At 34.5% G+C, this 60,948-nt stretch overlaps 4 protein-coding genes across 4 annotated transcripts in view; 2 read left to right on the top strand and 2 right to left on the bottom strand.

The window, feature by feature from the left end:
• Positions 1-10,687: 10,687 nt before the first annotated feature.
• Positions 10,688-13,561, bottom strand: LOC111020075 (protein C2-DOMAIN ABA-RELATED 7). The gene is made up of 3 exons (XM_022296637.2): positions 13,151-13,561; positions 11,349-11,444; positions 10,688-11,194 (listed from the first exon to the last, which is right to left on the bottom strand). Exons 1-3 carry the CDS (start codon positions 13,259-13,261, stop codon positions 10,880-10,882), a joined length of 522 nt encoding a protein of 173 aa, XP_022152329.1. The 5' UTR covers positions 13,262-13,561; the 3' UTR covers positions 10,688-10,879.
• A 15,805-nt stretch (positions 13,562-29,366) lies between these two features.
• On the top strand, positions 29,367-31,096 carry LOC111020076 (uncharacterized protein At4g22758). Its single transcript, XM_022296638.2, has 2 exons — positions 29,367-30,270; positions 30,519-31,096. Exons 1-2 carry the CDS (start codon positions 30,039-30,041, stop codon positions 30,707-30,709), a joined length of 423 nt encoding a protein of 140 aa, XP_022152330.1. The 5' UTR covers positions 29,367-30,038; the 3' UTR covers positions 30,710-31,096.
• Positions 31,097-33,543: 2,447 nt separating this feature from the next.
• Positions 33,544-35,399, bottom strand: LOC111020077 (MLP-like protein 31). Its single transcript, XM_022296639.2, has 2 exons — positions 35,184-35,399; positions 33,544-33,980 (listed from the first exon to the last, which is right to left on the bottom strand). Exons 1-2 carry the CDS (start codon positions 35,368-35,370, stop codon positions 33,691-33,693), a joined length of 477 nt encoding a protein of 158 aa, XP_022152331.1. The 5' UTR covers positions 35,371-35,399; the 3' UTR covers positions 33,544-33,690.
• Positions 35,400-60,222: 24,823 nt separating this feature from the next.
• LOC111020074 (uncharacterized) overlaps positions 60,223-60,948 on the top strand; it is a 4,187-nt gene continuing 3,461 nt past the window's right edge. The window contains exon 1 of the mRNA XM_022296636.2: positions 60,223-60,505. The gene's annotated coding sequence lies outside the window, so the exon portion shown is untranslated. The remainder of the gene's footprint in view (positions 60,506-60,948) is intronic.

The raw sequence follows: 60,948 nt of genomic DNA, 5'->3' as shown, positions 1-60,948 counted from the left end.
TTGGACGAGGTACGATCTGACCTTGCCCAAATACTTCTCCATTCGGGAGTCCCTGGCTTGGTACTCTTCCGTGATCTGGCTCACAACCAGCTGAGAGTCGCTGAAGATCTTAACACAAGAGGCCCCCAATGCTCTGGCGATTCGTAGACCGGCAATAAATGCTTCATACTCAGCCTCGTTATTGGAAGTCCGGAAGCCGAACCTCAAGGCATACTCATGAGTCATCTTGGAGCACCAATAAGGATCATCCACGTGTCCAGGGTATTTTCTTTCCCAAACAAGTTCTAAAAGCGATCGGGTATAATACGATTTGCAGAATAAGCAAACTCTAATAGTGTAATGTACAATCATAATCAATTGTACAAAGTTGGTATTGTTTTAAACTTCAATAACATTATGTTTTTGTAACTCTGAAAGAAGTTGAATTTATGCCAAAGTTTTTCTTTTTTTTTTTTTCAATCTTATGTTCACTTTCTTGAAAAAGCTCCAACTTTTTCTTGTTGGGGCTGTCTTTTGGAATCATTTTGTGAACCTTTTCAAGCAGAACAGGGATTTTCCTTAGCTTTTTTTTACCCCTCTTATATTTGATACATTGAAATATCATATGAGCACTTTAGTGGATCAAAGCCCACAACAAAAGTGAAAGAAAAAAAAAGGGCAAATAGATTTCTCAAAATGTTGAATTATTTGATGAGTCACTTTCTGACTTGGATCTAGAGCCATAACATTCAATGGATGATCAAAAGTTTGAAAAGGAGAGGAACCAACTTAACCCTTTCTTTAATCATTTCATTAGTATAATCCCTCTTTTTTACTTTCATGTACTTTAAACTATATTAACCGATCTCGATTTTCTATGTCTCTAACTTTTAAACGTGTATATAAATGAATACTCAACATTTTAGTCGTTCTTTTATTACGTTAGTAAATATTTATATATTCTTTAAAGAATAAATTATATAAAACCAAAGCACATGCAATTAGTGTCAACTAAAAGTTTGAATTCTACCTTTAATCTTTTAAATAATTTGTTTTTTTTTTCTCCTTAAAAACCATATGTTAGCAATATACCTTTAACCTGTTAGAAAATTGATATATTAGAATATAATTAAAAAATTTTAAATGCCATGAAAAAAAAAGAGATTAAAAAGAGAGATAAAATATAGCTATATATATATATATATATTTGAAATAAAAAATTTTTATTAAGGAATCAATATTGCTGAATATTTTAAAAAGCACAAATATTGAAAGAAAAAATCAAGATAGGTTTGTTTTTAGGGATTTGTCGAGACACAAGGAGGCACCAAATCAGATCAATGTGCATCAATCAAGATGAATTTTAAATGAAATAAAGGTATTCTGCACATGCATTCCATATATTTTAATCATAAAACTGTTACTAAATATATAAATATTTGCATTATTCTCGAGATAGAGCATGCATCAGGTTGAGAATATTAAAATCGTTTTTTCTTTCCATAAAGATAATTGGGATGAGAAAGATTTGAACCTTGATAGATATGTGACCATTTGTTGACGAAGTTTTCTACCGAGCTACCGAGGTCGACCACGTGGCAACTGGTCGAGCTAAAGGAGGTGTGACCTCATGCAAGGTAGGAAAAATGAAGCAAATACTTCGACGCTTAAGTCAGTATAGGTGCACGTTCAAGTAGGCTGCTCTCGAAGCAAAATTGCATATCTGAGTCAGAGTAATGAAGGTCCTTTTATAGATAGAGCAAATGGTCAAGTCCATTTTTTATGACTGTTATCAAGGTGGTTGGATGGTTAAGAACTATCAGTCTATAGGTCGGTAATGACTGAGGTCAGCTATTCATTCATATGGATGAACTTAGTAGCTCGATTATGAATAAGCTTAGGAGCTCGACGATAGATGAGCTTAAGAGTTTGACCATAGATGAGCTTAGTAGACCGGTGGTAGGTGAACTAAGTAGCTCAGTCATATCTCATCATGTGGTAGATCATATATTTTTGTCCTAACAGACTTAATTTTTACTAGTTGGTTGTCTTTATGAGATGAGAATTAATCTCTCATCTTGATCTAGTTAGTGTTTTATCTTGTTGGATATTAAATTTTACTTAGTATCGGCAATGGTAAGTTGACATAAAATGAATTGGACTTGAAGTAGAAACCATGGTAGATTTAAAGTTATGATTTGTAAGATCGTAGAATATTATTCATCTCGAATAAGGTGATTTGAATTTGTGATCCAATTCATTCTACTTTCTTTATGAATTGGAAAGCAAAATACATCATTTTAATGCATAAGTTATGAGTATTAGAGAGCATCTTATGATGATATAAAACTATTTATAGATACAATAATACAATTTGGAATATAATAATACAACATCCAATACTCTTAACGATTTGATTTAATTATTAATAAAACTAAACTCAGAGAATACTTAAATAAACCTAATTATTTAAACATTACAGGGAACCATTTGCTTTTTTTTAATGAATATTTTACGCTTCCCCAAAAAAGTTTTAATTAAAAAAAAAACTCCTTTTTTCATTCACCAATCAAGCAAATCCTAATATAAAATAATACTCATAATTCAAGATGAACCTAAGTAAGATAAAAGTGTGAAGAATACTTATTAGATGATAGTTTAGAGGAGCACTGGCATATATGACAAAACAAATTCAATTAAACGTAAATACAATAATTAGAAAAATTCGAACCTATAAATAAAAAAGATCAAAATAGCTTCGAAATATTTATCGGTATTTCTCTAGTTTATAATTGCTATTTTTAATTTAATTTTTTTATTCTAACCAGTGAGGAGATGAGGATTTGAATGTCGGACCAAAAAAAAGGATAAATATTTTAAGTTATTGGAAAATAAATTTGCTGCAATTGACTTACCATTCAAATTTAAAGATCTTAATTAAATTTCATTTAAAAGCAAACAAATTCGGACAGTTAGCAAATATTAAATAGTCAATATTTTCAAAGAAAAAATGTATATTTTTGATGTATCAGAAGAGGAGAATTATTTTGATAGAAGAAATATATATATATATATATTTTATATATATGCACAATAATTATGATGATGAAATAAATAGTGGATGTGAATGAATCAGAGACAAATGCTTTACAAGAAGTCAAACATAAATTGAGTTTTAAAGTTACCAACTTTGAAATTTGGGTGTCTTTGTCTTCTACATGAAGTGTTCCAAAATTTTGCAAAAATTGAATATCTATAATGATTTTGTTTTATATTTTAATTTTTTTTTAAAATTGTAGTCCAAATTTAACAACTAAAAAAAAAAGAAGATAGTTTAGAGGGTTGTGAGAATATATTTCTATTTAAAAATTGTAGCTAATAAATCAAAATCTCTTCAGGTACAATATGTGGGTGGAAGATTGAACTCACAATCTCGTAGTGGAGATATATTGTCAATTACGGTTGAGCTATTCTCACTTTGACAAATTGTTATTTATTATTTATTATTAATAAAATAACTTATAATTTTTCTTTAATTAAAAAAAATCCTTCTGAATTTCAGTGCAATATTCAAACATGATTTCTTCCTTGAAAATGAGTAAAATATTAAATTTTTAATGTAATAATATTGGTCAACAAATCATCACTCATACCAAATTGATTAAACATTAAAAACAATAAGTCATATTTCATATTTCAGCTTGTTTTGTCAACTAATTTCGATTATTATTCAAAATTAGAATGAATAGACTAAATATATATAGTCCCTAATGCTAGAGTATTTTCTTCGATTAAGTCCCTAACTTTTTAAATTTTAAATTTAGTTTTCAACTTATATGATTAACTTACCTAGTATAATACTTTGTGAATTGTCAGGAATTTAGAGAGAAAAAATATCATCAAGAAAACTCGAAATTTCTACCAATTTCTTAAACATTGGAAGAAAAATTCGTAACTTTTCTATTAGATGACATTTTTACTCCTCTAAATTTCCGTCAATTCACTAAATATAATACTATATAAATTTATGATCAATCAATTTTAACATTAACTAAGGACGTCATTAGCAATTAAATTGAAAAATGATTAAATATACTAGAACAATTTGAATTTTTTTTTAACAATAAAGACTAGAATTAAAATTATATATATATTTAACCTAACTATAAATTGAAAATATTTTGGGCTCTAAATTTTGCTCATTTGTTCAACTGAAAAGGCTTATTTTGGTGGGTTTTGCGTTACCCTTACACTAAAATGGTCTATTTCTACCTTAACCATTGTGCTGCCAATAAATCATACTATAAGAATTTCAGTTTCAAGAAATATTTTTGGAGTTACATTTTTTTTTTCAAGTTATTTTATTCTCTTTGTAATAATTAGTTTCAAATCTTTTACTCTAAAATTTGTTACTTTCTATGTCTTTTTAATTTCTTTTTATATATGAAAAAATAGTTCAACGGAATAAAAAAATAGCAAGTTTGGCAATTGCGAAGTGATTTTTTTGTAATAGGATGATCATAAATTTATTCTTAAACCAAATATTAATAATTCAAAATGATTTAAAATCAACATCATTTCGCACTTATAATTAAATTGTACTAAAAAAATCACTTTCGCTCAACCCACCTCTAGATGATGGGTGTGAAAGGTAGAATTAATTATTTTGAAAAGAAATATTTAACTATAATTGATTTTTTAAATCTACGATTTAAGTGATACCTTAAAAACTAAAAAAAAGTGATTTTAAACATATTTTAAATCAATAGTTAATTTGCCAAACATGATAAATTGAAAGGGAAGTGATTTTGATAATGGCAAAAATGATTTGGCCATGTCAAAATCACTCCCAAATACACCCAAAATTCAATAATATAATGTGGTGGTTGAATTTCAATCAAAAGGAAAAAATTATATATTGATATGAGGTATCTTAATTCGAACGAAGTATTTCGTATCTATTGTGCTTGGTAGAGGAAATTGTCGCACCACGTGGAGGACGCTGATTTGCCCATAGAAGAATCATTTAAACTCGCAAATCCACCTCGAACCTGTCGAGGTGAGGTGCTCGACCATTCTCCTGATGTGCAAGTTTATTAGACAATTCAATCTGCTAGGGTTCGATCTGAATAACCTGATAGGTTCGACCTACAACTCGACAAGAATAACTGTCAGTCATGAGGTCTGTCGGACCCTGCACCTATAAATATAGGGTCTCATTCTTATCCCAGATATCAAATTTCTCCCCGAACTTATGACTAAATCTGAACTGCTTACTGCTTGAGCGTTAGAGATTTTGCACTCTTGTGCAGGTTAGTTCAAAGTAGTACGAGTTAACCGGCTTCCGATTTCGACCTTGACTAGGTCAAACCTTGTGCAAATTCTTGCATAAACATATTGCAATTAAAAAAAAAGTTGTTTATCGCGGATGCAACATGATCATGGAGAATATAGAACCTGATTGACAACGTTCATGTTTCTTGTTTTTTTGTTACTTGTTTCCACTTTCGTATAAACATAAAACATTTGATATCTATTTTTGTTTCTGGTTTCATTTTTCATTTTCAAGAAACATTTTGAAAATTGTGTAGAAAGTTTGGTTCAACGAAATCAAATTCCTTAGCTTGGTTCTCATTTCTAGTTTTCCAAAAACATAAATAAAAACATTATTTTATCATTATTAACTTATAAAAATGCATGCTAAATATTAAAAAAAATCAATTTACATATAAAATTGTATTTTAAAATTTTGGAGAACAAAAAAATAAGAAGGGATTATCAACCATATTTTTTTTTTATTTCTTCTTTCACGAAAAAAGAATAAAAAACAGTAATCAAACATGATTCTGATTGTATTTATTAAAAAAGAGGGATCCAAAAATAGAAATGTTACCGAATAATATGAGAAATTGTGTGGATAAGCCTCAGAAGAAACTCATGTTCATGTGTGTTCGTAATTGTTTTTGTAAGTGAAAAGGAGGTAAACCAAAATTTATTTTATTTTTTATTTTGTATTTATTATTTTTGTAGCAAAGCAAAATCATGTTGACCACTTACAAAGTTGGAATGTTGTACACGGGAAATGAAATGTAGTCCATTTACAAATAATACAAACATTAATTTCTTAAATACTCTTCAATTCTATTATTTTATTCATTTCCATGAAATAATTAAAATTATGTATTTCATTATCAATCCTTACATTATTCTAGTAGGTCTACAACCAAAAATTGACATTCCCCAGCTTGGCTTCCATTTGGATATATATTTTAATATCCAATAATATATGAATTTGAAAATAGTAATTTTACGAAATTATTTTAATTTGTCAATTTTCTACAATAACACTCCACATTAAGTCATATAAGATAAGAAAGCTTTTTATTGTATCATGAATGGTATTTCTAATATGATTTTGATATTATGTCAATATTTTGACAGTTTTTTTTTCCTTTTTTTTTTCTCTGACAACGTGAATTTGAGAGATTATTTCAATTCATGAAGGATAATATTGAAATTTTTAAAAGATTAAGAAGGAGATGGATAAAAGATCCAGATAGATTGGTTATTGGAGCAATTAGAGGAATGACTATATTAAATAGTGCGACACGTGCCCGCTAATCAACATTTTTCTTAATTAGTTTACATCACTGGACTTTTTGAGGTTGAAGGCCCAAGCCCAGGCCCAAGAGAAAATGGTTGGCTGGGTTTGAATCCTTTCTAATAGGGGGAATAATTTGGGCCTCGGGGGATATTGGAAGACGTATTTCTGGTGGCAGTGATAATGATGACCCGAAGATTTTCGAAACTTGAGAGACCTCAATGGTTCGAGTACGTTTGGAATTGGTAGGAAATGATTTTAAAATTTAGAATTTTAAATGATAAAAATGATTTCGAATTTCTAATTGTGTTAGAACCAAATTAATTCTAAATTATTGAAATTGAAAATGTTTTTTTGGATGTTCCCGAAAAATAAAAATGAAGTGTAACGTTTTATTATTATGGGCTTAATATTTTGTATGATATTATATCATTAATAATATCATATTTTAATATAAACGAGTAATTTCAACCGTTGACAATAGAAATAATTTAATCAAATCAACCTAACAAAATTAAACTTGTTGTTATAGAGAACAAAAACGACCCGAAACGGGACAAGGAGTTGAAGCCTGAGATCATCGATTGAGGGAGACCAGCCCGCGACATAACGAGCCGGCCCAAAGAACGACCTAGCGTCGAGGCAGAGAACGAGGAAAGTGACCGGCGAAGAACCAACCGGGCAGAGAGGGCTCTGTCCCGACCCCTTCTCGATCCTGACCCCTGGTCGGCCCACGACCCAGCCCGTGAATCTCCCGCTTGTGATCAACGATCCCTCGGGCCCTGCAACGCTGAATTAGGGTTTGGCTACGGAGGTTCTGGAATCATCTTCATGGCTATAAGTAGCAGTGAGATCCAACCCTAAGGAGGCAAGTGACTTATCCTTAGCTAACTATTTTTTCAACTCTCCTTCGCTAACTTAAGCATCGGAGTCCGTGTGACTAGGTCACACCGGTTTAGATCGATTTGATTTTGCAGGTATCGGTTCCCTTATCATCGAGTTAGGTGTGTGCGAGAAGAAGAGCCGAGCCAGAGGGTCAAAATCCACGCATCAACACTTGTCAATATCACATTTATTTTAAAAACTAGACTGAAAAAACTTGCAAAGGTCTGGATTCAAATATTAAAAAAAAAACTTAAAATCAAAATATTTTAATTTATTGGCACCAAGTTGTTTTTTATCATAGTTTTTTCTTTTTATGATTTGCAGTACTAAAAAAGACGAGCAAAAGGAGAAAAAAAAGAAAAATCTACAAATAATAATAATAATAATAATAATAAATAAACATAAACCTATAAAGATCAAAGCAATATTGAAAGGTAAGAAAACTTAAAAACACCGAGAACAAAATAGAAAATCAAACCTTAATTTGTTTGAATGGTTATGAAAATAATGTGTAGGGAGAGTTTATTAGAATTACGAAAAAATGAAAATAAAAGGAAAGGACTGCAAACCACAAATTTATCAAAATTTGAAAAGAAGGTTAGAATGATAAGTATTTCTTCAAATTACATATTTATTTATTTATTTATCCAAATGATTTTTCTCCCCCGATCCAAGTTTCTAAACAGGGGTATAGAAAGAAGACAGAGGAATGGGCAGAAATATTTCAAGTTCACGTCTTGTCAAAAAAAAAAAAAAAAAGGTTAAAGAAAAACTTGATTTTAAAAGACGATCTAGATTTCTAAAACAAAAAACTTACTAGTAAAGAAATGTCAATTTCCCAAATAATTGCCCCAAGTTAGTGGGTTATTCTCTTAAAATTGTTATTTTGTACTCAATAATTTTTGCTTCAGAAGTTTGAGTTAGTTATCCAAAAAATTCTCTAACTTCAGGTTGACAAGTAAAAAAAAAAATTCTATCTTTTTAAAGAAAATTTGCAGTGGATAGCGCACATCTTTTATGTATTTCAAAATATGTCACACGTTTATATCACTTATATCAGTAGTATATCAGACACTCATATCAATAGTATTTTAGATGTATATCATATCCATATTGTACATATTGCACAACACTCATATAAGTAGTATGTCAAATGTATATCACATACATATTGCAAGTATATCAAACACTCATATCAGTAGTATATTACATATATATATCAGTAGTAAGATATATTACAGATGTATATCATTTGAGTAAAGTTGTCATTTTAAAATTACACTTTTTTTTTGTTTTAAAAAATGCTATATTTGAAAAAATGGATTAGTACATAGATGATCTATTCAGGAAATCATAATTATGTAAAATGATGGAAAAGTATAGAATTTACACTTTTGCCATCAAATAATCCCTAATTAAATGGTACCCATGACACAAATCACTAGTATATCCTTAGGATCCATCTCAATATTAAATAATTATTAAAATTTAGAATTGGTAAATTGGGTGGTCAAATCCCTTAAAATGTGTTAATGATACTTCCCAAAATTAAAAAATCCTAAAATCCCCAAAACTCATCCATTTTCGAAACCCACCCGTTTCTTCTTCCTTGTTTTTCTTTTCTTCCTCTGACCATCGGTTTTCCTTCCTCCGACCCTCTGTTCCTCTTCTCCGACCGTCTGCCTTCCTCTCCGTCCGGCTCTGTTTTTCTTTGTCACAAGAGCATTTCATCTCCGACCACCTTCGAAAAGAGATTTTTGTCGGTTCTTATTCTCCGGGCGTTTCTACCTGCCTTTGTCTCTAGTCGACGTTTATCTGCCTTCATCTCCATCGCCTCTATTTTTCTCAGTCGCTAGAACAGTTCATCTCTAGATTGAAAGATTTGCATTCCAACAGATGTTTTCAATTTCTGATTTGGTGTGAAATATTGTATATGTGAGAATATATAGTATAGTGATTTGATTAGGATATATCTTGTAACTCAACATGTATGGATATGCGGATATATACTATAGGGATTTTGAATGTATATATGCTGATATATAAGTGGATATATCTTATAACTAAACTTGTATATATGCGGATATGCGAATATATACTATAGTAATTTTGAATGTATATATGCCAGTATATAAGTGGATATATACTATGATTTTGAATATATTTTTTGAATATGCGGATATATGTTTATCGAGACTTCAAAAGATGTTTATGTGATTTTGAATTGTTGAAGATTGAGCATCAATGTGGGAGTGAATTAAAGGAAAATCTATATTTTTTAAAGAGTAAATTAAGGTTTTGAAGGAGTGAATTAACATATTTGTGTTGAAAATAAATATGAGACCTACAATAATTAAAGGATTATAATAATAATTTATGGAACTAAATCTTTTATATTTCAAAAAAAAAAACAAATAACTATAATGAATGTAAATACCATAAATAAGGGTAAAATCGAAACTCCGAACACATTATCTGTCGAAAAAACTAGATGTGGTTGCTATTTTTAAATATTTTTGTCTGGTCCTTTTTTAAGATCTCCCTCAAAAAAACCTTGTTTTAACAAAAAATTTACAACCTCAGTTTTTTTTCTTCCTTAAACTAAATTTAACATATAAATAAATATATAAGGACCTGCATAAGTCAAATCTGAAATTTTCGACAAAGATTCCTTGCAAATTAGGATCTATCAATCTAGGTTTTATCTAGGCAACTCAAAATAAATTGATATATCCTACATCTTTATAAATAAAAAAGGAACCAAATTCCATTAGAGAGAGAAGTTATAAAAATTTGTCAATAAAATTTAGAAAAAATCCCAACTTAAATTCTGTAAATTAGCGTTTAATGGGTAAATTAATTGTACATTTGAAAAAACAAAAAGGTAAGATTTAAGAAAAAATGCCCCTTAAAGTATGATTTTTGCTACAATTGCATCCTCAAACTTTCAATAGTAAAATTTAAACTCTCAAACTTTATAAATTGCAAATTTAAACTTCCCAATTATAAAAAATTAAATACTAAATTGAAAAAATTAAATCAATTTTGGTTTCTAAAATTTCCAAAACTCAAAATCTTAACCATGGTGAGCATCCCCAATGGCCCATCAGCCCTCGGCATGAAGTAAGCAGCCTGGGGCCTTCCTCGCTATGCTGCACTCTCCCAGGTTTCAACAAGTCCATTCCTTTTAATTTGACTTGAATATTTCTTTTACCTAAGAAATAAACAGCAAACATACATCCATAGCATTGAAGTTGCCTCCCAAATTTTGGACGATATAATCTACAGACCCAGAATTCTATATCCAATTTCAGTTCAACAAAGACACAGAAATCCTTATTTCCTTTCATGTTATCTAATCTACAAGCCATGAAACTGTGTCATTATTATTACCTAATGCATCAGTTTACAAAGTCAGAAGTGGCTCATACCATCCTTCGGCAAACCCTTAGCACCAGGAACATCAATCCATTCGATCTGTATCGTCACCTCACCGCACTCTACATTCTTCAACCTAAGGTGCATGTCCTGTACAATTTTCCCCTTGTTCCAAACACACTGGCTCTCATCCGATAAACAGTTTGTTCTGTTTGGATATACTCTCTTAACCACACACCCATCTGGGAGGCTCTCCAGTCCTAACTTCAAACACTCTATGTATGGTTTGATGTCGATCTCGGCATCTCCCATCTTGTCATGGTCTGTTAGTGTGTCTTTGTCAAACACTGACTAAAAAAGGGAAACAAGAGCATACAGCAATAAGTTACATGTGCTCCACATCAAACTCATTTTATTCATTGTCATTAGAATATATTTCCTTTACTCTATCTGGTGGTTGGCATGAAGCTCTTATTTGTAATTATCAAAGAGAAATATTACTTACTAAAGTGATTGGAATGTTAAGATCCGCAATCGAAAGAGTCAACTGATCATTCCATTCAGGATTGCAATTATTTTTCACCACATGAGTCTTCAAAGTCTGCACCAATTTGAGTTATATCAGAAGAATACTTAAAAAATGTAAACCAAGTATCCAAGAGATGGCTTAAGAATATCGATGAGGTGGGTTTTGGTTCATTATTTTGAAAGCTTGAGTTTTCATGGTTAAGATTCAGGGGACGAATTTTGGATTTAGAATGGGCTTTACAAACCTGTAGGTTTGTGTAACTTGTGTTTGTTTTATAAGTTTTGAAACTTGTACAAGTTAGTACAGAGCCTAAGAAGTGGTTTACAAAAATTAGTAAAATCACTAGAAAGCCAAACTTCTCAAACCAAGAATCAAATGACCCCTCAAAATAGACCAAGATTCATATGGATCAGCTGATTTTATCATTCATCTTCCTATTGGCCTTGGCCAAAAAATTTTCTGGCAGAAGAAATAGTCTAGTAATACCAAAACCATTTGATTAAAAAAGAACAAAAATTTAAAAATAAGTTATATCTCAATTCCACTTGTTTTTTTTTATGCTTCTTCCAATGTTACCTGTTATATAAATTGCCAACACTCACAATTTATATCCAAACAAGACACAAACCTTTCAGAGTTGAAATGTTACATTACTGTTGGAATTGGAGGAGCCAAATCGATGTTGGAACAAGCTAGGGATGAGTCGGGATCAAGTCGGGATGCGTCAAGACGAAGAAGGAATGAAAACAGGTGAAGTGGGACGCTCAGACCAGGAGTGTCGAGGAGGCAGCGCCGAGCGCTATCCTGTTGTGCGCACACGGACGGAAGTTCTGTCTGTAACGCCATGGCACTGTATCAATGTATATTCAGTTTCGGGTTTTAGGATTACCCAGTCGAAATTAGAGCCATTTGGATCCGATTTCAGAGCAGTTTTGTGGTGGTTTCGAGGCAAAGGCTTGGGGGATTGACAGGGACATTGAGGCATATCAAGATCGTCTTTATTGGGGTATTGTATGTTGATCATATTGTGAGTTTTCTCATTTTTGTAACTAAGTAATTGTGTTAGATTGTTTAGAAGTTAGGGGGCTTTTGTTGGAAACTCTAGGAGATATTTTTGGGAGAGTTGATTGTAATTCAATTCTTGACAATATTAGTGAATTAACTATATCTCAGTGCTGAGTAGAAGATTGCACGTAACGCTTAATTGGTGAACCAACACTGAAAGATACAAACTCCCTTACGATAGTAGGGAGAAATCCCACCAATGGAAAATAACAAAGAGAAATACAAAAGAGCCCGTACTTTAGATAAATATCAAATCAGCTACATACCAACTAAATCCCAAGAATTTTTGCTAACAATATTACAAGAAAGCCCCCAACTACCACAATTGATTTTAATCACAAGTGATTTACTTCTTTTTAAGCTCAGAATAGCTTGGCAAAAAAAAGTCATCGTCCAACTCAAATAAAATTCGAATGTCTTTTCCTTGTCTTCTCCCTTTCTAAACTGATATCGACCAAATCGGATAGATTATAATTGATTCTAATCCTTTTTTTTTCAACTCTTCAAACAAATTACCAAATAAACGAACAATTTCACTCTAAACACGTTACACGGGCAAAGAAAGGATCAGAGAACCGCTGCAAACTGAATAACCTAAAACGAGCTAAATCAGCAAGCAATGATTCAATCAATTACTTCAGAATACACACTAGGATCACCAATCTCATCAATAACAAGAAACTTGAAGCACAGGGGAAAAAACATCCACATACCTGCTCGCCCATCGTGACGACGACAAAAGGATCGCTGCTGCGAGTATCACGAACAGCCAAATTAACACCGCGCAGCACTCGGATTCGGAGAAGACCCAAGATATGTTCCATGGCGGAGCCAAATAGAGCTCAGTCGCGAAGACGATGAAATAAATATATAATTACAGGACGAAATTGAGAGAAAACTTGGTATCTGTTGGGAAATTTTCACAATCAACGAGTGAAAATCAGGCGTTGGAAACCCTAAGGATGCGTCAATGGAGAGAAAATTAGAGAAATGGAGACGAAGATTGAATTAATGGACGCTCCGGACTCCGGAGTTTGTTTGTGGTCGACCGTCGTTGTCGTTGCGCTAAACTGCAGTTTCGCCGCTCAGGTTCTCTCTCTTCTCAGTCCTCTCCATTTTTATTTTTTCTTTTTTCTAATAAAAGTAAATTTTTTTAAAATAATAAAAGTAATTTCTAATATATACTAAAGATTAAAATATGTACTTGTAATCTCAACTTTTCTTCATTTTCGTCCCCGTAGTTTCGAGACATTCATTAGTTTCAGGTATTAAAAAATAATAATTTTGGTACCTTAATTTTTTTTAATTGACTTGATACTATATTCAATATATTTGATATTTTTTGAAATGTAATCATGACTTTAGTATAATTTATGTTAACATTTTGAAAATAGGGACAAAAATAGTCATTTTCTAAAAATATAACGATTAAAATAAACATTTTGAAAGTACAAGAAACTAAAATTTACCAAAATTGAAAGTATAATACCAAAATGAACATTTAAAATACATGGACCCAAATTAACCAAAAGACTAAACTAGTATTTTAACCTATATTCAATAAAACTTTTTTTTCCTACTACTTTTACCCAAAAAAAAAAATAATAATAAAAGTAATTCTGTTCTTACCTCAAATTCGGCCTAATGGGTCCATTTTAAACCTATGTTTGTTGCATGGTATTTATAAAGTTTCAAAAATAATTGAGGGATAAAAGTTGAAATATTACTTTATTAGTTAGGAATGCTATAGTTGTGTTATTTTCTGAATAACTTGTGAGGAAAACATAGGGCATTAAAAAAAGTGCAAGTTGTGATTAGTTTAGTAAGGATTTTGAGAATTTTAGTTGAGAAACAAAACAGAGAAGAAAAAGTCCTTAGAAAACTTCTTTTTTAAGTGACTATAAGAAAAATATTGGGTTTGTTTGAGATTGATTTCCATAAATGAGTTGTTACATTATGAAATATGTTATGTCTGCTTTCATTTAGTAGTTGACATTCAAATTTGTGTGCCTTATTGGTAAATCTCTTTGTTCAATTTGTACTTTGATCTTGTGTGCCTTATTGGCATTCAAAACTATCTTGCAGTATGCTTAACTTTTGCAACAAACGGACACATAATTTATTTGTGAGAAAATCACCTCCTCTACTAACTCCATTATACCAACCACCACTTTAAAATACAAACACTATTTAAACCCCACATTACTCAGGTAAAAGGAAAAGTAAAAACTATCTTACATTGTACGAGGTTCTTTTAGGTAAAAACTGAAAAGCAAAACCTTAAAATTTTATGTAAAAAATAGATAAATATCATATCATTTTAGAAATGATGACAGAAGATTTTGTAGCATTCATTGTTGAATGAGAAGAAATTTATGTAGCCTAATCTTTTCATGCACTTGGTACTCTTTCTCCCATCAACCCATCAAACATATTAGGTGGCTTTAATAAAAGTATCAACATTTTTAATTAATTATTATTTTGAAGAATAATAACATAATGTATAATATAAATTTAGAATAGCTATAAAAAATCAGAAGTTTTTTTTTTTTTCTTTTTAAGCCACTTTTTAATATAATATAGACTGAATTTTAGTTCCAATGACCAATCTGATTTGCTAGAATTTGATCTTGCATTCATTAGTTTACTTTTTTTTTTTTTAATTGAGTAAATGTAACAAAAACCTAACAAAAGTAAGAATTGCAATTTCCCCTGCTTATTTGACGTATTTCCCAAACAACCACAGTTTGGTCCTTAGAAGTCCTCCATTTTCCAATTTGGCCCTCAAATTTTAAAAATTCAATTTGCATTAAATTCTAATTTTAGTCGTTCTCATTAAAGTCATAACTTAAATATGAAAGATAGATAATAAATAACGTCATATCACATCATCGTCAGCTTATAGATAACCTTTCGAGACCGAAGCCAAATTCTATATTTAATAAAAGTTGAAGTAATGATAGCTTAAAATTTTAGGAAATAAAATAAAGAGAAATAGGAAAAAAGAGATTGCATAACAAAATCCCCGTCTAACAAGTTCAACGACCATGGTGAAAAATAGATTGTATTCAAGAATCAAATTTATATATACACCTAAACTATTTTACATGACTTAAAATTATATATATATATATATATATATATATTTTTACATGGCGATAAACAATAACATAAAAGCATTAATATATTTATAACACAAAAATAATGGTTAAATTATACATTTTTATTCTTTTACTTTGAGTTAATTTGGTCCTGTACCCTACTACAGTTAGATCTCATAAATAGTTAATGTCATTAAAAATAAATAAAGTCCATATCATTAATGAACATAATTAATTTTAACGAGAAATTGACCTGACTTGATGCTATTTATACCAATTTGCAAAGTGACATTGACTTTCTAATTTTTTATTAATTAATGTTAAAATTTCCATGGAGGTGAAATCCATTAACTAGTCACCGACCCTATTGATAAAATACATGTTTAAATACCATTTAACCTTTCTCTCTTTTAGTTTCGTGTATGTAATTTCAAAACGTTTATTATTTTGTTCTATGTGCTTTCAACTTTTTTCAATTTTAGTTTCTATACTTTGGAAACGTCTATATTTTGTCCTTGTACACTTCAAAAGTTGACCATTTTGTAGTCTCTTCATTTTCATTTTTATCTCATTTTCGATCATAATTTTAGCATGATACTTCATTCACTGAATTTCTTGAAAGGTAGTCATAAACTTGTATTAAAAGATCTTCATTATGTATAAATTTTTTGTTAAAATTGTTCAAATAGGGACTCAAATTGATCAAAGTACGGAGACCAAAACATACATTTTAAGAGTACAATGACTAAAATGAACAAAAGTTAAAAGTACAAGGACCAAAATGACATTTTTACCGTGACTAAAAAGAATCAAAGTTATTAAGTCATTTATTTTAACAATAAGTTTCAAAGAAGAAAAAAAGAATTTCTAAATTACACACAATAATTTCTCAAAAGAAAGATATCATTTTTGTGGTATGAGACAACAATAAATTATAGTAATTTCTCAAAAGAAAGATATTATTTTTGTGGTAGGAGATAACAGTAAATTACCTACATTGACTGTACAACTTCAGTTTAAATAAATAAAACAAAGTCTATAAAATTTCAAAAGACTCATGAACTGTGATTACTCTTTAAGAAGAAAAAATAGAAAATCAAACTGTGAATGATTTCACTTGTCTATTAAAAAATACACATTTCTCTTTAGGGTTAGAGTATCAAAAGCTTCTAGAAGGAACATAAAAATGTGCTAGAAGAATATTCTCAAACCAATTAGTCAAAATTACCATAAGGGACAATATGAAGAAATTAATAACAAGTTCTCGACCATATGAATAATTTATTAATATTTATCCGTGCAATGATGACGTTGAAAATATAATATCAATCAAATTGCATTTTTTTTTCCATATATATTGCAAAAATATAATTTCTTTTGCTGCACTCAATACAAATTCTTCAATAAAGATTAATGATTAATCAAAAAAGGAGAAAGAAATGACTCAAAATGTCCTAACCTAATTTACGATGTGATTTCTTTGAAGTTTTTAAAATATAAGTTATCCTTTATTAACTTTTTTTTTTTTCCTTTTTGCATATGATACATTTATTTTAAGGTTTTGAAAACTGATAAACTAAATTCGCTAAGATTTACTTTTTCACGCACATATATATAACAAACAGAATTAGAATATAACACTATTTAAAGGAAAAAACTTAACTCACGAACATTCAGCAACTTTTAATATCTCATCATATCTCTTATATTTTTCTTCTTCTTTTTCTCTCTCTCCTTATTACATCTCATCTCTCCCATTTTTTCTCTTCTACAATGTTTTACCTTCATTTTTATATCTCTATTTTTTTAATTGAAATTTACTATCTTTTTATCAATTTTTTTAGTGTACTTTTCAATACCACATATTTATATTTAAAAAATAATATATTTTTCATTGTTACAAAAAAATCTTATGTTTTTCTCCTTGCAACATAAAGTAGAAAGTTGAACTTTAAAAAAAAAAATATTTGTCTTTTGGTTTATCTTCTTTTCTCATGTTTTTTCCTTTTTTAAAAGGTGTTAAAACTAAAATTATAGCTACATATACACCAGTCCCTCATTCAATATTTTTTCTATAACATAATATTACAATGATTCAAACTTTTAACCTATAAAAAAAAAGGACGAATATCTTAACCAATTCATTCATGTTCATAAAATTGACACCCACTCAAAATACAGTATTGTTACAGAAATTATGGCTATTAAAATATTAATATGTTAACCACTAACAATCAAAAGGGATGAAAAGACTTCTGTTAAACGACTGACGACAAGAAGCCAAGGAGAACTTTTTACAAAAATCAAGGACTAAAGAGAAGTTAATAATCCAAAAGAATGAACATGAAAGCTCAAAAACTAAATAGGATTCTTTTGGGAAAAAAATAAATAAGATTTGAGCCATATTTCTTTGCGTGTGTGTGTGGGGATATGTATGTGGGGGCAAGAGATCACAACAAACCATGCTATATTTGATGCGAGAAGACGAAAAGAGAGGAGGGTGAGGCATGGGGCCTCAGCCTCGGGATATTGACAAATTTCATGTGCCGTAAAGTGAAGAGAGAATCAAGGAAATGCCAAGCAGAAGTGGTCATAAATTTAGGCTTTTGGGTGCTTCATTTTTCTACCTGTTGTTGGCCACTACTGCCTCCCCTAAATAAAACCATCCAAAACAGAATTATACCCTCAAAATAATGGCTTCACCAAATGCTGGGGTTTGGTGGTGGACATAGCAGCTAGCACTACCACCAGCATTGTCCAAAATACTCATATGAAATGATCCCCCACTCTTTCTTCACCTTGATTTGATGCATTTTTGCCTCAGATATTTTGGTGTGATGAGTTTATCTTATACCAAAAGCTTGGTAAATTACCCCTATTCTATTCTCTAAGTTCCAAGACTTCAAAAGTTACAATTTAATCCTTGAATTTTGACAAATAATTCCATTTAGTGTATCTAAGTTTGTGTTGGACCTTTTTTTTTTTTCTCATTATTGTGGCCAACAAAAAATGGTAATGTCAGGTCAGACACCAAATGCAACTATTTATTCAAATTCCAGAGCTAAATGGACCAAAAGTTTAAAAAGGAAAAAACCTGAAGTTCTTAAAAAGGGTAATTTATCTAAAGCACTCTCCGAGGGTTGCTGAAATCTTTGGTATTTTTTAGTATGTTTTACATTAAACAGTTTTTTAGGACGGTTTTATAACCACATTCAAATGGGAAAATTTCTTTGTTATACAATACTACTCATGACTCATGTTTGTTGTTGCTTTTAGAAAATATACAATCTAAATGAACTTTCGATAAGAAAGCATTTTAAACATCATTCTCAAACAATGCATTTCTTTCTTCTTCTAGATAAAAAAATCTGCAATTGATTCAGAAAACCAGAAAGTTCAAAAAAAGAACGGTCTTAAATATCAAAATCTCGGGTGTTCACACATGTGTGCGAACAGAACCAGCTACCCAAAAGGAAGAAACTTCTATTGACAAATGTAATTAAAAAAGGTTGCTTAAAAACTGAAAAAATTCTCTTAGAGCTTGGAACCTACTTTCTAAAGCTGGGGCTCAAAGTGAAGCATTAACTAGGCAGGGGAATGGCTAAGGCAAAACTGGAAATGGAATGAGATGCTGATTGCAACAGCCTCACACTCCGAGGGAGAGGCTCTAATTGCATCTTGGTGGATGTCCATATCACAGCACATCAATCATATATTCTCCCCCCACTTTCCAATTCATTAATGTGCACAAAAGGGTTAAATTAACTCCTTTTTTCCTTATAAAATATCCCGAAGATGAGCTAACATTCAGTAGAAGATTGAGATATCGACCAAAATTAAATTGGTGGACTATATTCACACTCTAATACAGCTAATCTAGCACAACAAGCCCATGCCTCGTCCTCTCTTTACTTCTTTACCACAACTAAAATGAACGTGTCATATGAAAAAAAAAAAACGCTTGACATTCAATGGGCATTTGACTTTTGAAGTTAAATCGAAATTAAGCACAAACGACAGAAATGTGGTAACTTTAACCGCAGAAAATCAACAACTTCACAATGCTTATCCAATTAAACAAGACCCACCTCCCACCGGCAACACCAGCTGGACAAGGCTTGAAAAGTGAGGCCGATTTCTCAGAGGCATTTACACAAACAGGTGGTGCGCATGCAATTGCAGCAATAAAAGAAAAGGGAAAATAAATATATCCCAAACCCAAACGAGTGGAAAGTGAAATGTGTAGTGTGAATCGAACACAAGCAGACGATCGAAATCGGTCCCGGCCTCAGGGGCAGGGGGCCACCAGGTTGAAAACAGATTAATAAACAAAAAAAGAGAAGCATACAAGATTTGAATTTCGATTCCGTTTGACTCACCAAATTAGGCAGAGAGAGCAAGAGGAATTGAAGAACAGTAAAAGTAAAGAAAACTCACAGTGTGAGGAGGCGCTGACAGCGGCATGGCTGGGGGTTCGAATCTCCATTATCGAGAGGGATCTGTGTTGACCGTCGAATGCTCCACGTGCCCTCTCTGCCATTGAAGAACAGCTTCTACGCTTACGTACATGGAATGATAGAATTGAAATTTGCTTTTCGTACAGCCACTTTATCACATCACATGTCTTCGTCCCTTTCTTTATCTTGATTTGATTTGATTTCTATATCTTCGGCCTTTTTCTTTTTGGGAAAAATATCATTTTCATTATTAATAAGTTGAATACATACAATTAAATATCATTCCTTCGCATCATACTTTCATCCGCATCTAAATATATTTATAGATTCGATATTGATATGAAAAATAAATTAAAATTTTTATTATAGACAGAATATGAAAAATATCATTAATATATACATAATATTTATATTAATCATTTTAACTTATTTAGAAATAAAAAAATATTTATTTGTTAATTTAAATTTTTTTACAATTTTTGAATTTCTCTAACTTTTATTAAAATATCGATTGATATCGACGTTTTATCGATATTTCCATAAAATTGAGAATTTGATATTTTTATCAATATCGACATTTAAAACCTTTGTTGAATCCATTCCATAATAATTTTGTTTTTCTTTGTTTTTCTTTCTCTTTTAAAATATTGTTTTAATATTAAAAATGATGCTAAATATATCAAATGATACTTAATCTGGTAAGAATTCTAAATTTTAGCATAGCCCATATTATCCTCGAATAAAGATCGAGCTTCAAAACACCTCATGTGTTGTTTAACTAAAAAAATAGAACTTCTCAATTTTAGTGTTGATGTATTAAAAAATTTCAATCGGATCATTTTGTAAAAAGAAATGATAAATTTTGTTAATAACAATGTGATATATCGTTAAATTATTGTTATATTAATATATTTAAATATTACTTGATGCATCTAATTTGACCCTTCATTAACCAAATTTATTGATGTATCTAAATATGTCAATCAATTTTAATATATTATTTTACCGGAGTACTTAATTGATAAATTTTAATATATTAAAAATAACTTTTAAAATTTTAAAAGATTATGGACTAATTAATTAAAGACTATCTAGCTAGACCACGACACTATAATTGAATATATTTAGCCTTAAAAATTTAATTTATAGTCTCTAATTTAATTTATTTTTTATTATTAAGATGATAAGTGTTTTTGTAAACAAAAAGTTTCAACTAAACATAGATGATTTTTTTCCAAACGAAATGATTAAAACAATTTTGTTTTAATTAAAAAAAAGTGTAAATGACTCATTTTCGCAACTATTTAATCGAAAAATAACAAGCTCTGTTATTAGCCCACGTAAACCTAGTACAAATGGATTAATGCATATGATGGATCAAAATGTTAAAGATTCAAATTCTATATTGTCCAATTAAAAAATAAAAAAAAATATAGGAATTTTGATGAGTAAATTTGATCAAATAAAAAATTATAAGAATAGTATATATTATGACTCATTTTTATTTAAAAATAAATAAATTATTTTATAGTTGTAATATATTATATTAATGGATTTAAAACGTTTTAAAATATATTTTAATAAATTTTAGTAACCACCCATCATTAGAGTCCAAGAGCTGAAAGTGGGATGTTGATTTAGGACTTTTATTACAGTTGAGAATTGAGATATCATTTGATTAGTCATATGTCAATTTCATTTGATAAATAATTTTTTTTTGAAAAGGAATAAATAAAAAAAATTAATATAGAAACATTTGATAACTAAACATAAAACCATCTTTTAAAGATGTAACATTACTGTTTTAGCATTTTAAATCATTTAAAAAACCTCCAAACTTAAATTATTAAAACAATATAAGGACTACAAAACTGTATTGGAATCTTTTCCTCTACCTAATCAATTTTAACTTTAAATTTTTTATTTCATCTGAATTATAAACTCGAATGGATGGAAAAGCTATTTTCTTTTATAAAATGATTTTTGGTAATTAGGAGTATTATTACAATCGGTAGTCGAGTGAAACTATTTTTGAGAATATTTTTTTTAGTTTGACAAATTGAGGTATGAAGCTTTGAACCTCTGACCGTAAGAGAAGGAGTAGATATCAATACCGCAAAACTATGCCTATACTAGCTTTGTGAATACTAATTATTCTCGTCTTATTGAATGTTTTTTTAATTGAGTTGGAGCATTTTTCTTACGTATTTGATTTTGTGATTAAAACATTTTCACCTTTTAGTTTGAACATTTATGTGGTTTTTTGAAGGTTGAATTTTGCATTACTTTGTATTAAATATTAATTTGACTATTTATTCAAGTTTAGAGTTTAATGCGATGAAATTCAAAGTTTAAATTATAGTTTTTTTAATTTCTTTTGATTTTATCAAACTTATAATGGGGTTTGACAGAACTTTTGAAAAAAAAAAAACATTGGGTTTGATATAACTTTTGAAAAGGAAAGACATACTTTGAAATAAAATTTTCGGATAAGCACTAATTAAGCGTCTTAAGAATTTTTAAAATTACTTCGGATTATCGAGAAACTTAGAAAAATTTGATAATTGTACCGATCATCCAAACCTCACACTATTATTATTTCTAAAATGTTTTAATTGAAAAAAATATAATAAACCAAAATAAAATAATTAAAAAAAGTATAAATATTGAACTTTTTTTTATATAATTTGAAAACGATCCATGTATTTTAAACTTTTATTAATTTAACTTTTGTTGATGCGTGGATTTCGATCCTCCGGTTCTCCTCCTCGCACCCACCAAACTTGTTGATCTAGGACCAGTACCTGCAAAACCAAGCCGAGCTAAACCGGTGTGACTCTAGTCACACGGGCTTCGATGCTTAAGTTAGCAAGAGAATAACGTAAATGTAGTCAACTTTTTAGATGCCCTTACCTCTAAGGCTGGATCGCTACTTATAGCCATGAAGTTGTTCCAGAACTTTCCGTAGCTAACCCTAATTCCGTTGGAGGGCCTGGGCGAGATCGTGGATCGAAGACGGAGGGTCGCTGGAGGGCCATGGGCCGAGCACCAGGTCGGGACCGAGCCCCGGGTCGGGACCGAGCCCCTCGCGGCCCAGTGGGCTTCCTCTCGATCATCACCTGTACTTCGACTTCCGATTCCCATTGCATAACAGTTGCCCCTACTCCCAATGTGATGCTTTCGATCTCATTGGGAGTATAGCTTTTGTAGTGACCTATCTTGTCATATAGACCCGAGTCGATTGAGTTGTCGTATCATTGTGGGGCTCATGGCACCCTAGTTGCAGTGAGCTGTTTTATCTTCACGGGACACAAGGAAGTGTATGTCAATTTTCCCTTTCCTTGCAAGACCCGATGCAACCTGCCATGCAATTGTCACATCTACAGTAGACCCGTGCTTTGAGATCTCGAGGTGTTGGGTACCGAGCCGAGAAGTCACAAGAGTGTTGGGTACCGTGCCGAGCACACTTCAGTCCGTTGGGTAAAGACCTCTGGACCGAGAACCGTGCTATGAGTTAAGGGCTATTTAAACCCTTTCATCCTCCCCATTTCTTGTCAACCTCCCAACAAGATATTCATCTCTCTGCCCTGCTCTTTGTCGTATTTTCTTTTTTATATGGCTGGCCTTAATTTCGAGTGGATCTCTTCGGATGATGGGTCATCATCACGTCCTTCATCAGAATCTCAGTCATATCGTCCGTTTTGGATGGATAACTCCACTCTTATGGCGAATGACCTGCGTCGCTTGCGTTCGAAATACCGTATCCCGGATTCGGTTAGCCTTCGTCTTCTGAATCCGGGAGAGAGTATTGACGGCTTTTATCTCGGTGAAGTAGTATTTTATGCTGCGATGTTCCAATTTGAAGTTCGCCTACCATTGCCTCTTTTCCTTCAAAACTTTTTAGCTTTTAATCAAATAGCTCCTTTCCAAATCGTCCCGAACGGGTGGTCTACTTTGATCAGTTGCTTTATTTTGTGTTCGTACCTCGGGGGCGAGCAGCCTCTAACCACCGCGGATTTTATGTCGCTTTATTATCTCAAACATAGCCCCGAGGATAACTTTCATTTTTATGTTAGCTCCCGGAACCAAGTTCTTGTTATGGGTCCCTCCTCAGTGAAGTATTGGAAGAACGAATGGTTCTTTGTTGGCGGTGACTGGCTAGCCCGTGATGAGAGAAGGTTGTATTTTCCCGTCCTGACCGAGTGTAGGGATTTGGGTAAGTAGCTTCCGAGCTCCACCGGGACTTTCGCAAATGTCAATTCTGATATTCCTTTTCTTGTTGGCAGTTTCCAGTAATTGTGAGCTTACCGCCGAGGCAACCACTTTCTATCATACCGTTATCCAGCTACCAGATATCGATCGTTGGGGCCCAGATTTGGTTACTGAGCAAAACTTAGTGGATTTTGGCTTGGCCCCTTCCGTGCAACCCTTCAGGTCCTTGTCAAAATCCTCTCTTCACTTTGCATGAACGTCGCTTTTTACCTTTACCTTTATTTGTAGACATGTCGAGACGGAGTGCTTCCTTGTATGAAAAAGAGCGTCGCCGGAATGCCCGGGGTTTGGGGGCCGGCTCTAGTCGGGCTTCGGATATCGAGGTAACTGATTTGACCGAGGAGGGGCTCCCTTCACAACATGCTCGATCTTCCATGCCTCCGACAGCTCCGAGGCGTTTCGCCCGACTTCATGGGACATTTATCCCGTCCTCCCCTCGAGGTCATCCAGGGAGCTTCTCTCAAGTCCCAATCTTCACTTTCTCTGGCCCATATAATGCTGACGCTGACAGGACAGCCTACCTGGAAAGAGCATTTAGTCTCTGGCAAGGCCTCGGCGATTCATCAAGCGGGTCAGACTTTGGTCTGTCAAATCCTCAGCACAGTATCAGCACATGCCTTAGCGGTCTCCACCAGGTGAGTGCTTGGTAACCTCAAGTATTTGTCATAGCATTCTCCCCTAACGTCGAATTTTATCGCTGGCAGACTTTCAACCGTCTGGTGGTATTCTCGGGTCGGGTTGCTGATGAAATTAACTATCTCCGCTGCCATTATGCCCCTCGGGAGGAGCTGGAACAGACCATTTCTTCCTTCAACCAGGCCAACAACCTTCTAGAGGGTACCCAACGTGAGTTGGAAACAAAAAAGAGAAAATCTCGAGACGATCCAGCTAACCTGCAGAGGAGACTTGACGAGGCCAACGCTCGACTCTCTAATTCTGAGTTCTTCGCCGGAGAATTCAAGAAAACTCAGGAGTACGTTGACTTGCAAAACTCTGTCATGGAGTGCGGTGTTTTCTAGTCTCTCCGTCAGGTTTCTACTCAACACCCTGGCATTGACTTTTCCTTCCTCCTGGAGCGTTTTAGGGTCGAGCGTGACGCTCCTGACGACATGGATGACGACCAGGACGAGTAATAGGGTAGCTTGAGCGAGTCATTTTACAGTTGACTTTTATGTGCTTTGTCACCACGTTGCTTGTATTTCTTTTCTTTGGAATCATCAATTAATCCTCTTACCAGTCACTTACTGGCTTACGGCTCTAACTCCGATGGAGTTTTGTTGCTTTCATTTCCGTAGGTTTTTAACCCGTTGGTCATAGCCAATGGTTTTACACCCGCTGTTGTTTTTGCCTTTTACTCCAGGTCAATCGACCCGCTTCTGGTTTGGCCGTGTTGAGATTGTTTAATTGTTCTTTCCAAACGTGTCGATTAAAGTAGATTCATGCTTCGTCGCACGTGATCGACGTCGAGTGGTGGTCGGACCCGAGCCGTGTTCAGTTGAAAATAAGACCTATTGACAAAAATAGGCTATCTCATAAAACCACCGATTAATGTAGATTTGTGCCCGTTCGCAGTTGGTCGATGCCAACAGCGGTCGAACCCGAGCAGTGGTCGGTCCCGAGCCCTGCTCGGCCTGCTCGGCTATAGCTGATTTTACCGTCGCCGTGTAGAGTTGGATTTACCAAGCTTACGTTACGTCGTTGAGTAGTCGTAGTCAGTACCCATTGCCCCCTACTCTCAAGTGTATTGTCGATATCTTTTGAGAGTACGCTTGTAGACGAGGCAAAGTGTTTTATCAAAGTCGCTCAGTATCTCGTTTTGGATTTAAGAGATATAGTTGACAGAGAACCAAACAAATGAATACTTTATTGATCAAGAGAAGTAATAATTAAAAATCTTGCTAAAAGTAGAGAAACAAAAAACAACCACATTTGAAGGAAGAAAGGAAAAGTCAACAGCCCCCCTTAGTAGAAGTCCTGTCGTTGTCTCTCATTGAGGTATAGTAGCATTCCCGCGACACTCATTGTTCTCCTTTAATCTCTCCTACCCTACCTGGTGTTGGGAACTTCATGGACTGGTGATATGTGGATGGTATTGCTTTGAGCATATGCATTGTCGGTCTTCCCAATATTGCGTTGTAGGAGGATGTGTAGTTAACGACCAAAAAGTCCACCATCTTGGTGACGCTCTTCGGCCCACTTCCGAACGTTACATGCAACTCTATCCTCCCTTCGGGAATGACCCGTTCCCCTCCAAATCCTACCAGTGGTGCTGGACTGCTCTTAAGCACCTTTTCTTCTAGATCCATAGCTTTATAGTCTGTCTAGGAGATGATATCCGCCGAGCTGCCCCCATCCACCAAGATTCGATGTACCTTCACATTTGCTATCTTCAAAGTGATAACCAGTGCATCGTTATGAGGGTGAAGGAGGTGAGTCGCTTCGTCCTCTGAAAACTCAATCGTCACCGACCGGTTTGTAGTATACGCATGGTAGACCTCATTTTGCTCGCGACTCGGCCTAGCTTCTCGCACGTCTGCTTTTCTTTTTCTCGCAGATTCTCTTTCTATGGGGCCTCCCATTATAGTTCGAATCTCTCGGGCGGGAGATTTCTCGCTTTCGCCGTTTTGTGTCGCTTTAGGTTCCTCTACATACTCTTGGAGGTAGCCTCTTCGGATTAGTCCTTCTACCTCTTCCTTGAGATCAAAATAATCTTGAGTTGCATGGTTGTGATCCCGGTGGAAAAGGCAATATCGGCCTTTACTTCGCTTAGTTGACGGGACCTTCATCCTCTCCGGCCACTTAAGCAACCTTTGGTCTTTGATCTCCATCAGCACTTGCTCGAGTGGAACGGTGGTCGGGGTATACTTTTCAAATTTTCGGGGTGGATCTTTCTGGCTACTCCGATCCCTCTTCTCCCATCTCGACCCCTGCGGTTTATCTCCCGACCTCTCCCTCTTTTGGTCGGTTCGCTTTCCGTCTGGCTCCCTTTTTGAGTAAAAGAACTCACCAGCGCTCATGTACCTCTGAGCTCGGCTCAGCGTCTCCGAGAAGGTACTTGGTGTTTTCTTTCCGAACGAAAACGACAAATGTTCATCCCTGACGCCGGACATGAAGGCCAGCAGAGATACAACGTCTGTAAGGCTTTCTATCTGCAGCTTCTCCTTGTTGAACCGAGCTACATAGTCGTGCAGACTCTCTGTCGTCCTCTGTTTAATGGTTAAAAGATAGGCCACGGGTCGGCTCCGACACCGTCCCCCTACAAACTGGGTCACGAATGCTCTGGCCAAGCTCTTGAAACTCGAGATTGACCCTCGTTTAATTGTCGAAACCATATTCTGGCCGACCAGTTTAATGTAGTCGAGAATACCCGGCACCTGACCGCTTCCGACACTCCGTAGATATCCATCCATTCCTGATAAGCATCTAGATGATCCACTGGGTCGGTCGTCCCGTCGAATTGTTTCACTGTGGGTAGCTTGAATTTTGGAGGGACCTTCTCTCTCATGATCTCCTCCGTGAATGGTGAGTCGGCTTGATCCAGTAGTTCTTCGAGGTCGAATCCCTTCTCCTTCTGGTTATGTCGCTTCTCTGAGGACTCTGGCCGATCTACCGGCTTGCCTTTGTCGAGACTTACCAGCTCAGAGTTTCTGTCATCATGGTCCCTCTTGCCCTCATTTGGTGCCGGGGATTTATGTTGCTTTTTCATCTTCTGGGAGTTGAAAATTCGGGTTCGTCGCCTGGTACTTCCACCTATCCGCAACTTGCTCCCTGCACTGTTCGTTGACTCCTCGGTCTCGCTTTGCGCTGGGCCCTTCCCCTTTCTCGGGTCTCTGACAAGGGGCACCTCGTCGGACTCTTGTCGCTCGAATTGTCGAAGGACTTGGGTCATGCGTTGAAGCATGCCCTGTACCTTGTCTTCCAAGACCGCGAACTGCTTTTGGAGTGGCTCAGGGGTCGTTAGTACATGCGCCTCGGGCAACCCCTCCTGACGTTCTAGGTTTGGCTGGCTGGTCCCATCCTCGGGTCCTCCAACCTGGGGGTCGTCCAAGTTCAGCCTCCTCTTGGCAGAGCAGTTATCATCAGAGCGTCGTGGACTCCTTTCTGGTGTCATGTTGCTCAGCTGGATGCTTTAAATCTTCTCTTCCCCACAGACGGCGCCAATTGTTGATGCGTGGATTTCGGTCCTCCGGTTCTCCTCCTCGCACCCACCAAACTTGTTGATCTGGGACCAGTACCTGCAAAGCCAAGCCGAGCTAAACCGGTGTGACTCTAGTCACACGGGCTCCGATGCTTAAGTTAGCAAGAGAATAACGTAAATGTAGTCAACTTTTTAGATGCCCTTACCTCTAAGGCTGGATCGCTACTTATAGCCATGAAGTTGTTCCAGAACTTTCCGTAACTAACCCTAATTCCGTTGGAGGGCCTGGGCGAGATCGTGGATCGAAGACGGAGGGTCGCTGGAGGGATGTGGGCCGAGCATCGGGTCGGGACTGAGCACTGGGTCGGTACCGAGCCCCGGGTCGGGACCGAGCCCCTCGCGGCCCAGTGGGCTTCCCCCCGATCATCACCTGTACCCCGACTGCCGATTCCCATTGCATAACAACTTTTAATTTTTAAGAATAGATATTTCTACTTTTGAAAAATAACTATATTAATTTCTTAATTTTTCTATCTCATTTATTTTGATCATAATTTTAACATAATAATCTACTCACTAATTTTAAAGTATTTTGTTGCGTATAAAATTTGTGTTATAATTTTACAAATAAAGATATATTTGATAATTTTTTAGAAGAATAGATATCAAAATAGACATGTTTTAGAAATATAAAATTTAAATTAACTAAAATTAAAAATAAAATAACCAAAATAAACACAGAGGAATAACATATAAACTAAAAAGACATTTAAACCGAGAAAAGAAAAGTGAGGATGAAAATAGAATTAAAACGAATTTATAACGCGTGGGGTTTTCCAGAATGACAAGTCGGTGAGAAGAAGCTGATTTCGAATTCTTCAACGACACGGAAATCAAGAGCGAAGAGGAAAAGGAAAAAAAAATAAAATAAAATAAAATATTAAACATATTTTTGTTGTTCGTTTCACAGCCCCAAACGAAACCCTAACCCTAAGCTTCGTTCTGTTTTCCTGTGCCACCCGCCATTGATTTAAATACCACCAGCTTCCTCATTCTCCAACCATTCTCAATTTTCCTCCATTATTTTCTTCTTCTCTGGGCTCCCCTTGAATTTTATTCGACCCCCTCTTCCCCAATCTCTTTGATTTTCGGGCCTCTGCAAATCGATCCGGTGGTTCCAGTTTTTGACTCTGGATCTTCTTTTTCTTTCATCCGCCGAAATAGATCAGAGAATTTTTGAAAGGGTTGTGAATGGTGGAAGAAAATTCTAGTAGTAGTAATTACATGCGCTCCCTTTTGGATTCAAGGGCGAGCGCTCGTCTTCCTCTGTCCGCTGCTTCTTCTTTCGCTTTTGGTTCTTGCAAGGAAGGCTGGTACTACCGCTGCCTCGGTGTTGACCCTTGAGATCGCGATCTCGTTTCTCGCTCTCTCTTTATCGATACCCCATTTGAAGGATTTTTTATTTTTCTGATAGTTCGTTTTTTTTTGTTCGATTTTTTGGTCGCCACGCTAGCTTCGGTAAGTTTCTCGGGGCTATCGTCGGTAGCCGATTCTCTGTTTCGAATATAATTTGAGGGAAAAAGAAGGGATTGGAATATTTGGGATTTTGATTTTCTTTCTTTACAACGCAACGATGTTGCTGTACAAGCATAAGAAGAACCAGAATGTTAAGGGCAACAGGCTCTTGATCAGCATCAATGTGCTGGGAAGCGCTGGTCCGATTCGATTTATTGTGAGCGAGGAGCAACTTGTTGCTGCTGTTATTGATACCGCGCTGAAATCCTACGCGCGAGAGGGCCGCCTGCCGATTCTTGGCTCCGATCTTAACGATTTCCAGCTATACTGCCCAAATGCTGGACCAGATGGTAATTCGAGCATATCTTTTTCCTCAATTCGATCGTATTGCAATTTTCACTACACTTATCTACTGCATGTTTCGAATCTGAAAGCCTGGAGATAATTAAGATGCTATTCTTAAATTTATCATTTCGTTTCTTAAATTTCTGTGTTGGGATCTCTGTTCTGGCATTTTGTGATGTGGATCTCTGTGTTTAATGTTGATGTGTTATGATCAGGATAGAAAATTAAAATCTGGGATATTGTTTTTCTGCAGCCTTGAGTCCATGGGACGCAATCGGCTCACACGGAGCTCGAAACTTCATGTTGTGCAAGAAGCCACAACCAGAGAAGATGGGAGAAGATGCAAAATCACCACCAGGGCCACCCATCTCCTCCCGAAAAGGGCCAGGGAGCTGGAGATCATGGATCAACAGGTCTCTGAATTTGAAAATCTATTCCCATTGAATCCGTATGTCGACAATGATGGGTTATTGCTGCCAATTAGGTTTGTTTTTCGTCGTTTATTGTGCCCCAATCCCTTTTGGGGGCCAAATACCTCCGAGAGGAGTTCTGGACCCTTGGCAATTTGGTTTTTTTTCTTTCCCCTTTTCTTTATGTAGTCTTGTCGGACCCAAGCTTCAACTCTCCAAAAGTTGGGTGGCTCCCTTTAGAAATAAGCTCTGTACTTCTTCAGAGTTGTATCCCTTTGAAATAAATTACATTCTAGTTTTTCACTAGCCATGTATTGTCGAACCTGCTTAAGTCTCAGGAAAGAAGATGAAGTAGTTGTTCGGTTATGCTTTTTTGAGCTCTTGAACTCAAATATGCTAGAATTCTTCAAGTTGAGTTTCATGTCTTATGATCAATCTGATTGGTGAGATTACTGAACATATTCGGGTGAATATTATTATATTAGAAGTGTTGTTTGGATCGAAAAATGAAGGGGTGGTGTTGAGCAGTTTGAGGAATTGTATAATTGATGATAATGTTTAGTAAAAGCTGCTGGTGGTGTGATGTGATTGTGAGATTTGTATGAAAATTTGATGATCCGTACCACGTTCTTGTGGAATCTGATTATGTCATTGGACTGAAAGTCTTTTTCCACGAATGGTGTATGGGTCACATCTATCCCTTTTCTTACAAATTATAATTATAATTATTGTTACTTTAGGAACAGAGATTGTTTTTTAATATTTTTGTTGGGGGGAGTGATTTGAAATCTTGATTGGTTTGTATATCTTTCTCCATCCCTAACTTTCTTGTTGGGATAGCAAAGAATCATCCCTAATTAATGTAATAGAATTCTCTTTTTTTTTTTCCAACAATAAATCAAGTCCTATTTATAAAACTTAATTCCCACCCTACCTACTATTACTCTCGTGCTCTTCACCAACTGATGTGACTTCAATACATGTTTACTTAATACAAAAACTACAATGATTATTTTAAAAAAGACCAAGAACTAAAAAATATATATTTTGAAAATTAAAAAAGCAGAATGAAATAAATCTAAATGAGACTTAAAAGAAAAAATCTCCCATATATAATAACTTGATGAATATTATAGGAGAATTGTTGGAACCCAAAACCTTGTGTTGATGAAAAAGGTATTATAATATAAATAATTCAAAGTAGCATGAGTAAAATGTGGTGGTGGTGTGTGATGTGATTGTGGGTTTTTGTAAATATTTTGAAGCTCCCTACACAAAGTTTCTTCTTTCTTTCTTTCTTTCTTTTTTTCAATTTTTATTTTATGTACATAAAGTTCTCTTATGGAAATCTGACCATGTCATTTAGATTTGGATTACAAGTCATTTTCCAATACCATCCCTTTCAATTATATATCAAATAGTGGGTCACTATGTCTATTGACTATAATAACCCCACTCTTATCTATCCTTTTTTTTCCTCTTCCTTTTCCACCAAGTAATGAAATAAAATTATATGTTTCTTTTCTCTCTCCAAACTTCCATGTTTAATCGGACTGTTAAGATTGTATCAATTTAATCCTTCATTAACTACAATGATGCATCTAGAACGCTTTCAAATTCGTGTCTAATAAATTTAAATAATAATAAATAATTAATTACTTTTTAAATAGAAATATTTTTTTTAGTACAATATGTGAAAATGGGAGTTGAAAATATATGTCAATTATCATTAGTTATATTCATTTTGCATAAAAAAAACGTTTAATGCAAAACCATTATCAATTAAAATAATAATAGCCCACTATCTAGAGTACATGTTACTTTTAGTTTACCACGCCTGTTATATAGAGTACAAAAATTCAGTACAATATTACACATCAGACCAATATTTCACACCAAACCAAACACATCACAAAAAAAAAAAGGGAAAAAAAACAATTTCAGTCTTATTTTTTAACATTATGATTTGAATTTAATCCATCATCCCCATTATGTTGTGTTTAAAGATTATGAAGGATGTCCCAAAAAGAAAAATTCAATGCAAGAAATTATTTATAAATATAACAAGCTTTGTCCTGACTAAATAATTCATTATTGAATATATAATAATGTAGCATATATTTAAAATTTTAAATTGAGTTTATGTTTTAAAATATTATCTTATTCAAACAAGTCAAAAGAAAATTGGGGCAAATCATTTTTTTAGAGTACAACTAATGGTACTCATTAGATTCCTTGCCTTCTTTAAAAATACAGCTACTAATTGGTTGTAAAGATTGGAATTTTGTTAATTTCGGAGAATGAAAATTTTCGAAAAATTAAGATTAAAGTGTAGGGAAAAAAATGTACGTTAACTAAAATTGAAATTGATTCATTAATAGGATGAGTTTATCTGACCGAAGATAATTTTAACTATATACATATAAAATAATTGCAACGCAATACTCTTGTAACTTTGATTGCATGCAAACATGATATCAATTCTACTTCTCATACACAACGGTCCATTTGACAATGCAACCTCCTTCTCTTACGTCCCCCTCCTTCTTTATGTATGTCTTTAATCAAGTTCTTACTTTTATAACTAAATACTAATCAGTATATATAAATTTACTATCAAATTATGTTATTAGTATATAATAATATTGCTTAATAGTTGCCAACATGTAGCTCGGTGGTAATTGACATTTATTTCTTAAAGTCGGAGGTTCAAACTCCATACCCACAATTTGTTGTACTAAAAAAAAACATTGCTTGTGATCTAATATTTTCCATACTAACAAATCGTTTCAAGTATCAATCCGGACATAGTTCAGTAGATAAAAGAGACTTGTTACCATCTCAACCATCACACGCGGAATTCACTCATTTAAAACATCACACAATATTATTTAGTTAATTATATTACAAAAACAATAAACAGATGAAAAAGTATATCCAAAACGTTTCACACCAAACCAAACACAGCATAAAAAAAGTGGCAATATCAGCCATTAAATTGAAATCAAAAGCTTATTATTCATTAAGAAGATGAGCCTCTGTGGCTGCGATCACTTTCACTGCAAGGTCCATGTAGGCCTCTGGACGTGCAACCTCGTCGTTCCACTTCTCGTAGTCGATCGTCAATTTCACGACGCAACCCTCCTTTTCTTTTTCCCCTTCTTTGTTCGGGTCAACTTGAATGGTAACCTTAAGATGCTTATAATGGTGTCTCAGAAGGTCTCCTTCCACCACTTTAAAGATTATCGTTCTCTTCTCATCATCCACTTCTTCTACCTTTTCTTTTAGGTTCAGAGCCTCCCCGTCTAATCAATTTGAGTGTTATTAGATCAAATAGCATGAAGATAATATTTACTATAAAGTTTAAAATTTTAAAAATGTAACAATTAATACGTAGGTTAATCAAGATAAAAATATATGGATTGATTTTCATCATCCAAGTCAATCGATGATTAGTAAACTTAAAATGTTAAATTTGTGATTTCTTTTTAAGTTGATACATTTATAATTACTTCTGCACAAAAAATATACACATTTATAAATATTTTGGAGAATGAATGTGCCACTTCATGATAAATTTTGAGCAAACGCCTTTTGGGCCCATTAATTAACGGGCCTTGATTCAAGCAGCAGGTCACAGTACAGTACAGGTTGGTTCTGCTGCGGCCCATACGTTTTCTAAATGATAATATTTTTATAAAAAGAAAATCTTAAAATTAAAATTTTTGTTAGATTATAAATTTGGTACATATAGTTTGAACCTAACTTCAATCGGGCCCCTAAAGTTTGAGTTTATTAATTTTAATTTAGTCTATATTGTCTAATAGTTTCAATATTATCTTCATAGTTTATTCAAACCTCAGCAATAATCCTTAACCTACTTTTTTATCCACACCCAAAAAATCGACTCACTTTTCCCTATTTTTTACTGTACCTAAAACATAATATAATTAGCTAACACAGTCAGCCACGGACTCGTTTTTTGTTTCTCGTTTATAATTTTATTAAAAAATCTAATCATTTGGCAATTATTTATGTTCTTGTTTCTAATTTGTTTCAAAACATAATAGAAATATTATCATGAGCGTTGAGGCCAAACAATTCTATTTTTCTTTATTAAAAAAAAATGTGAACGTTGTCAAACAACCCAAACTTATATATATCACATATTTAATATGATAACCACCCGAAAAATTAATGAAAATTTAGTTATAACTGAAATTAAACCCAAACTAGAACTAGAAACTAGATTGGGCAGTGAACCCAAAATCATAACAACCAAGTAAATAAAGCGCACACAATTATCATATTATCCAAAATACTATAAGTACAAAAACTAAATTATTACGTTTTTATAGTTTGAAGTTAAAAATAAATTATAAAGAGGTGAAAGCGAACATAGCTAAGTGGTAATTAACGGACTAAAAAAGTTGAAGTTGTACTTAAAAAAAATTAATAATAATAAAAAAGTTATAAAGGGATATATATGTGAGTTATGTTAAACTCACCCAAGTGGTAGTTCCAATGCTTGACAGATCCCACAGTGTCCCAATCACCATGATGCAGCTCAACAGATTTCAAATGTTGGGAACAAACAGTGGGTAACAAATGCATTTCCTTTCTAAACACTTGGTAAAACCTATTTGCCTCTGCCTTTATCTCTATTTCTCTCTCCAATTTCCCTTCCAAACCCATTTTTTAAAACTTTAAAACTTTTCCTTCTTTTGCCCTTCTTATATAGAGAAATTTGCAGCATATCTCCAACCCCAACCATTGATTATTGTTTCATCCAAAAAGTCACAACACCATTTAATTTCTTGTTATACAATATGAAAGTGAAGTATATGGAATTATTTTATTATTGGTCTAACACTCCCAATATATCTATATGAAATATCTTGTTTTTGTATTGAGATCGTGTAAAATATGATACGATTAAAGTATTAGAATAAGTTCAATGAGATATCTCGTGAATATAATATATCTATGTTGGATATTGGTTGAAGATTTTAATCAAAAGTTTAGATAATGGGATTATAAAGTCAAAGATTGATGAAACTGAATTGATTCGGCTGATTGGAAGAAAATGTTGATTAGAGGTTAGATTTGAAAAAAAATATTTTTTTGAGCATTAGGCATGTTTAGTTTAGTGACGTTACTATTTCTTATTTTATATTTTTCGTTTCTCGTTTTTTAAATAAAGAAAAATAAAACTGTGTTTGGTAATTTGTTTTTTTATTTTTTATTTAAAAAATAATACATTCGGTAACTATTTCTCATGCCCTTTACAATTTTAAATTAAAAAAAGTAAAAATTTTATATGAAAATTAATCATTAAAGTTTAACATTCAAAATTTTTTATGCTTTATTCATTTTTTAAATATCTACAATGAGAACAAGAAATTTAATGGTATTAGTTTCTAAAATTTCTACATAATTTTATATATCGTTTCTTAAAACTCATAAACGAGAAACATAAATAGTACCAAACGTTTCCAAAAGAATTGGAAAAGAGAAATGATTGGTTATTTTATTATTGTTGTTCTTTCTTACTATATTCTTTCTCAATTAAAACTGACTTTTCATTAAAAAACAAAATGTTAGGATAATTTATTTCAAAGTTTTTAATTTATAAGGTTCATTAAACATCCATTATAGAGGAAGTGTCAGCCAACATAAACTTAGCTCAACAGCAATAATTGGATATAACTGTTTTTTTGAACTTATGAGTTCGAATCTTCCATCACCCCATGCTGTATTAAAAAAGAATGCCAAATTTAAGTCAATGGATATTTGGAAAAAAATCATATCTATTTGAGAGTGAAATTTCTATATTAAAACATTAAAAATAATTTTCAAAATTAAATGCTCAACAAAAACAATCTTTTCTTTAAAAAAAAAGGGTTACTTAATACAATGGTCAATCCAAGAACAAAGAGAGGAAATTTTCAGACCCGAATAGTTTATTGATATGATGACTATTAATCATTGGGTACTCAAAATCTTTATTGCCATGAAATTAATTAACAAAATGGCTTGATACTTAATTTTTTTTATTTAAACAAAAAAAGGATTATTTAATTCTTATTCATCTTTGTAAGCAAGATCTCACACTTTGGATTTTTTTTATTTAATTATGAATCTCTCTAGATTTTGGGCATGATCTTATACTTAGATTTCGATTTTGTTATTAATTTTCTCCATTATTAGTGCCTACAAAAATAATTTGTCAACTTCTAGAATGGTACTAATTAGTCATCAATATTTCTTTCAATATTAATTTTATTTGAGAAGAGTGAACACAAAAATGAGATACAGGTATATTCGTCATAATAACATGTTAATTTCTAATAATCTAGGATGCAAATATGGCAAAACGACAAACTTATTATAATGTAGACATTATTTATCAACTATTAATGATTGACCAAAGCGTGTTTGTCGTACTCAACAAATGTTTAATATGTACCAATAAGATGCAAAATACATTCATAATGTGAATATTTATCTTTATATTTTATTAATAAATTGTGTTTAAATATTTGAATTTGATTATAATTTATTATTTTTTGATTAGGTTGAAGATATTGTAAAAGAACAAAATTCGAGCTTCACAAATTAGAGAGATAACTCAATTGATAACGTGTCAACACTCGTATCGAGGCCATACGCTCTAGATTGAAAATTATGAACTTTTAAGCTGTTTTGTAAATAAAGATATATAATCCAATTGAGAAATATGACACAAAATTTTTAATTGTGATTAGGAACTTTTTTATAGATAATTTTTTTTCCCATAAGTTAGGATTTTTTATTAGACACAATTACTTTCTTTTAATAAATTAAACTTTACTAGTTAAAGACACCAAAAACTCAAGATGAATCCTAAAAATATCTTTGAGGTGACTTTTATGCAAAATCTCTTATCTCTTATTTTTATCCACTGTTATTTATTAAATTCTCAAAACTCCCAATTTTAAATTTTAATAAATAAATCAATTACCAATTCTTGTGGATTCAAGGATCTACCTTACCATCTAAAATTATTTCTCATGATTATTTATTAGATTGTGTTGTACATTTTGATATTTATCGACAATCAAATATGAGTTTCTTTTTTGTATTTAATTAATTAAAAGTTAAAATTTTGAGAGTTTTTATCAAATTGCATGGGATGGAAACGTATTATGAAGAGAGATTAACAAAAACTTATTTATTTCTTTTTATATGTTACTGCTTCTGTATTTCCTATAAATATCTCTCTTCCTATCCTCTTAATATACACCAACACAACCTAAAATTCATATTCTCTTATCTAGCTATTTTCTCTATTCTCTACTTTACTCTTTTAAGAGCAATTGGCCAAAAGAAGGGTATTCTTTGTTGTGAAGCTTTGAGCTAAACCTCTAGTTGCAGAGACGTTTCAATTGGGTTGTTGCATCCTGGAGGGAACATGTCAGAATACCTATTGCACCGATGGTTGATAAAGAAATATATTACACCGCATAAGACTTGAATCTCTTTAAAGAAAGTGAGATACCCGTACCTCAACCTAATTAATTACGTATTTGTTTCTCAATATTTACTCCATTTACCTCTGTTATTTGTAATTTTCCGAACAAATTTCAACACATGCATCATGTACCCAACAAATATCAAATAACAATCATATTCAATTTGTTCAACCATTACTATCTTACAGACTTACACGTGTTTATTGTGCTTATCAAGTGTCTAACATGTGTAACATATTTATAAGAATAACACATTTTCCAAACTAAGATATCCATGCCACATTCATAGAATTGAGAGTCAATGAACTAACTACATAACTGTTTTTAAGAATTTTTAACAGTTTTTTTATTTTAAAATTTGAAAACTATTTTTTAAAGAAAATTTTCAAACAACCTACTGAATACTCTCAACATGAGAATAGCTAGCCCAATGTCGATATCTTCCAAAGTTCAAAGTTGATCGGACTTCACCTCCAAATTTTGTTGAATTAAAAGAAAAAAAAATCCACGAAATGTTACTTAATAAAACTAAATATGTAAACCAACACTCGATACATATCTTCAATGAATAGATCTGAGCTTTAAATCTCCAATATTATAATCACATGTTTAACTAAAAAGAGGGTAAAAATGTAATGTAATTAATGTAAAAGAGAAGATTTGAAAAGATAGAAATTTGTAAAATGGATATAATGTAATGATGATGCAAGGAAGATGTATGCATTAATTGGGTTTGGATGTGAAGGATTCTTCTTCTTCCAATTAATTAATTAATTATACATAATATCAACTTGCTGTCTTTTGTGTATTTTGTAATTATCATATATTTTGGAAATATTTCCTCTTTATCCTTATTTCCATTTTCATGAAATTATATATATAACGGTGTGATTATTCAATGATTCATTATCACATCACCACCTCTCTCTTTCTCTCTCCCTAAAAACCCTAAAAAACAATTGGGAAAAGAGAAGACATTTCTTTTTAAACACATAATTAATGCCATAACACAATTAACAAGAAGGTCTCTCTCGCTAAAATCCTTAAAAAATTATGGCAAACAAAATAGGGAATTTATGAGGTAGAATAATTTCTTTTTATTTATTTATTGTAGGTTTATAATTTACAAAAGTAAAGTATGCTGCTCTTGTGAGAGATGAGCAAATTTATGAGGTAAAATAATGATTTAAGTTAAATATATATTTAAAAATAGTATCGAATCTGGCAACCTAATCATAGTTTAACTGGTTAAGACACCTATTTTCGATCAAAAGATCGTGAGTTCGAATCTTCACTCCACATGCCGTATGTCGTGCTAAAAAAAATAATATCGAATTCACAATTTTAAAGTATATAAGTCCGGCCCATGAGCTCCTAAGGAGAAGTCTAGTCGATCAAGACATAGGGTCTCTTGATCATATTAGTTTAGAGGTTGCATATTCAAACCTTCCGATGAATTTAGTATAAAAAATCTTTTATGTCTCTCAAATCCGAACTTTTGAGAGGGGTCGAGTGTCCTGGGCATATGAGAGCAAAACCCGACCCATGAAAGGTGGGTGGAAGCAATAAACAAAAGGGTGGAGTTTAATTGAGGGGTTAAGGATAACAGAGAGAGGGGGAAGTAGTTGGAGTCTCATCAATTTTCTTCCCTCTTTTAATGCCTCTTTTCACACCCAACCAAACATTCATTTCATTGGGAAAATTAATGTTTTTTTCTTCACTTCTCTCTCTCTTTCTGGTCTTTATTTTAAAAGGTTTTGTTTTGGGTTAAACAAACTCATTCCACTGAACCTTCCATTGCTCATTTTTTTAATGATGGGTCTCTTCTCGAGAGCTTGAATTGAACCCTATTTTGTCCCACGATATTATAAGAAAAAACATACCATGAAATATCGTATCATTTCTAATGGTATTAAAAATAAATGGTATTAAAAATAAACAAGTATATCGTATAACTTCAACGAGAAGTACCGAGGGCCAAGGGACTTAAATCTTTAACGTTTATAGAAATAAGTAATGTCCTAACTAGTTTAGCTTAAGTCTTAGAAATTGCTCGTGATCCGTTGCTAGTGATCCGTTGCTACAAAAAAAAAAATATATATATATATATATATCTTTGTGTTGAATTAAAAGTTTAATCGATGATAAAGGGAATAGATGTTTTAAAATAAATTAAAATTAATATATGATGAGTATTGAAAATATTTTCTTATTAAAGAAAAATATATTTATAATTTAAATTTAAATTCAAATTGAATTAGTTGTTGGAAGAATAAATAAAAATAGACTTAACAAACCCACTTTGGGCAACAGATTTTTGCAATTTTTTTAATATTATTTGAAAAATAATGTATTCTCGGAAGTGTTGACAAAAAAAAATGATACATCTGTTGAATATTCTGATTTTTTTTTTTGATAAATTGAAATATTGTGATATATAAATTGTCTATTAGCTGGTCTTCAAATATCAAACAGACGAGTTGCCAATTATTTATCCTAATTATTCTTAAATAGTAATTATTTACAATTTTCTGAAGTATTTTCGCTTTTCTTTTTCCTTTACTTCGAGAACTTTTTTTTTTTAAACGCTAAGTCTTAAATAGTAATTAAGTTATGGTTATCTCAACCTAAGATATCTGTATAAGAGACTATTTATGTTACCCATTCATATTCGTTTGCATAATTCCTGAGAAATATATAGGAACAACAAAGTTCTTATTATAAAAAATCAATAGTTTTGAAAATATTTCAAAAACTATAGTAATTTTACTTTTTTTTCCCGTAATGGAATAGATAAAATAAATAGAAAAAAAGGATTTTTGTTAGTTGGGGATGAATGCATACAAATCAAATTTTTGAGGCAGATTCCAAATTTAAAAGAAAAACAGTTTGTACAATACTATACATTATATATGACATTAGGTCAAGACGGGTAACGAGTTTCATGTTGGTGGGGAGAGGCATTTTGTGTTTTCATTTTCTTAACGCCTCATTTCCCTTTTATTGAAATTCAACGTCATATGTATATTATGAAAGGTAGGTATAGTTGAGGAGTTGTTGCATAAAGTCTCTTACAGACATGGTATTAAATATCCGTCGACGTGTCCATCGACATTTCTATGTATCCATGGGTTCGACGACATCGACACGAGAGGTAAATCGACATTTTCATTATTATTACAAAAAAAAATGACAAAATATGAAAAACATCAATAAAATGTCACGAGTATATACATAATATTAATATTAATCATTTTATACTTATTTAGAAATAGAAAATGTTTATTTCTTAATTTAAACACTTTTTACGTTTTTTTAATTTCTATAACTTTTACAAAAATACCTATGGACAACGATAATTTGTCTATTGCTATGAAATTGAGACTTCGACATTTCCATATATCGTCGACATTGACATTTAAAACCTTGCCTTACAGAGAGTCATCTTAACCCCTCACATACTATGTTCAACTCATTCGAGTCCGTTTGGTAACGTTTCCATTTCTTATTTCTCGTTTTCAATTTTATTAAAAAACCTAAGTATATGACAACTATTTATGTTTCTTTGTTTCTCAAATTTTTTATAAACATTCTCAAAATTGTATATAAATCTTAAAAACAACAAAAACAAGTTTCTTGTTTCTAGTTAGTTTCTAAACTTGTTCCAAAATGTAAATAAAATTTTTTACCTAATAAATATTGAAAAGTAATAATAACATAAAAAAATTAAGTACTTATTTAAAAACTAATTTTCATATAAAATTTTAACTTATGAATTTAAAATTTAATGGCTACCTTTTTTTCAATAAATATAAAGAACAACAATATTGATGTAAATATTTCCATATCCAAACTTTCTTTTAACATATATAATATATATTTAAGAAAAAAATCCGATACTAAAAATCCACCAAATAAAATTATAATTGGTTCATTGGTTCAAAAGAGTCAACATATATTTCCTTAATAATCAAATGTAGTAGGATCTATTGTCCACGAATTTGAAGATATGTCTCTATTTAATTATTAGGGTAAAAAACTAAGCCTTTAGCTCTTAAATGATGTTTAAGTATATCAGTTAGTTGTGTAAGTTGACTTAATTTTTTAAATGAAGTATCAAATTATATTAATTTTATAAATGAGACTTCTAAATTGTAAATAGAATATAAAACGATATCTTCCATTTATGAGAAAACAAATTATAAGGTTGAAGTTAAAGGTCGTATGGGTGGTTACCATAGACTGCGTCACGTACGTCGTATCACGTACGTCCACGTGGCCATGACGCCACGTCAAATCTGCCATGCATTGCACCGATCTTGAGATAATTCTGTGATGAACGGCCAGGATGGGTCTGTCTGGGTGATCTGGTGCGGCCTGGCAGATGGAGAAAAAGGGTGTGCATTAAATGCCGCCTCAGTGGGGTTTCTGTTTTGAACCGTTCGATGTAACGCAATCAAAGAAAACAACTACTCACTCTTTAAATATCATCTCAAAAACTGAACCTCTAAAATAAATCATTTTAATTAATTATAAATAGTAATCTCTCTATGTTTGGAAATCTTCTCTTTTTATTATTTTTTTTCTCAATTTTACTATATTCCCCTTTTGAAATTTCCCCTTCTTCCTCTAAATTTATTGTCCCCAATTACCTCAATTAAATTACTCCTCATCAAAATAGCTTGTTTGATGGATGATAATTTTAATATATTTTTTCTTTTAACAAAGTTTTTTTTTTTAATAAATGGCTCAACTAAACAACAAGAGTCAACTTATCAATTCATTAATTACATCATAAATTTTGTTCTTTCGAAATATGATATAATTTACTAAGGGATATATATATATATATAATTTACTTTTCATGATTGTAAAGAGATTGCCATTTCATAACTGCATTCTCAATTTTGATGATCAAATTATAATACCAAATGATTGCCATCATTACATTATTTTCCAATAATTGTTTTTTTGTTCTCATATTCAATATCATTTTTTAATAAATCTAATGTCATCATAGGATTATAATGATATGTAAGCTTATTATTCGATGCTATATTATAATTTGAAAAAAATTAGTATTTTTGAAGTTTATCTTTAACATTTCCTATATTTATTTCAATTTTTTGTTCTTATAGTTCCAAATATCATAATTTAACTCAATTTACAAATAAAAATTCATTTTGGTTATTTGACACTAAATTTCTATATTGCATTATTATTTAACAGGTATTTTGCATGACAACTTACAAACTTGCATAATCAAAACTTCGAATGAATATAAATTTTTATGAAAAAGAAAAAAAATAACTCATCAGGTAGATTATTATTATTTTTATTAAGTATTGTATTGTTTAAATATAATTTGAAAATAATTACTATAAATGCAATGTACTATATTATTTATTACTGTTATTATTTTTGGGTAAATTCTGGTACAGTGTTTTTGCAGTGGTCAAGAAGAATAAAGAAGAAGAAGAAGAAGAATTAATACACAGAAATTAAATTCAAACACAATTAGTTTGTTACAGAAAGTACAGAAAAAGAAAAAAAAAGAACAGTACAGTAGAAAGAAAGAAACAAGAGCATCAAACAATTAGCCCTCAAAAATTAATTTCCCTCAGAAAAGCTAATTTTTTATGCTCTTAATTCTTCTCCACAACAAAATAAATTCAAACCCCCCCCAAAAAAAAAAGTTGCTAATTAACACAAAGATCTAATCTACCAGCTCAAAAAAAAAATTAATTTTATTTTTTTGTAAGATTTAGTTGTGAAGAGGATTCGGACCCGTATGAATTAACCGCTTGTCGTCTCCGTAAGCGGCGGCGGCGGCAGCTGGGGAAGTTGCCGGTGGTGCATGGCGAAACGACGCCGTGGAGAACCGTACTAATTTCCTCGGCGGCGGCGGTGACGGCGGCAGCTTGTGGCAGAGGCTGGCCGGAGCTAAAATGAGAACGACCCAGAGGAAGAGAAGAAGCGCGGCGGCGCTGCAGCTCCCCGTTCGTACTCTCATCCGGCCGCCGTGAAACGGAGGTTGGTTGTTGGCCGTGGGGGTGTTTGTTTCCCGAGAAAAAAAAATTAAGGGAACGAGAGAAAGAGAGAAAAAAAAAACATACAGAAGATTTTGCTGCGTGTCTTATGGGTTTAACCACATGATCTTAAGGCTAATGTTTGAAAATCTTCTAAAAGTTTCAAAAAAAAATTTAAAAGACATTCTTGGTCTCTGTTTTTTTGTTTTTGTTTAAAAAATTAAATGTGGGACTGTCATGTATTAATAGCCGATGTCTCCGGGATAAAAAAAAAAATAAGAAAAGAAAAGAAAAAAGAGGAAAAAAATAATATAAGGGAAAAAGAGAGTTGCATTGGGAAACAAAAAGAAGGGAGTCCGTACGGTTTTCATGGAAAAAGGGGAGGTTTTGAAGTTAATGCAAAAAGAAAAAAAGGGGAAAAAAGTTTTGGAAGACCCAAAATCAGAATTCAGAAGCCCTTTTTTTTTTTCTCTGGGATTTTGTTTCTGTGTTGGGTTTACCATTTCCATGTCTTGTTTTTTAGGGTTTGACTATAGAGAGAATTTGCTGCTCGTTTTTCTCCCCCTTTCTTGTTTTGGATTTTTGTGATAATTATTTATGTTGTAATTTGTTGGAATTGGAATAGGAGTTTGGTTGACTTTGGAAGTGGAAGACGAAGGATAAACTTTTTTAAAAAAATGTTGTTTTAGAAAAAGAAGAAATTAATCCAGGTTTGTTTTGTGAAGAGATTAGTAGTAATGTATTTTGGGATTTAATTGAGATTTTGTAAAATTTACATGAAAAGTTGAGATTAATAGATATTGATGTGCCTAATTGAGAAATTAGTGACATGAGTTATGTACTTACTTAGATAATATACGAGTGTTGACATGCAGAGTAAATCTAGTTTATGTGCGATTTAGATGCCAGATTCAACTTTTAGCTTGATGGCACTTGTGCCCCTCCCAACACGTGGTTCTTTGGGGTTTGAATCTCATTAATTTATTACTAATTACTTTTATATATGAATCAATTCAATTATTTATTTGAGGTAGTCTTAATTAGTTAACTAAAACATCATTTAACATTATAAATATGAGCATAGCTCAGTGTTAATGATCCCACGCTGAAAAGATGAGTAACCTAACAATGGTTTATGATAGATATGAATTACTCCTCTTATTGTCAATTGATTTTGAGATAAAATCCATAAATATTGATATGGTATTACAGTCCAAGAAGCTCAAACGAGCCTCCGATTTGGTCAAGATTGATGCTCCAAAAGAGTCACGATCTTAAAGGGATACGTCAAACATCTCATATTAAAAAGAGAATGGACCTAAGAATGGTTTAGTTTTGAGATGAAATACATGAATATTGATACTCAATTAAGGCATCTACTCTGTTTGGGGAAGAGAATACCCTGGACACGTGGAGGACCCCTATTGGTGCTCCAAGATGACTCATGAGTTATGCCCAGCTCGGACCGCCGAGATCAACACCACTAGCGTTGACAGATACTAAGTATGAGGGCCGAGGTGAACCTGGCCGAGGTCCGATACCAGGAGCTCGGTGGGGGCCGAGGTGAGCTACTGTCAGCGGCGTGATTATCGGGTGTAACCGTCGGTCCCGAGATTACCGGGTGTAACCGACGGTCCCGAGATTACCGGGTGTAACCGACGGTCCCGAGATTACCGGGTGTAACTGCCGCGAGATTAGCGGGACTACCACCCATAAGTAGAGGACCTCACTCCGGGATCAGGTACGATGATTTCTGACCTCGAACTAAACTGGGAATCCGACCTATACTGACTTGATCGTTGGAGTGCTCACCTTTTTGTGCAGGTCCGCCCAAGTACTCAGATCGGTCCGGAGGCCGAGTTCGAGCTGCAATCTGAAATACACTGTTGTGCATATCCTTGCATAAACATTTGACCCAGATCACGGAAGAGTACCAAGCCAGGGAACCCCGAATGGAGAAGTATTTGGGCAAAGTCAGATCGTACCTCGCCCAATTTCGAACTTACGAGGTAAGCCGGGTTCCCCGAGCAGAAAATTCTAATGCCGACGCCTTGGCCAAGTTAGCATCAGCGTACGAGACCGACCTGGCGAGGTCGGTCCCCGTCGAGATCTTAGATAATCCCTCGATCTCAGAGCCAGATCTGATGGAGATCGGCGCTCCAGAGTCCTCATGGATGGACCCGACTGTGGACTTTATTGGGGGCAATTCACCACAAGACCCCAAGGAGCGCAGAAGGTTGGCCAGGCAAGTAGCTCGGTTCGTGGTCCGAGGTGGAGCGTTGTACCGACGCGGCTTTTCCCTGCCTATATTGAAATGCCTAACCCCTGAAGAGGGCCTATACGTCCACAGAGAAATCCACGAAGGAGTGTGCGGCAATCACTCAGGCGCCCGGTCGCTGTCAGCCAAAGTGATCCGACAAGGATACTATTGGCCGACCCTCAGTCAGGACGCCAAGAAGTTCGTTAGGACTTGCGACAATTGCCAACGCTACGGAAACATAATCCACCAACCACCCGAGCTGCTCACCCCCATCTCGGCCCCGTGGCCATTCGGGCAGTGGGGGGTAGATATCATTGGTCCTCTCCCTTTGGGCAAAGGCCAGACCAAGTTCACTGTGGTTGCTGTGGACTACTTCACAAAGTGGGCCGAGGCCGAGGCACTCTCCCACATAACGGAATTCAGAGTCACGTCCTTTGTATGGACAAATATCGTATGTCGCTTTGGTATACCGAAGGCCATTGTGACAGATAATGGGAAGCAGTTTGACAACGCGAAGTTCAAAAGCTTTTGCAGCAAACTTGGCATAAGTCACCTTAGCTCGTCCCCCGCACATCCGCAAGCAAATGAGCAGGTGGAGGCAGTCAACAAGATCATCAAGCGAGACATCAAACTTAGACTGGACTCCAAGAAAGGCAGGTGGGCCGAGGAACTACCAGAGGTCCTATGGTCGTACCGGACCACCCAAAGAGAATCGACGGGTGAGACCCCGTTCTCCCTAGCCTTCGGCTCCGAAGCTGTAGTCCCGGTTGAGATCGGCATGCCAACTGACAGAGTAGAGGGTTACGAGCCTGCAGCAAATGAGGAAGAGCTGCTCCTCAACCTCGACTTCTTGGAAGAAAGAAGAGCAATGGCCCAGCTACGCCTGGCGGAATATCAGGGCAGAATGGCCAGACACTACAACGCCCGCGTTCGACCTCGGACCTTCCAAGTGGGACATCTGGTCTTAAGGAGGGTCCAAACCCATGTGGGTGCCCTTGACCCGACCTGGGAGGGGCCGTTTGAGGTCAAGGGAATAGTCCGACCTGGGACGTACATATTGGCCGATCTGAAAGGAGACGTTCTCGCGCACCCGTGGAACGCGGAGCACCTGAAGCGTTATTATCCTTGAAATGCCAAAAGGGTTTTCAATGGATCTGTAAAAACTGTTTCAAAAAGAATTACGATCGGAATAAATGTGATGATTTAATTTCATGATTCCGAGTTCGACCAGAAATTAAATGGGGGCCACGGACTCCCACACGATCACATTCCAGCAGTCGGTTAAAATCCAATCCTCCAAAACCTAAGGGTACGAGGTGCGATGCCAAAACCACTGACGAACTTAAAATTCAAACCTTCAAGGTAAATGAGCGATGTGAAAAGTTCAAAATGATCAAGCCTCCGAACTTGAGGGTACGAGGTGCGATATGAAGAACAGCTACGGACTTAAGATTTTAGCCTTTTAACGTTTTTTAAGTTAAGGGTGCGATATTAAAAAATCCAGAGTTGGTGCAATGCATTGAATACTAGACAGAGATTCGAATTCACAGATTCAAGTATTTTTGAAGGCGCGACCTCAAAAGTACGAGGTGCGAGGTGACAGTGGCTTTAGCTTAAAGAAAGCAAGGAAAGGAAGGCAACAAAGTAAAAACAAACGAGAAGCCTCTTTATTGAATGAAAAGCAGAGCCAAGGCTTATTGACCTTGCAGCTCTCCCCTAACACTTACAAAAGAAGAGAGGAAAGACAGAGAAAGGCCTCATGAAAGGTGATCGCCTAAGAGCCTGCTTGAGGAGCGCTCTCTTGAGTGGTGCCGACCTGATCCTCTTCGAGGTCGGAATAGTCAGAGTCCAGATCTCTGACGTACTTATCCACCAACGCTTGGGGGCTAGGGGTGCCGCTAGGCCCAGACGCCCACTGCTCAGCATACCTCTTCTTCAGACCACCGAGATCGATCTGAAGGTCAGGCATGTCGGAAGCAATGCCCTTCATGAGAAACTTGAAGCCCGCGTCAGAGAAGTCTTTGGCAAATCCATCGAAATCAGGATGTTGCCTAAACGATTCCTCCAATAGGACTCTATTGCTGAGACGCTCCTTCACCGTCTCCAGCTCGGCAGTCGCATGTTTCAGCTCCTCCTTCGCTTCAAACGCCTGGAGCATGTCGTCCTTCTCCTTGAGGAGTTGGAACTTCTCCTTCTCCAAGCCCTTGGTGATAGCATGGGCAGCTCGGAGCTGGGCCTTGCGTCTGTCCTCTTCCTTCTTCAGCAGCTCGACCTTCAAAATTTCCACCTCAGAGTGAGCTTTCAGCAGCTCATCCTTCATGGTGGAAGAAGCAGCCTCAAAGGCAGCAGAGAACTCCTCTTTCTCCCTCGCTGTTAGAGCTTCCCTCTCATCCAGCTCGGCCTTCACGGCCAGAGCCGATTGAATGGAAGCAACAAACGCCTGAGAAAAGGTACAAAGAAGAAAGTTAGACCGAGCTACCTGTCAGGTAAATTGAGCAAAAATGAAGACACAAATTTTACCTCAGCGGCGTAGTCGATGGTCATCTGCAGGACGGACCCCGGGTCACTTACAAATTTGGACGCTCTTCTGAGGCGACGGTCCAAACTTGCAGCCGAGATGCGGGACACCTGGTCCCTCACCCCAGAACTTTACGGCTCGACTCTGAACCGTGCTGTCACGTCGGACGTCCCGCCCATCCTGGCCTCAGGATCGTCCACCCGATCTGCGAAGCTCGTAGGCAGGGGCCCCACGAGCTCCGACCTCCAAGGGGGAGGTGGTCTTCTTCTTCTTTCTCCTTCACTTCAGAGGGACTTCCTCCCTCACCTCCTCGCCCAAGGGCGAGACGTCCACCGCCTCGGTCTGATCCCTGGGGCGCTTCTCCCTCGAAGGACCCCCAGAAGACTCTAGCTCAATCACTGGGGCTGGATCTTCCGAGGCTGGCCCTACCACAGTAGAAGTGGCAGGTTTCGAACTCTGGGCGGCCTCAAGAGCATGGGCTCGGCCCTTGGACTTGTGCTTCACGTTGCTTGCAAATCCGCAAACCATGGCTGCAAAACAAAAACAGGAGTCAACACAAAGTTAGAGGAAAAAGGGGGGGGGGGAGCAAGCTCGGCATACCAAGTTCGGAGTTCGGCCTTTAGGATTCAATGGGACGAACTGCAGGGTTGTAATCTAGCAGCCCGGACTCAAGCAGCAGCTTGTCGGTCACCAAGGTTCCGACCTTCCTACCCCTCGGAAAATGCTCCTTGTAATATTTCAACGTGTCGAAGGAGGCTTGCGTGAGCTCGGGGACTGGTCGGATTGAAACTGCACAAAGACAAAATTCGAGTCAGACCTGAATAACAAGAAAGAAAGTTATCACAAAAAGTAAGAGCTACTCCATACCTAGGTTCCCAAACCTAGTGGGTACGTCAAAGAAGGAACGACCCGACTCGTCCTTTGCAAGCCATTCCCCGGAAGCGTAGAACCACTTCCTCACCCATCCTTTGATGGAGGTCGGCCCCTTAACTATACCGCCTGCGCCTTTCCTTGCGCACATATAGAACCGACCAGGCTTCTTAGCTATCCTTTTCGCTTCGAAGCACGCGAGGAGCTGGTCTACGTCCAACAGTTCGGCCTCTTCACTATCCCGAGCTCGTAGCCAAAAAAGGATGGCCAAAGCGAAAATGACACCCCACCCATTGGGGGCCACTTGAGCCGGAGCCAACCTAGTTCGGAAGATAAATTCTTGGACAAAAGGGTGAAGGGGAAGTCTGAGGCCGTACTCAAACATTTTGAAGTAGAGAGTGACCCATCCCTCTGGAGGATTGTCAGCTCTCTCCCCCTCCTCCGGAATCCTAAGGAGGATGTTTTCAGGGATAGCGAACCCCCTACGAAGGGATCCAAGGTAGTGCCCAGGTATCCTAGAAGGGTATTCCAAACCCTGACTCGAGGTGGAGGCATCACTATCATCCCCGTCATCGGAGAACCTAAAGTTTTCTATCTCCTCGAGCTCGGACTCTAACCTACGAGCTAAATCCTCATCGGACCCTAAGTCGCTGCTAAAAGAGGACGACATGGCAACTACGTTCGAAAGAGAAAGTGAGGGAAGAGACCGACCTACCAAGGGTTCAAGCTGCCTTCAGATCGAACTCCAAGAATTCAGGGAACGTAAGGTATGACCTGAAGGATTGAGGGTATTTATAGCTCGTCGGAAAAATTTCCCCACCGTACACGTGTAATCAACGAGCGGCTAGGATCCTCCCGAAGATCCGAAGCGTCGGAATATTTGAATATTCCGACGATAAATCCACCGCAACGGTTATATTTTCCCACGAATAGGAAGTCGCCACGCGTCCAAAGCAAGTCGAATGAACTTCTCTGCCGGGTCGAGATCAGACCAGACAGAGAGGGGGCTAATGTTTGGGGAAGAGAATACCCTGGACACGTGGAGGACCCCTATTGGTGCTCCAAGATGACTCATGAGTCATGCCCAGCTCGGACCGCCGAGATCACCACCACTAGCGTTGACAGATGCTAAGTATGAGGGCCGAGGTGAACCTGGCCGAGGTCCGATACCAGGAGCTCAGTGGGGGCCGAGGTGAGCTACTGTCAGCGGCGTGATTATCGGGTGTAACCGTCGGTTCCGAGATTACCGGGTGTAACCAACGGTCCCGAGATTACCGGGTGTAACCGCCGCGAGATTAGCAGGACTACCACCCATAAGTAGAGGACCTCACTCCTCGATCAGGTACGATGATTTCTGACCTCGAACTAAACTGGGAATCCGACCTATACTGACTTGATCGTTGGAGTGCTCACCTTTTTGTGCAGGTCCGCCCAAGTATTCAGATCGATCCGGAGGCCGAGTTCGAGCTGCAATCTGAAGTACACTGTTGTGCATATCCTTGCATAAACATACTCTTTTCTTAAGTCGGAGATTTATATTATTCTTCGCATTATAGGTTAACATAAGAGATACAATACTATATTTGTAATAAAGTAAAAAGTTAAAGTCAAAAGGTTTGTTGTCCAACTATAAATAACATTAAAGAAGTTAAATTAAATTACAAATTCAATTATTCCTGGACTTAAAAGAAAATAATAATAATTTGTGCCTACCAACTTTTTTGTGGATTTTTGACCTTTTTTTTTCTTAGTACTTGTTCTGGATTTTTGAACTTTCAAAACCCAAGCTTTCGATATTGTGTTTAATAAGTTACCGACCTATTATAAACATTATTTTGATGTTTTGTCCTCACTCACATATTTCCTAGTAAAACAACTATGATGACACCAAACCGATCGAAGATTGCTTGCTTTTATGACTGAGCCACCGAAAAGGAAGGTGTACTTTGGTCGTATAGGTAGTGACTATCCATCATTTTAAACCTTTCTTGACCATTTTTCCATGATCTCAAGATCCCTCTTATTCAGATGTGGTATTCGTATTCATGTACCTCCCCTCCCTACTCAGTCGTCACAAGTTACTTACAAATTCGTTTTAAAATATTTAGAAATATGTAACTTTATATAAAAAGAATATAGTTACGAAAATTAGAATTTCTACGTTTTAGGATTCGTTAGTCACTAATTGACTTGATAATGATAATCAATTCATTTTAAAATTTTAAAATATTAATTAGTTAATATAATTTATAACCAACAACACTCTCTAATCTGAATTTAACTCAATTGGTTAAAGATATCTATATCGGACCAAAATGTTATGAATTCGAATCTTCACCCCACATATTTTTGTGTTAAAAAAAAAACCTAATTGGTCATGGAATTGCACAATATAGCATTTGAGTGGTAAAATTAGATCAAATATTTAACTAATATATTCTTTATCCTAGTTTTTTACATTTGAAGAATACCTTTCAAATTTTATGCTATTTTTTAAAACTTTTTTTTTGTTTTGAAATTTAACAATAATTTTAAAAAGTAGATTATATAATGAGAAAAATTATTACCTTATAGAATAATTTTTAAATAATTGAAAAATAAAAATAAAAATAATATTATCCAATAGTTTATCTGGGCTGATTTGATAGCATTTTTATTTTTGTCACACTCATTTGATAGCATTCTTATTTTATTTTATTTTATTTTTTTTCTTTTACTTGTTTACATTTCATTTGATAACCACAAGAGTACTTTTTTTTTCTTATTAAAAAAAGAAATAGAGGTGCATTTGGTAAATTGTTTCCATTTTTTAAAGTATTTATAATGCGTAGCAAAAGAATTTATTGTATTTGAAAATATAGCCAAAGCATTTTTGGTTTTCCAAATATGGCAAAATTTTTAAAATCAAAATTTCTTTTTTTTCCAATTATATAATTGATGGACCAAATATAAAATATATCACTAATATATATAAGTTACATTAAAGATATGAATCATGTACTTCATATTACATATATTAGTTAAATAAATCTTATTTTGGGTTGAACATTTTGATTTAAGTAACATAATATATATTAGTTAAATAAATCTTATTTTGGATTGAACATTTTGATTTAAGTAACATTATAAGTTTTTTTATTGATATATTAAGAATATTAATCATACTATGTATAGTATTGAGATATTTCATTTTGAGGTATATCACTGGTATAACTAATATACCTAATAAGAAATATAATATTGATATATTTGATATTTGGTTTACTATCACTTGGGATATAATTATCTTTTTCATTTTTTTTTCTTGTATTGGACCTCCCTTTTTCCGCTATACTGGTAAATCAAGAGAATGATTGTTATATTTGCAATTAACTATTAATTTTTTGCTATATATATGGACAAACAGACTTTTTTTATAAATCTAAAATTCTAAATGAAAATAAAAGTTTTGCATATTAATAAAATATTCAAAATCACCATGTCGTGTTTATTTTTTATGTTTATCGTACATTTTATCAGTAAAAAAAGATACATTTAATCAGGTTGGTTGAGAATGGAGATGGATATTTTTTTCTCCAATTTAATTATGTGGAGGAGACAATGTAGGGCTTGTTTGGTTGTAGTTTCATTTCTTGTTTTTAGTTTTTAAAAATATGAGCATTTTAATAATTATTTTTGTTTCTTTCCTCAACAAAAAAAATTAAAAACTATTTTTGTTTTTCGCTGAGGTTGCCCATTTATTTCAAAACATAAATAAAGTATTATTTTATCATTTTTTAATGATAAAATACAAAATAAATGTTGAAAATAAATTAACGTTACATTTTTAAATATTTAATTAAAAAATTAATTTTTATTTAAAACTTTCACTCTTTAAATTTAAAATGGTATTGAACTTTATTAAGAAGGGAAAAAAAGCGTTACCAATCCAACTCGTAATTGTAATAATAGTCCTAGCTCTTGCCCTACTAGACCCCTCTCAAAATTTGGTCATTTGTTTTTTTCTTTTGTGTTTTCAGAAAAATATATATAATATAATAGTAACTAACCAAGTTCCAGTGATAAATTCAACAAAATAAATAAGGAAAAGAGAAGAAACGATACACTGATTTAGAGTGGTTCGATCAACGTAATCTACATCCATTGTGACGATCCATCCATTTCATTCATATCACCAAGAGCAACAACAAATACATGAAGTATTCTCAACAACAACGAGCAGAAAATTATAGCAGAAAAATCCCCTAAAACAACATACCTCTCTCACTCACCATCCATGGAATTGATACAAAAGAGAGAAGAAGTACCAAAGAGATTTTTGCAAGAGAATACCCACTGAAGCTCTTTGTTTTAGCACCTCACACGCTCAAGGTAAGAGGAATTCCCTCATTCGGCACCCCAAGAAGAGAAAAAACAACAACAACAACCACCTTTTGTTGTTTTGTTTTAACTCATGATGATAGTGCCTAAAAAATGACCACCCATAAAAAAGTCCAACCCAAGTATATTATTTTCAGCACACAAAAATGGGCCCAAATTGAACCCATAGCCCAACAAATCTTCACCTTGCTGCAAAAAAAATCCAGCTCGCTAAGAACTCCACCTTGGTTCAAGAATGAATGAATGTAACACCACTTATTTTCTGATCCTGAAGGCCACTGTTTAGCCTGCTTCAATTAGAAGCAGGTTCATGCATTTATCAAATTTTCTACTTCGTAAACGCATCAGCAATATTATCTTTAGTAGAAATCTTCTCAAGAACCATAGTTTTCTAATAGATAATTTGAAGTGTGGTGCCAAAGTTTTTACTACCTTTGAATCTATCATATTAAACATGTTCAATAGCTTTGAAATATACCCATTCTGAGACAAAAACAAAGATTTAACCTTCCAATCTCTTGAGATTTCAATGCCCAATATCTTCTTTGCTGTCCACCTTCAACTAATTCTGAGCTCAACTCCACCTTCAACTTATCTATCTCTACTTTATCCCTGCAAGCTATAAGCATATCATCAACATAAAGTAGCAAATAAAGTTTGGTTGCACGTCGTACCTCTTTAAAATACACACAATGATCAAACATACTTCTTTTAAACCCCTTAGACAATACAAAACTATCAAATCTCTTGTACCATTGTCTAGGAGATTGTTTAAGTCCAAAAGGGACTTCTTTAACAAACATATTTTGTCTTCTTCACATTTTATCTCAAAACCTCGTGGTTGCTTCATATATATTTCTTCCTCAAGTTCACCATGAAAAAACGCAGTTTTGACATCCATTTGCTCAAGGTAAAGATCAAAGTGGGTAGTCAAAGCTAATATCACCCTTATCGATGTATGTCTGACAACTGGTGAAAATATTTCATTATAATCTTCTCATTCTTTTTTGTGTGTATTCCCTTGCTACTAGTCTGGCCTTAAACCTCATCTCATCGTCATCTATCAGTTCAGGTTTACGTTTGTAGATCTATTTACAAGATACAAGTCTTTTACCTTTTGGTTTGCTAACAAGCTCCCAAGTCTTGTTTTTGTTTAATGAATCAATTTCTTCCTTCATAGCTTGCTCCCATTTTTCACTATCATTGTATTTTATAGCTTCAATGTAGGTGTATGGCTCAAGTTCTGCAAGTTCATCAGTAACTGCTAGTGCATAGGCAACAAGGTCTGCTTCATCATATTTTGCTGGCGGTCTGATGGTTCTTCTCACCCTATCTCTGGCGAGGTTATAATCACTCAAATCAGTCTGCCCAGTCCCCTGTGCTTCTGATTCCCGATCACTGCCATCATCCTCATAAATCTACTAAGTACTAACTTCTGGTTCAGTACTTGTTGATGTGCTTGGTATGTTGTTAGAAGTGACTTGCCTTTTGATTGAAGTGGGCTCTACCTCAATCTCAAATGTGTCTAAGCCTTGAGATGTTTCCTCTATTGATGTTTTTGATTTTGAGTATGACATACTTCATTCATCAAACTTAACGTCTCTACTTATTATACATTTGCTTCTATTCGATTCCAAACACCACAGTTTGTAACCCTTTACTCCTTCTGGATAGCCTATAAAGATACACTTTAAGGCTCTAGGTTCAAGCTTGCCTTGATTTATGTGAGCATATGCAGTACATCCAAAAGCTCTCAAGTGAGAAATGTTTGGTTTTATTCCACTCCACATCTCCTCAGGCGTTTTGAATTCAACAGTTGATGAAGGTGTTCTATTTATCAAATAACGCGTTGTGGCTGTTGCTTCTCCCCAAAACGACTTGGGCAAGTTTGATTGGGATAACAAATACCTTACCCTTTCCAAAATGGTTCTATTCATACGTTCAGCAAGGTCATTTTGTTGAGTGTTACCAACTATTAAGTGTCTAGCAATACCATGCTTCGAACAAAGTTCATTAAACTCTCGATTTACAAACTTAAGTTCTCTATCAGTCCTGATTTTCTTCACTTTCTTCCCAGTATGATGCTGAACCAAAGTAAGCTAATCCTTCAACTTTAACACTGTCTCACCTTTATGCTTCAAAAAATAAAGTCATACTTTTCTGCTATAGTCATCCACAATGGATATAAAGTACTTGGCTCCTCCATGAGTACTCACATTTGTTGGCCCCTATAAGTCTGCATGAATATAATCAAGCATTTCTTTCGTGCAATGTGTTCCCTTTGTGAATTTTACCCTTGTAGACTTGCCAAAGATGCAATGTTCACAAGTAGGAAAATCATCCACTTGCTTCAAGATTAAAATCCCTTGATTACTCAACTCTTTCATGCCTCCAAACGTGTATGCCACAGTTTTGTAGCTCTGACATTTATATCCACATCATCAGAGACAAGTGAGAGATTTCCTGACACTGTTTGACTACTCAGCACATAAAGCCCATTTTTTAGCTTTCTCTTTAGCTTCAATAGTGAGCCTTTATATATTTTCATCTCACCATTTGCTATCTTGCTGGTATAGCCAAGCGTATCTAAAGTTCTAAGAGAGATAAAGTTTCTTTTTAAGTCAGGGACATATCTCACATCAATCAAAATTTTCACCAAATTATCATGAAGTCTCAGTCTCACCGTGCCAATCCCTTTGATCTCATAGATCTGATTGTTACCAAGGTAAACTTTTCCAGCCTGCAACGGTTTAAAGTTACTTAAGTATTCCTTGGAAGGTGTCATATGAAAAAGACAACCTGAGTCCAAAACCCAATCATCTAACCATTCATTCCCTAAAACCAACAAAACCTCACCTGATTCGTAACCATCCAATACATTTGCTGAACTCTCCCCCTCGGTCTTTTCCTGGTTAGACTGTTTGTTCTTTCCCAAGGACAATTTTTCTTAAAATGCACTTCTTTCTGACAATTGTGACACTTCTTATTTTTGGCTCTCGATTTTGACCATGATTTCCCTATCTACTTGCTGTAATTTTTCTTCTTTGCTCAGCCCTGAGTATACCGTGCTTCACTGTCCTTCTTCTCTAGCTTGATCTCAAGTTCTTTTGATTTCAAAGCATTCAGAACTATCTCCATATCCAAGTTGTCTCTTCAGTACTTAATTGTTGTATTGATTTCTCTATATGAATCGGATAGTGAATTTAACAAAATTACTACTTGATTTTCATCCGACATGTTTTCTCCAATATTGAAGCTAAATCAAAGACAATTTTATTAACTCATCTAAATTTGCATCCAATGGTTTTGAAGGATCCATCCTAAAACCAAAGAATTTCTCCTTGAGATATATCTTGTTCGGCAAAGACTTGACAAGATATAACTTATCTAACTTTTCCCATATCTCTAAGGCTGTGGTGGCATCATCAACCTGTCGTAAAACATTATCCGACAAATACAAAATCAATGTACTAAAGGCTAAATCAAGCATTTCTTCCTTCTCTTATTCCTTCAATTCAGCGGGGTGCTTATTTGGATCATCAAGAGATTGTGCAACCTTTTGTTGCACTAAAAGCGCTCTCATCTTCTTTTCCATAATCCAAAATCATCTTTACTGTCAAATTTCTCTAGTTGAAACTTAGTAGTCATTTTCAAGATTCACCAATAAAAATCTTTCCAAATTTTTCTGATAAATGCTTGCTGTAAAAATACTCAAACGAGGCTCTGATACCACTTGTTGGGTGAATCCAACTTACGCTAACAACATTAAAAATTTAAGAAAAATATATAATAGCAACTAACTAAGTTCCAACGATAAATTCAACAAAATAAATGAGGTAAAGAGAAGAAACGACACATTGATTTATAGTGGTTCGATCAACGTGATCTACATCCACTATGACGACTCATCCATTCCATTCATATCACCAAGAGCAATAACAAATACATGGAGTATTCTCAACAACAATGAGCAGAAAATTACAGTAGAAAAATCCGCTAAAACAACATACCTCTCTCACTCACCATCAATGAAGTTGATACAAAAGAGAGAAGAAGTACCAAAGAGATTTTTGCAAGAGAATGCCCACTAAACCTCTTTGTTTTAGCACCTCACACGCACAAGGGAAGAAGAATTCCCCCCTTCTGCTATTGCTCTTCGGCACCCCAAGAAGAGAAAACCAAAAAAAAAAAAAACAGCCACTTTGTTGTTTTGTTTTAACTCATAATGATAGTGCCCTAGAAAATACCACCCACAAAAAGGTCCAGGCCAAGTATATTGTTTTCAGCACATAAAAATGAGCCTAAATTGAACCCATGACCCAACATTTTTTTTTTCGTTATGTTTATTAATATATACTTTGTATTGTTATATGGTATATAATATATATCTTTTTAAAAAGTCATACAGGTAATAGCTCTTTTCCAACCCTTTTCTGACGAATGTTGTATAATATATAGTTTTTAATATGCTCTACGCGATGATAAACATATACTCGTCCAATGTTATATAAAAATATTAAGTTATATATATACTTTGAAGTATATGATGCATATATCCAAAATATACTCCATATACCTATACAAAATATATACCCAGTATATACTCAATAACAACACAACATAGACCCCACAAAATAGGTCATCCTTCTTATTCTTTGAAAAAAAAAAAAAAAAAACTCTAGGTTTTCATTTTTCCCCCTTTCTCAAGTAGCCGCCCTCCCAGTATTCCCAACCGTCGACCCTCCCCTCGTCGACAACGACCTCTTAAATACTGTAACATCCCGATGACTTATTTAACCACAAAAATCGACGACCAAGGAACCCCAATGACGATCCATCACGATGTGACAAAGAGATTCGATAGTGCATCTCCCCGATGATTAAGATCTGCAGCTATTTCCTCCTTCGACGACCCTACAGTAACGACATTGCAACCCAAGTTGACTATGGACGGCGATCTACAGCAACCTACGACGCCTGAACCAAATCTGCAATCTCTAACGATGCTCCATGAATAGCATCCCACGAACCTGCGGGACACCGTATGTCTATGATCAATAGCTAGCAGCTCAAGAAGCCAACAACTCGAACGAAAACACCCATTTGCAACAACCTGTTACAGCACAACTCTCCTACAGTAGTGCGTATTGATCTCAACAACATGACCTGACGGTAGGAGCCCCTACGACGATGCAACCCGATGACAGTAAACCCTAGGTTGGCAGATGATCTTCTATTTAGTGGCTTGCCTTGTGCTACAACATCTAGTCGACGACGACCCACGTACAGCGACGCGTGACAACAACCGCTGCAGCTAGTAGCGAACTTCTCTAATGTGGCTCACCTTGTAGCTGACATCCAGATCTTTGACAACTTGATCTGTAACCTCGAGCTCGATTTGCAGCAATAGAGAGGGGACGGTGGAGGAAGTGAGAGAAAGAGAGAGAGGTATGTGAGTTTTCACTCGGAGAGAGAAAGAGACTAGAGTTTCAACAATTTGGGAATGAATAAAATTGGTTGTTTTCTTTCTTTGTAAATTGTTTATTTTTTTTATTAAAAATATGTTAATATAGGTAGTTTGGTAATTTTCATATGGGCTCCATCACAAGCCAAGCCCTATTTAGACAAATCTGTAAATATTAATCTAATAATGATCTTTTGTGTAACTACATCAAGAAAAAGTGTCTCGTATCTCTCATCAAGAGGTGGAACCTCCGGCAACAAAAAATTATTGGAGGAGATTGCTGTAAAGTGATTAATAATTTTATATAGAAAATACTTGGTTCCTTACATATATATGATTTGACCAACGGTCACTATCGATGGTTTAACAACGGCAGATAAATGCAAAAATAGACTTTTATTTTTATTTTTTTAAATAATGAACTTCAATGGTGGTCAAGTTCCTAATTTTATACTTTTGGAAGTAGGAGAGAAACCTAAAAATATTCCGTGAGGGACACTATTAAGATCCTGTATCTAATTATTTTAGATAACAGCCACATTTTGGCGGGGAGATTTCACCAACTATTAAGATTCGGAATGCGAATATGCGTGCTTTGGAAGAAGAAGATTCGTTTCACTAATTCGCATCTCCTCTCTCATATTCTTTTTCTCCTCCATCTTCCTGCTCCCAACCTCCCCTGATCCTCCTCAATCTCGCCTGAAACCGCTGCCAGCTCACCTGAATCTCGCCGCTGATCCCTCCTCCTCCTCTCCGCCGCCGCGTCTCAATGTCTTCGCCAGTATCTTCTTTCAGGTTATCTCTTATTACCACCGGAATCATGTTCAGGGTTGTACTCACGAGTCAAGTTCCTAATTTGAGTGAAGTTCCTAATTTTACCCCTTTTTTTATTTTTTTTATTTCTTCGATCTGTTACCCTTTTCAACGTCGAATCCTTTCTCGGTTATTGTTGTTTTCGTGCGTTGCTCTTGAAATGTCGAATTTTGGAGACGCCGTTTTGTCCAACTGCGTGGTGTGCGAATGGGTATTTTTGTAATGCCGGTAAGGTGTTTGATAATATTCTTCGTGATTGATTCTGTCCATCCTGCTTCCAAATTAAGATGGCAATAACCAAAAAGTCTGAACAGTAAGCATGAGTATGGTTTAACTTTGATTAAATTACAAGTTTGATACTTGAACTTTCATGTTTGGTCAATTAAAGGTTTCTAATAGCTACTTGGACTTGTAAGGTTGTGTCT

This window comes from Momordica charantia, assembly GCF_013281855.1.
Source record: "Momordica charantia cultivar OHB3-1 chromosome 4 unlocalized genomic scaffold, Mcharantia_2.0 BLBB01000004.1, whole genome shotgun sequence".
In the NCBI taxonomy this organism is placed as follows: Eukaryota; Viridiplantae; Streptophyta; class Magnoliopsida; order Cucurbitales; family Cucurbitaceae; genus Momordica; species Momordica charantia.
The sequence above is the reverse complement of the archived record's forward strand: the minus strand, read 5'-3'. Positions and strand labels throughout refer to the sequence as shown.

What these genes read in the sequence shown, in the direction of transcription:
- LOC111020075 (XM_022296637.2), bottom strand. Translation starts at nt 13,261, where the DNA reads ATGGAACATATCTTGGGTCTTCTCCGAATCCGAGTGCTGCGCGGTGTT. An exon ending in TCGTCACGATGGGCGAGCAG is followed by an intron (nt 11,445 to 13,150) that starts GTATGTGGATGT and finishes AAATTGGTGCAG; the next exon opens with ACTTTGAAGACTCATGTGGT. An exon ending in TTAACATTCCAATCACTTTA is followed by an intron (nt 11,195 to 11,348) that starts GTAAGTAATATT and finishes TCCCTTTTTTAG; the next exon opens with TCAGTGTTTGACAAAGACAC.
- LOC111020076 (XM_022296638.2), top strand. Translation starts at nt 30,039, where the DNA reads ATGTTGCTGTACAAGCATAAGAAGAACCAGAATGTTAAGGGCAACAGG. An exon ending in CCCAAATGCTGGACCAGATG is followed by an intron (nt 30,271 to 30,518) that starts GTAATTCGAGCA and finishes GTTTTTCTGCAG; the next exon opens with CCTTGAGTCCATGGGACGCA.
- LOC111020077 (XM_022296639.2), bottom strand. Translation starts at nt 35,370, where the DNA reads ATGGGTTTGGAAGGGAAATTGGAGAGAGAAATAGAGATAAAGGCAGAG. An exon ending in GCATTGGAACTACCACTTGG is followed by an intron (nt 33,981 to 35,183) that starts GTGAGTTTAACA and finishes CAAATTGATTAG; the next exon opens with ACGGGGAGGCTCTGAACCTA.